Source organism: Apodemus sylvaticus, chromosome 2 (assembly GCF_947179515.1).
Source record: "Apodemus sylvaticus chromosome 2, mApoSyl1.1, whole genome shotgun sequence".
Classification (NCBI taxonomy): Eukaryota; Metazoa; Chordata; class Mammalia; order Rodentia; family Muridae; genus Apodemus; species Apodemus sylvaticus.
Genome location: NC_067473.1, coordinates 153568732 through 153639556, shown reverse-complemented (window position 1 = coordinate 153639556; position 70825 = coordinate 153568732). Strand labels below are relative to the sequence as shown.

General features: G+C 40.8%; 1 protein-coding gene and 1 pseudogene across 1 annotated transcript; one reads left to right on the top strand and one right to left on the bottom strand.

Annotated features, from left to right (window-relative positions):
• Positions 1–10838: 10838 nt before the first annotated feature.
• Positions 10839–51932, bottom strand: LOC127677611 (murinoglobulin-2-like; annotated as a pseudogene).
• Positions 39943–41077, top strand: LOC127677213 (thymosin beta-10-like). The gene is made up of 2 exons (XM_052172364.1): positions 39943–39948; positions 40940–41077. Exons 1-2 carry the CDS (start codon positions 39943–39945, stop codon positions 41075–41077), a joined length of 144 nt encoding a protein of 47 aa, XP_052028324.1.
• Positions 51933–70825: the final 18893 nt, after the last annotated feature.

The following is a 70825-nucleotide window of genomic DNA, read 5'->3' as shown; positions in this document are numbered from 1 at the left end:
GAGTTTTGCTGGATATAGTAGTTTTGGCTGGCATTTGTGTTGTCTTAGAGTCTGCATGAGATCAGCCCAGGATCTTCTAGCCTTCATAGTCTCAGGTGAAAAGTTTGCTGTGATTCTGATAGGTCTTCCTTTATATGTTACTTGGCCTTTTTCTCTTACAGCCTTTAATATTCTTTCTTTGTTTAGTACATTTGGTGTTTTGATTATTATGTGACGGGAAATATTTCTGTTCTGGTCTAGTCTGTTTGGAGTTCTGTAGGCTTCTTGTATATTCATGGGCATCTCTCTCTTTAGGTTAGGGAAATTTTCTTCCATAATTTTATTGAAGATATTTGCTGGCCCTTTAAGTTGTAAATCTTCACTCTCATCTATGCCTATAATCCTTAGGTTTGGTCTTCTCATTGTGTCCTGGATTTCCTGGATCTTTTGGGTTACAAGCTTTTTGCTTTTTGCATTTTCTTTAATGGTTAATAGTTAATAGTCCATGGTTTCTATGGTATCTTCAGCATCTGAGATTCTTTCTTCTATCTCTTGTATTCTGTTGTTGATATTTGCATCTATGTCCCCTGATTTCTTCCCAAGGCTTTATATCTCCAAAGTTGTCTCCCTTTGAGTTTTCTTAGTTGTTTCTACTTCTGATTTTAGATCCTGGATGGTTTTGCTTAGCTCCTTCACTTGCTTGTTTGTACTTTCCTGTAATTCTTTAAGAGATTTTTGTGTTTCCTCTTTCATGACCTCAGCCTGTTGACCAAAGTTCTCCTGTATTTCTTTAAGTGTTTTTTGTGTTTCCTCATTATTGGCTTTTGTATTCTCCTGGATTTCTTTCAATGATTTTTGTGTTTCTCTTGCAAGGGCTTCTAACTTTTGATCCATTTTCTCCTGAATTTCTTTAAGTATGTCCTTCATGTGTTCCTGTACCAGCATCATGACCAGTGATTTTAAATCCAAATCTTGTTTTACTGGTGTGATGGGGTATCCAGGACATGCTGGTAAAGGAGAATTGGGTTCAGATGTTGCCATATTACCTTGATTTCTGTTAGTGACGTTCCTGCGTTTGCCTTTGGCCATCTAGTTCTCACTGGTGTTAGTTGGTCTTGTCAATGCTGGACTCACCAGTGCAAGCTGCCCCTTCCCAGGTGGCCTCTGGTGCACAGCTTACCTCCTGCACTGCCTGGAGACAGGGTGCTGTTGCCCAGGCTGTTCAGACCCCGAAGCAGACACCTGAAGGCTCCTGCTGGGGCCCGCTGGATTCACGGGAGCACACCGACTTCTCCCAGCTGGCCGCCTGGAAGCCCCACTTGCCTCTTTCAGGACCTGGAGATGTGGTGTTGCCGCCCAGGCTGATCTGGATCCGGAAGCGGAGAGGTCTGAGGGCTACTGTCAGAGGCCTCAAGACTGAAGCCTAAGCTCTGTGCCACAGGAATGAGCTGTACTGTGAGCTCCCAGACTGCCTCTGGGTGCACACCAGGTCTCCCGCACTTCCTGGAGACCGAGTGCTGTGGCCCAGGCTGTTCAGATCCTAAAGCAGGCACCTGAAGGCTCCTGCTGGGGCCAGCTGGATTCACTGGAGCACACCGACTTCTTCCCGCTGGCTGCCTGGAAGCCCCACTTGCCTCTTTCAGGACCTGGAGATGTGGTGTTGCCACCCAGGCTGATCTGGATCCGAAAGGGCCTCAGGACTGAAGCCTAAGCTCTGTGCCACAGGAATGAGCTGTGCTGTGAGCTCCCAGACTGCCTCTGGGTGCACACCAGGTCTCCTGCACTTCCTAGAGACCGAGTGCTGTGGCCCAGGCTGTTCAGATCCCAAAGCAGGCGCCTGAAGGCTCCTGCTAGGGCCCGCTGGATTCACCAGAGCACACCGACTTCTCCCCGCTGGCCGCCCGGAAGCCAGAACTTTCATTTTGAATGACTGATTGTCCCTGCTCTTTTAGGGTCTCTGGTGAGGGAGCACAGAGGCCACAGGGCACAGCAAACCAAAGCAAACCTAAATCAAGTTCCTACCTCATAGTCACCAAAGAAAAACAGCAAGCCATTGAGGAAGAGCCAGGTCCCATTAGCCCTGTGAGGACATCATCCAGCTCTTAAAATCCCTAGTCACCTCTGAAAAGGTCAACTATGGCCTTTACAGCTGGGTATTTGTGTCCAAGGTTTGGCGCTCAGCCTGTGGTGCTATTGGATGCTGGTGGATCTTTTGAAAGGGGCTGGCCAATGGGAAAAAGATAGGTCATGGAGGGGATTATGGGACTCTGCTCTCTCCTTTCTCTCTTGTAAATTCTGGTCCTTAAGAGAGTGGATCCCCCCTATGACATGTTGTCTTGCCCCAGGCTCCAGAATTACAGGATAGCTAACTGTTAGGGTTTAAATCTCAAATATCTCCTTAGGCTCATGTGTATAAATACCTGGTCATCAGTTGATGGTTCCCAGGTCCAGGGAACATCAGCCTGTTATGGTAGGGAAGCCTAGTGGCTAGGAATATTTATGTTCAAGGACAAAAATAAAAACTTGTGAAATGTATTCCTCAGACTTCATAGGTATAGAAGCAAACAATACTTGGGCTGGGCTAGAATTCTTAAGCTTCAGCCCTACTGCCAGCTAGGACCCATATTCCAAAAATTTTACATCCTTTCAGAGCAGCACCAGCTTGAGACCAGCCATCTGTTCAAACACCTGAGCCCATCGGGGACATTTCACATTCAATCTCTATGCCTTCTGTCCCTTCCCCCTCCAGCACTGAGCTAGGCTTTTCAGGCCCTTCACTTAAGGTCAACCTGCAAGATTCCTGGCTGCCAGCCCCTGCTTTCTGCTCTTGTTAATGTTGGCCTTTGTTCTTCAGAGAACAATACAGGTGCTTTCATCTGGAAGTCAAGGCAGCCTCAGGCCAGGAAACCTGCTGAGATTGGAGCCAACGAGTTTTCAGATCTCTCCTTCAAGTCTGGGGGCAGGGATTTCTTCCATAGGCTATATATTGACTAAATATTATTAAAGCTTTGGTCATGATCAGCTGTGACTTAGTTCTCTTTCATCACCTTCCCGTATATCCCCAGTATTCTCTTTCAGGTCTCTTTTTCACCTGTAGCTGCAGGCAGCAACCGACTGGCTCCTGAACATGGACGGACCTGATACAGGAGGATTTCCTGAGGTGACACTATCTTGGTGAAGCCCCACAGAAAAACGGAAAGAGGATGGTATCCTGCATGGTAAACAGCAATAGGAGTTAAATACTAGCGCTAGTGTAAAATTGCATCTTTTGAAACTGTTGTTGTGGGTGCGGAAGGAAAAGACTAAGTGGAACAGTGTTGCCCTGGCATGGTATCTGCTTAGGATAGATAGTGGAAGATGGGGCAGGAACATTCTAGGCAAAATTTTGTCCACAGCCTCCAGGAGCTGCTTCAGGTGAAAGGGATCAGATTTGAAGAACAAAGGTTAGAAGATTTCTTAGATCAGATAGATTCTTGCTGCCCATGCTTCCGAGAAAAAATAACTTTAAATGAGAGAGCCTGGGAAATAATTTGTAATTTGCTAAAGGCCGCCAAGGCAGATAGTATTACCCTCTGCCTCTGGACACTTATAAAGGATGTTATAGATGAAGGAACTCTGGAGGAATCAGAGATCATGCAGGAAGAACTCGAGAAATCTCAAGAAAAAAGCCTGCCAGAGAGGACTTCCTCAGAAAAGGATCCTCTCAACTCTAAATTACAAAAACGTAGAGATAGTGCTGATGAGCTAATTATAGAAAAGAAAGCTCATCCCAAAAAGAGAACAGCTGAATTTCTTGGAGAAAAATGGCCTCCTACCATGCCCTCTGCTCCGCCTATGACCTTGGTTGTAGGAGACTAGATCCAGAGAGATATGCAGTTACAAAAATTGGAGTTCAAGATTAAGTTACAGAATTGACTAATGAGTTACAGGCGCTAAAAAGGGTATCAAATACTAGAGAGAACAATGATCTTGAGACTCACCAATCACTGCTAGAAAGAGCTGTAAGTCAGGCTCGTGGGGAATGACAGGATACATCGGACCTGTTAGCCTTTCCTGTGCTTGAGATCAGAGACCAGGAGAATAGGATTAGACAATATCAGGCACTGGAGTTCAAAGTGATAAAAGAATTAAAGGTAGCTGTGGCACAGTACGACCCTACAGCTCCTTTTACACAAGCTTTATTGGATACTGTGATGGAATCAAATTTATCTGCACAGGATTGGAGAACTCTGTGTAAGTCTACTTTGTCAGGAGGAAATTTTTTGCTTTGGACTTCTGAGTGGCGTGAAACTAGCAAAAGGACTGCCACCGTAAATATTCAGGCAGGCCATCCAGATTGGAATGCTGAAATGTTACTGGGAGAAGGTACATATGAAGGGAATACTAATCAGATTGGGTTTCCTATCGGAGTGTTTGTGCAGGTTGCAATGGCTGCCCACCATGCATGGAATCTTTTACCATTGAAGGGAGATCTTAGTGGAAGCTTAATAGGCGTTAGACAGGCTCCTGATGAGCTTTTTCAGGATTTTGTGGATAGATTGTTGAAAACAGTTAACAGAATTTTTGGAAATTTTCAGGCAGAAAATCCGTTGGTCACTCAGTTGGCTTATGAGAATGCTAACACAGCCTGTCACGAGGCCATCAGACCTTACATGGGGAAGACAGACTTAGCTGGTTATATTCACCTCTGTTCCTAAATTGGCCCCTCGTATAATCAGGGTCTAGCCATGGCCGTAGCTTTGCAGGGAACCACCATACAGGAAATACTTTCACAGAGATGAGGGAATAAAAAGTGTTTTAAATGTGGTAGTCTGGGTCATTTTAGAAGTGATTGCCCTAGCAACAGGGGTGCTATAAGCAGGCAATCAAATTGCATCCCAAGAATCTGTCCTAGATGTAGGAAAGGAAATCACTGCGCTAGAGAATGCAAATCTAAGACCAATATTCAGGGCCGACCTGTGTCGGAAAATGGGAGGAGGGGCCGCCTCAGGCCTCGTCTCAACCAGGGCAGACGGTTTATGGGGCCACGCAGCTGCTGCCAGGCTAGGAAAATCCATCTTTGAACTTATCAGAGCAACACCAGGAAGCACAGTACTGGCTGTGTGCAGTACCGCGCCCATGTCATATTAACTTCAGAAATGGGTGTCCAGATTCTGCCTGTAGGAGTATTTGGACCTTTACCTGCAGGAACTTGGGGATTGCTTCTAGGATGAAGTAGTATTACTGTAAAGGGGCTGCAGATTTATCCAGGTGTCATAGACAGTGACTATGAGGGAGAAATAAAAATTATGGCTGCTTCCCCTCATGGTGTTATAACTGTACCTGCTAACCAAAGAATTGCTCAACTTGTTTTGGTTGTCTTACATCCACTGCCTTCCAAATTCGTTAAGAATAAGAGAGGACAGGAGGGCTTCAACTCCTCTGGAGTGTATTGGGTTCAATCTATTACTAATAAAAGACCTAACCTTAAATTAACAATTGAAGGAAAGGGTTTTGAAGGATTAATAGATAGAGGAGCTGATGTAACAATTATTAAAGGACAAGACTGGCCATCCAGCTGGCCTTTGACGGAAACACTTACCCATCTCCAAGGTATCGTATGTGCTAATAAATCCAAAACAGAGCACGAAACTTCTAACTTGGAAGGATGAAGAGGGAAATTCAGGACAAATCCAGCCTTATGTTGTGCAAAACTTGCTTACTACCCTTTGGGGAAGAGACCTTTTATCACAAATGCATCTGATTGTGTGTAGTCCTAATGAAATTGTTACAAGGCAAATGTTAGAGGAAGGATCTTTGCCTGGTCAGGGGCTTGGGAAGGAAGGGCAAGGCATTAAAAGGTTTGAAAGTCCCCAACCTAACTCTAACACTAGAGGTTTGGGGCATTTTCAGTAATGACCACTATCTTGCCTGCATCCCAGGCTGATAAAATTCAATGGCTTAATGATAATCCTGTGTGGGTTGATCAGTGGTCTTTATCTAAAGAAAAAACAGAAGCCGCCTTTTCGCTAGTGTAGGAGCAGCTAGAGGCAGGTCATCTAAGAGAATCTCAATCTCCATGGAACACCCCAATATTTGTTATCAAGAAAAAAATCTGGTAAATGGAGATTGCTACAAGATCTAAGAAAGGTTAATAAAACTATGTTGCACATGGGAGCTTTACAAACTGGTTTTCTATCTCCTGTGGCTAATCCTAGAGGATTTTATAAAATAGTTATAGATTTAAAAGATTGTTTCTTTACTATTCCATTGCATCCTGAGGACTGCAAAAAATTTGCTTTCAGTGTTCCTTCTATTAACTTCATGGAACCTATGAAAAGATACCAATGGATAGTTCTTCCTCAGGGCATGGCAAACAGTCCCGCCTTATGTCAGAAGTTTGTGGCACAGGCCATTCAGCCTGTAAGACAACAGTGGCCGGGATATTTACCTTGTCCATTACACAGATATTTTGATTGGGAGGGGGGGGATCCTCAGAATTTGGTTTTATGTTTTAAAGATTTGCAGCAGGCTTTAGCCACGAAAGGATTACAAATAGCTCCAGAGAAAGTACAAACCCAGGATCCATATAATTACCTGGGTTTCAAACTTACAGATCAAGCTGTTTTTCCCAGAAGATAATTATTCACAGGGACAACTTAAAAACTTTAAATGATTTTCAAAGTTTGTTGGGTGATATTAACTGGCTTTGCCTGTATTTAAAGCTTACTACAGGAGAATTACAACCTTTATTTGATATTCTAAAGGGGGATGCTGACCCTACATCCCCTAGATTATTAACTCCAGAAGGACTTTTGGCCTTACAGCAAGTGGAGAAAGCTATTGAAAACCAATTTGTTACCTATATAGATTATTCTTTACCTTTATATCTGCTAATTTTTAATACGACTCATTCACCTACAGGTTTATTATCGCAAAAGGCTCCTCTTATATGGATTCATTTGAGGGTGTCTTCAAGATGTAATATTTTGCCATATTATAAGGCAGTAGCCCAAGTAATTGTGCTTAGAAGAAAGCAGGTGCTAACTTATTTTGACAAAAAAACAGATATTATTATTCAGCCTTTTAATGTAGATCAAGATGCTTGGTTAAAACAACATAGCACAGATTGGTTGCTTGCCCAAAAAGGCTTTGAAGGAACTATAGATAACCATTATCCTCAAGATAAATTGATAAGTTTTTAAATACTCATGAGGTTGTATTTTCTAATATGACATCTTTACAGCCACTGCATAATGCTCTTTTAATTTCACAGATGTTTCTTCCAAAGGAAGAGCTGGATATCTTATTAATAATCAACAGGTGGTTATAGAGACCCCTGGGATTTCTGCTCAGTTATCAGAACTGACAGCAGTATTATGTGTCTTTTAATCTGTAAATAGTACCTTTAATCTCTTTACTGACAGTGCTTATGTTGCAGATTCTGTACCACAATTAGAGTCCTTTGGTGCATTTAATTTTAATACGCCAGCAGGATCCTTGTTTTCACAATTGCAAAATATCATTCTTGCTAAGAAAATTCCCTTTTACATTGGCCATATACGAGCTCACTCCAGTCTTCCTGGAGCTTTAGCTGAAGGCAATCATTGCATTGACAGAGCTCTAATAGGAGAGGCTTTAGTTTTAGAACCTGTTGAAGGGGCTAGACGTGATCATAATAAATTCCATCTTTCTAGTCATACATTAAGACTCCATCATAAGATCACAAAGGAGCAAGCAAGAATGATTGTAAAACAATGCCCTAATTGCCTTACATTATAGCCAGTTCCTCACTTAAGGGTTAATCCATGAGGCCTTATACCTAATCAAATTTGGCAAAGAGATGTAACTCACTATTCAGACGTTGGAAAATTAAAATTTATACATGTTTGCACTGATACTTGTTCAGGATTTCTCTTCGCTTCTCTACATTCAGGAGAAGCCTCTAAAAATGTAATCGATCATTGTTTACAAGCCTTTAATACCTTGGGATTAACCAAAGTCATTAAGACAGACAATGGACCAGCCTACTCTGGCAATAACTTTATCTCGTTTTATAAAGAATTTGGTATTAAACATAAAACTGGAATTCCTTATAACCCAATGGGTCAAGGAATTATTGAGTGTGCACATCACACTCTTAAAAATTGCCTTTTTTTAAAACAAAAAAAAAGGGGAAACTACACCCCTCCAGGTCACCCAAAGCACACCTTGCTTTTGTTTTATTTGTTTTGAATTTCCTGCAAACTGATGCTTAAGGTCAGTTTGCAGCAGATCGCCATTGGCACCCTGTTACTTCTAATCCTTATGCCATGGTTAAATAGTGCAGCCCTTTAACTAATACATGGAACGGCCCAGACCCCATTTTAATCTGGGGCAGGGGGTCGGTTTGTATCTTTTCTCAAAAAGAAGATGGAGCCCGATGGCTGCCAGAAAGGTTGGTACGACAGATAAACTCAGACCCTAAAGCATCTGGTAAGTATAACTAATTCACAAAGGTATTCTCTAAGCTGCTTCTCACTTACTTGGGAATATAGGTTCCTTTGTGCTCTTACAGTTAATTTTCAAGCCAGGCCTCATGCCTGAGTCACAAATTTGCAATCAAATTGAATGCCTTGGGCCTTCCAGATACAGCCCAAGAGGGTTTTTCTTTTAATCTCTTTTGTGTTTCAAGCAGGTATCTCTCAGATACAGCACTCAAAGGTGGGCTGCTACAGCAATGACTTCCAGGGCTCGACGGATGGCTGTGCAGGCCCACCAGGCCATACTCACAGGACATTTACTTTACCAGTGGATCCCAAAGATGGGGCTGCGTAGAACTCAGATCTATGCATGTTTGTTATTTAAACAGACATGGGCATCAGTTATGAGGTGGGAGGCGAAGCACTGCAAGGGAAAAGGAAATGTCCTGCTTCTGAGTTTCCCTGAAAAGTACACCAAACTGTGTATGGGTTGACATTGAAAGACTGTCCTTAAAATATTAAGGCAGTCTATTTCCCCTCCCCTGAAAAAGACATCAATTAATATTTAAGGGGGTCGAGGCCACTGATTTCCCTTACTGATCAAAGCCCATGTCTTTTGACGAATATATTTATCCGCTGGGTTTTTTTAAAAAATTAATAATTAAGGTGGAATTTGTCCCTTCCCCCTCCAGCACTGAGCTAGGCTTTTCAGGCCCTTCAGTCAACCTGCGACATTCCTGGCCGCCAGCCCCAGCTTTCTGCTTGTGTTATCCCTGGCCTCTGCTCTTCAGAGAACAATACAGCTGCTTTCATCTGGAAGTCAAGGCAGCCTCAGGCCAGTCTCACCTGGAAGCATCCTGGACCTATTAGCTGTGAAGTGCTCTGATCTCAGCAGGTGACCTGCTGAGATTGGAGGCAACAAGTTCTCAGGTCTCTCCTTGAAGTCTGAGGGCAGGGATTTCTTCCAAAGGCTATATATTGACTAAAGATTATTAAAGCCTTGGTCATGATCAGCGAATGTTGTCCTGACTAGTTCTCTTTCATTGCCTCCCCGTGTATCCCCAGTATTCTCTTTCAGGTCTCAGGCTCACATGTAGCTGCAGGCAGCAACACCTTCCATTACATAACTTAACAGATTTATCTTTGTGGTCTTCAGCATGACACCCACCGGTCAGTCAAGACAGCCATTTTCCAGGCACTAAAAGCCTCTCTTTTTTCTTTGTAAAACGTGTTTTACCTGGATGTATCATATCACCCAATTTCCCGGTGAGTTAGAAACTGAAACCTTGAACATGGTCAAGTGTTTTACCATCAAGCCATAATACTTGCCTTTGTATGGTTTGAGAAATGGTCTTGTTACAAATCCCAGGCTCACTTGTCACTTGTCACCCTTGAACCTGCGATTGTCATGCATCATCCTCCAGAAACACTCTGAATGAAAGCCTGAATCACCATTTCTTGCTTGCAGTATAGTCTTGGTTCACTAATACACCCATCATGATTTTCTTATGTAGCTAAGGTGTGCTTCAATTTCGGAACACAGTTTTATTGAAGCAGTTGTAAAGTGTTTACCATGTTCACAGTGCATGATCTTCTGTTTAAATGTCATTTCTGTTCACCTTAAATGTGGGGTATAGGGCAAAACACTAACTGAACACAGAGTAAATTTGCATTAAGTGAAGAAATAATCACAGGTAGAGATTCTTGAGAATTATGCATTTACTTTTGTTTTTTATTGCTTTATTTATTATTATATGTAAGTACACTGAAGCTGTCATCGGACACACCAGAAGAGGGCATCAGATCTTGTTATGGTTGTGAGTCACCATGTGGTTGCTGGGATTTGAACTCATGACCTCTGGAAGAGCAGTCAGTGCTCTTAATCACTAAGCTATTTCTCCAGCCTGAATTATGCATTTATTTATCAAGATTGTTCAGCGTTTTTATTTCAGAGACAAACCCAAATCACCATTTTGAAGGTTCCTGGGTCTGGGGATTCCAGCGATGCCTTGTCCACAGATAGGAGGAGTTTCAAGCATTCTGTTTGTCTGTGTAGGGGAAGAGAAGAAAACCACACATGCAGTGAGTGTAATCTTACTGGGTACAGAGAGCAAGGTTCTCTGCAGGAAAGCAAACCGGCCACGGTGGAGAATGGGATCCTTCAGATGTTCTACCATAAGTGCACATACCCTTTGGTTACAAAGCTAGAGGACTCTTCTGGAGTTAGTACGCCAATCCAAAGGTGCGCATAGTTTCAGATTTTCTACCATAAGCTACTGTACCCTTTTGAAAGGAAGTTAGAGCACTCTGCCAGGGTTAGTATGCCAACCCAAGGGTGCACATTTCTGTGGTTTCAGTCAGTGAGAATTGTCTGAGCTCATCTAAGGAAAGGTCGGGGTAGTTTTGAGGGGAAGGAGGTCAGAGGAAGGCTTATGTGAGGAGTGCTAGGTGCTCACCTGAGCTGCAGGGGCTGCTGTATTCAGCGAATGCCACTTCATCTGAAAGACATGGGATTCAAATGTGAGAATGGGAGTTTTTGAGAGAGGATTTTGTGGAGGGTGCGTGATGTCTCGGGACTGACCACTTTCCTCAGTCAGGACCTGGATGATTGCTGAAAGATCATCAGACAAACCAATGGAAGGATTTTCTGCCCTTGAAGGCACTGGTTGACACTGTTACCCTGGGCCAACAAGATGGCTCAGTGAGGAAAGGTGCTTGCTGCCTTGCCCAACAACCTTAGTGAGTTCAGTCTTCAGGAGAGACGGAGAAAACCCATTTCCCCAAAGGGCCTGCTGACCTCCACAGGCACTATGATGTGCCAGCCTCTCACAAAATAAAGAAACAAATGTACACCAATACTGTAATCATTTACCCTGTGGGGAAAGTCAAAGTGTGCTTCTCCTACACTGTGTAAGCCGAGTACAGGCCGCGATCCCTGTAGATGTGTAGCCTTTCAGGTTCTGTGCTGTTTCTGTTTTCCTTCAATATTTCTTGAATTCTAGTCTGAAACATCTGGTATATCTCTTCACTTGACAGAAAAATCCCCATTTAATTCCCCACCCCTGGCTTTGTTCTCTTTCTTTGGCCATCACTGTACACACAGACTACAGATCTCTCTCCCCTTTTGATTCCTACTGTAATTATTTGTACAACTCATCATCTTCCCATTGCTGTATTCATAAGAAGAATTGTGTGTCTTTCAACATAGGGACTCTACTTTGTAAAGTGTTGGATAACTTGGGTTATGTGGACATGTTTGATCCCACGTGATTGCTTAGACAAGAACAAGCCATCAGTGGCTGAATAAATTAGAAATTTATAAATGGTTGTCTGGCCTACATAATGGGCCAGTGTCTGAAAAGCAATTGTTTTTAGTAGTAGGTATGATGGCACATGCCTATAATATAAGCTTTTGGGAGGCTGAGTCAGGAGGACTGAGAATTTGGGCTTGCCTTTGCTACATACTTAAAAATAAACCAAAACAACGACAAAAGCAACAAGTCTCTTTAGGGTCCACCACTGTCTCTTGCTCACCTGTCTCATAGTAGTCATAGACTTTCATGATGGCAGGCTGCAGGTTCTTTACTGGGATGTCTTGTTGAATGATAAAGGAGAAAGTCAGTTTCTGATTGGTCACCTGGGAAAGAGAGAAAAATGATCCAGACTCACGAGAGGGGCCAGGGCTTTTCTTCAGCACGACTCAGTTATTGTTGGATAGCAGCTAACCTCACAGTCAAGGTCTTCCAAAAGTTCACACCTATGTGGATGGTGAAATGGTGATAGGAACTTTAAACTGGGGACTTGAGAAACTGAGGTGGAGGCTTCTGGGAGAATATGAAGCCTTTCCAGTCTATTAAACCATTCCAAAAATCCATATTCCTCCTCAATGTATGATATTTGACTTTCTCCATTATGAGAGGCATTAAATCCTTTGACTTGCTGACTTGAGTCAGCAATGGAGTCTCAGGAAACCAACAGTGCGGAAAGACAGTGTGAAGATTATTATTATTATTGTTGTTGTTGTTGTTGTTGATGATGATGATGGTGGTGGTGGTAGTGGTGGTGGTGGTGGTGGTGGTGTGTGTGTGTGTGTGTGTGTGTGTGTGCTGTATGTGTGTATATTTATGGAGCCCAGGAGAGAGAATCAGATCCCCTGGAACTGGAGTTACAGGCAGTTTTGTGTTGGTACGGCTTCTGTGAACTGAATTCTGGTCTTCTGAAAGAGCAGTAAATGCCCTTAACTGCTGAGTCATATCTCCAGGAGAGAGGAAAAGAACTCAACGTATCATGTCAGATGAGGTGATGTGCCTCTAATTCTAAAGGCTTCCTTTAGAATCAAGAAAGACTATTCACCTTGGTAAGTGTAGGGACCCGGGAAGCACCATCTCCTGACCTACATAGATGGAGGACTATCCACCTCGTCACGTCTAGGGAGGCGGGAAGGAATCGCACCTGATCCAGATATAACAGGACGTTGCTGTTGCTCACTTCTGTTCTGCTCACGTGCTCTAATCTTTCAAGCTGAAAATGAGAGAAAACCCCCACATTACTGAAAAAGCCAAGGCCTTGTGGGTGAGAGAGGTAAATGAGCTGTGGGACTGAAGGTGATAGAAAGGTGATATTATTGAATTTATTTCAATGAATGGGAGGACACTTTTCCAATAAGAATGAAAATATGTTTACAAAATTGTGAATGCTACTCTACTAAAGGCCAGACAGAATATAACCTGACCTAGTAGTAGGTTTTTTGACTTTTGTTTGAACATAAAAATAGTCACCCATTTGGTAGTACTTTTCCCATATTCTCTGTGCTCTACTATCGACCATCGCTTGTTGTTAATTTTCATAGTTCTCAAAACATCTAAAACTATGCCTACAATTCTGGAATTTAATTTTTTCCCCTGAATCCTTATTGGCCAAGTTCATTACACTTTAAAAGTTATTGTTAGCTATATTGTGGACTCAACGAACCCAGACACCTTTCTTATGCTTCTTATGCTGGTTTCTATCACAATCCACATCTATATCTGCATTTTAACAAAATCCAAGTGTGTTAAATTAGTGCTAACATTGCTTTGACATGGGTTGACATAATTATGCTATTGTTGGTAGGCTCCGTGTCCAAGGATTCAGAGAATCCAAACATCTTGTCTTTGCCTGCTTACCTTTCTCACTGTTGGTTTCAATGGGATGAAACCAGATACCATCTTCACATCGACAATCACCATGTTGGAGGCTGGACGGCTCCCTGTGTAACTAAAGATCAGAGAAGTGGACAGGAATCATTTCAATAGTTTGACTCTAGCCTCCTTTGAGGTCCTCAGTAATTCCTGATATAGCCTGTGTTATTTTTTCGTATCTTAAAATATAGGGCCTTCATTGTCAATATAAATAGTTTTGAAATTAGACTGCATAACAATATCATCTGGAGAGTGCATTAAAATGGCTGGATCTGCCAGGTCTGCTGGTGAGCCAGCAGCATCTGCTGAGCCAGTAAGAGACCTAATATCAAAAACAAGTATGACTGGAGCCTGAGGGCTGACGGCTGGCATTGTCTGTTGTCACACCCACATGTGCTGGCATGTAAGTGACACACACACACACACACACACATACACACACACATACACACACACACACACACACACACACACACACACACACGATGATAGCTCATGGTATTGATGTATTTTTTCCATCCAAGAGCCCTTGTGTTTCTGCAGTTAGACCCTGTTGCTGGTTATATTTTGTATGAAGCTTTTGATGAGTGTCAGAAGAAGTGAATATCTCTTTTTTTTCCATTTAGAAAAATGGAATCTTAAAAGACTAGGAAGGCTATTCTTTGTTGATGAAGAAAAATAATCCATGTTAATTACTCATGGAAAAGAATAATGTATTATTTTGTTATGATAGTGGGCAAGAAAGAAACCCTAAAAGTAGACTAATTAGAAACTATAATTCTATAATTCTTCATTGTTCACTTTGTTGAAGTCCAGTATTTTTATTCATTTTTTTACAAAGCAAAATGTTAATGAAGAGACCCATTTTAGATATCTTTGAATATCTTCCATGAAGAGTTCTAGGAAGGCAGCTCTGTAGTTGCTTAGAGACAGAGACAGAGACAGAGGTAGATGCACATACAGAGACAGAGACTCATGCCCATCTCATACCTGATTTCTAGTGAGATCAGGAAGCTGTTGTGACCTTCGGGGTTATTACAAGTTAGAGGTACTGTCTGTACCTGTAGAGCAAATGCAGACTGCTGCTTCTCCAAGTGTATGTTGTATCTCAGTGTAGTCTGACAAGTAGAGAACAGAAATATTTCACCTCCATTGCACTGTGTCCTTGGGTCAATTTTTCCCAATTTGAGCATAATGTGTGCAGGTAGGCAAAGTCAGACTTTCCATTTTGGGGAAGGAGGTTCCAAGCTCCACAACCACAACTTCCAAGTATCTTACCTGAGTATACACACATCCTCCCCCTGACACAGTGATGGTGTAGTTCCCAGGAATAAATGGTAATGGAACCTGCTGCAGTAACAGGCGATTACTGTTCTCTACTTGGAACTTGTGGGAAAATAGCCCTGAAGACTGGATGGTCACCAAAGAAGATTTCTGGCGTTTGGAAAAAGTAACTGCTCCATATTTGGACAGTGCATCAAGGGCCACCACAGTGTCCTAATAGGAATGAATAAAATAATTCAGGATAGCATCCATTTGGAAGGTGTTGAGCTCTTCCCAAAGTTACTTCTAGCTGTGACAAAGTGTCTTGAGGTTTTGTCTGTAATTATTAGATCTCTAGATTTTATTTCAAGCTTCAATATACAATACGTTTGAGAGTCAAAAACATTCACATGGTTTTCCTTCTAGTGTTGGAGCATATGCAAATGCCCTCTAGCCAGCAGAAAATACAAATACAAATTAGATTTTGCTTTCAGCACTTATTCTTTTTCTTCCTTTGTCCCCGATTCCCATGGTTATGCCCTACTCCCATTGACAAATTGCTTCTGCCCTTGCAGAGCCATCGAGACAAGCCAAATGCCTGTCCTGATTTAGTCTTACTAAACAGAAAAAATTACTCTCTAGTGTTGTCCTTCACTGCCTGGCTCCTTAGTGGCACAGTCTGGGGAAGTGTACTTCATGACCAGAAAGGATGTCTGTCACAAGATCCTTCCTGATCTCCAGAGCTCTAATGCCACCTTGAGAACAGAGCCCAACAAGAGGGCAGAAGCATGCAGCGATGGTTTTACTGTCACAACAGGGACTGTGTATAGAAAGGAGAAAGGGAAAAGAACTTTACTGCAAAGTAGGGTGGCTAGAATCATGGAAGGTTTCTTTTCGAACATTGCATTTCCCCTTTAGAGGAACATACCATCTCGCTAAACTCCTGTGGAGAAAGAGGAACACTCCTCCACTGCTGGTAGAATTTCAAGATGGCACAACCACTCTGGAAATCAGTCTGGTGGTTCCTCAGAAAACTGGGCAGGACACTTTCAGACGACCCTGCTATATCAGTCCTGGACATATACCTAGAGGATTCCCCAGCATGTAATAAGGATACATGCTCCACCATATCCATAGCAGCCCTTATAATAGCCAGAAGCTGGAAAGAACCCAGATGTCCCTCAACGGATGAATGATACAATAAATGTGGTATATATACACAATGGAGTACTAGTCAGCCATTCGAAGCAATAATTTCAAGAAATTCTTAGACAAATGGATGGAGTTGGATAACATCATCCTAAGTGAAGTAACCCAGTCTGAGAACACTCATGGTATGCACTCACTGAGAAGCAGATATTAGCCTAGAAGCTTAGAATATCCAAGACACAATCCATATATCAAATGATGTCTAAGAAGAAGGAAGGAGTGGCCCCTGGTTCTGGAAAGGCTCAGTGCAGCAGTGTAGGGGAATACCAGAATAGGGAAGTGGGAAGGGGTGGATGGGGAAACAGCGGGATGGAAGAGGACTTATGGGACTTTTGAGGAGGGAGGATCCAGGAAAGGGAAAATCATTTGAAATGTAAATAAAGAATATATCGAATAAAAAATAAATTATGGTTATTACGGTAGATGTGTATTTTGGAAATGGGAGATATTATTGCCTCAGGAGAGTTCTACTGACTAGATGATAGAGTGAATAGTTTACACTCCTGATTTTTCCTAAGTATCAAGAGGTAAAACAGGGCAACAAGACCTCCTGCTTGCTTGGAGAAAGCCTGAAGGTGACCTATCCACATTAGATTAGGAGAGTCTGTCAGGAGAAGGGAAACAGCTGTCCCTTAGGTCAGTAGTGAAATGGACATGGTGATTTGGTCTTAGGTCTCCACATACTGTTACAGGGTGAGGGAGATATGTCTAGTATTCTAGATATTCTAGGATTTTTGCCATTGATTTATATTAAGGATTGGATCTGGGTTAGAAGTTCTCAGCAACATTGGCCTGTTTCACTAATGGTGGTATGAAGAGAACTGTGGTGGGAGACAGGAACTAAGGTAATTTGTTATGGGATATATCATCCCACACTTCCTATAGACAGAATATCCAAGAGTAATATTTCCTTGGTCTTTCTCTCCTCTTCACTCTTTGATAGTTCCTGCATCTCTTGTTCAAATCCCCTAACCCCATGGGGACTCTGAAGGAAAACCACCAACCTGTGTGGAGGAGAAGCCGCCATGGAAGTTCTGCTGCTTTGTGAGCCACTTGACGGTGCTCATTGACAAAGCCAGGTCCTCAGGGGTGGGGCCTGGCTGGGCTGTGAGCAGAGCCAGGAGCACATAGGCGCTCATCTCTACTTCAGCAGAGGAAGCTTGGGGCTTGTACAAATAAGGTTCTGACTTCCTGGGTTTCTCAGGTCTTTCCCAGTGGATGGAATTATCTTAGGGTAAAAATAGAGAAATAATTAAAAGAGATTAGGGCTAGAGAGATGGCTCAGTGGTTAAGAGCCCTGACTGCTCTTCCAGATGTCCTGAGTTCAATTCCCAGCAACCACATGATGGCACACAAGCGTCTGTAATAAAATCTGATGCCCTCTTCTGGTGTGTCTGAAATCAGCTACAGTGTACTTACAAACATATAATAAATAAATAAATCTTCCTTTTTTTTAAGTCTGAGTGGTCAATGACTGCATGTCCATATGTAGAAAGAAGGAACTATCAAAGGTTGTAGAAGATTTTAAAATTTTCATTCACAATATGGACCGGATTGAATAATCCACAGTAAAAATCTGCAGTTGGTGCTATGGGTCGTGGTTGAGAAAGACCGAGGACAGAAATGTAGAAGTTATTAACTAAATTACATCCTCAGTGGTGCTCTAGCAGAGCTTCTGAGGAGACAATGGCAGACATGATGCTTTTACTCATTATCTTGCTCACACCCAACAAGACATTGCTTGTTCAGTGTTCAAACCAAATGACTTAGTAAACTTTCCCAGTGGGTTCAGAGTTGCAATTGAAACAGCAAACCCTCGATGCATCTTTCCCCTTCATAGTCTTTGCTGGTCCTGGTAGAAATGTGTGCATCAGAGAGAAGCTAAGCTTAAACTACATTCACCTCTGTAACCTGGTTAGAGCTGTGTGCAATCTACTGTGATATGATATTTGTTGATTTCGGTCACATTATCAGAAAACACCAAACAGAAGGCTGTTACATAGAAGGAAGACTCATTTCTTAATGGGGCAGTCCAAGGAGAAACCTCAGTGTGTCATAGAGACAGGACTAACAGGTCTTCCCAGGCTCCAACTGTTCTCCTACATTCCGTCACTGGAGCTGGATGGAGGCAAACATGAGAACACACATTCTCACCTTCTTTTATAGCTTCCTTATCAAGTGACTTCAGGATTTCACTTCTCTTCTCCTGGTTCCCCGCCAGAGCGAAAGCATAGGCCATCAGTGCCTTGGTGTACACAAAGCTGCCATTTCCTCCTTGCTCTATGGTCTTCCAGGATGACTCTAGGCAGCTCAGGGCCTTGGCGACAACAAGTTGCTGTTGGCAGAACAAGGAAAATGGAGTTATGTGAAAAAAGTGTCCTAGCAGTCCCAGGACAAGTATGGAGGCTATTGAGGATTATCATTTACAAATCAATCCTCCCTCCCTCCTCTCCCCTCCCCGCCTCTCTCCTTCCTCCTCCCCACTCTTTCTTCATCCCTCCCTTTGTTTTCCCCTACCTCCCTCTCCTTCCTCTTCTCTCCCGCCATCCCTTCCTTTCTCCTTCCCTTCCTCCCTTACTTCCTCTTCTCTCCCATCCCCTCTCCTTACTCTCCTCTCCTCTCTCTCTTCCTCCTCCCCATTCTTTCTCTCTCTCCCTCTTTGCCTTACCCTCCCTCCCTCCTTTCTTCTTCTCTTGCTCCCTTTCTCCCTCCCCTCTCTCCATTCCTTCCTTTCTCCCTCCTTCTCTTCCCCTCCCTTCCTTCTTCCCTTCCTCCCTTTTATCTTTCCTATTTTCTTCCTGTTGTTAATTATCTGGCTACCCTCTCTCTGCTCTATCTTTTGGGAGCCATGTCTTTTTATAAGCTACATTCCATTTAAGATACAGACTAATAGGGATGTGTTTTCAGGTTGAGTTTTGGAATAAATCCAGGATTTCACTGAGCAAGTGGATGCTCATTAGTGGAATCTGACCAATGCAAAGCATTGTGAGAGAGAGAGAGAGAGAGAGAGAGAGAGAGAGAGAGAGAAGAAGAAGAAGAAGAAGAAGAAGAAGAAGAAGAAGAAGAAGAAGAAGAAGAAGAAAGAAAGAAAGAAAGAAAGAAAGAAAGAAAGAAAGAAAGAAAGAAAGAAAGAAAGAAAGAAAGAAAGAAAGAAAGAAAGAAAGAAAGAAAGAAAGAAAGAAAGAAAGCTGGCCCTGGCTTCAGAGAGGAGATGGAAAGCCACAGGCTTTACACCAGTCTGGGGTGCTGGTCCCTACCGCGTCTGGGAGTGAACTCTCCAGAAGAGCAATGGTTATGTAGGCAGAGAGGGTTATTTCATCATCTACTCCCCCCTGCAAAGAAGGAGTGAGATCAACAGAATGTACAGCAAGCAATCCAGCCAAGATGCCTTCCACACTTGTGGCCCATCCATGTATTCAATAGAAATTCCCATTCATATCCCCATTATGAAAAAGTACATTCCAAACCTAGAGGCTTACTCCTATCAATGGTCAATAGTATGACCTGACAGTAAGGTGTTCTCAGGTTACCGTGCTTATACGCAGTTCAGAAAAGGTCACCTTCATGGCAATGTGGAATAGTGATCCAGAGCTCCGGAAGCAGCCATTGTCCTTCTGCTGCTGGGAGAGCCATGTGAAGGCGTGGGTGATGTGCGATTCATCGATGAAGATGAAGGCTCGAGCTTGGGCAAAAGACTTGAGCACAAAGGCTGTGAGCCTGATGGGGAAGGGAGAGTGTGGAGATGAAGCTTTTCTTCTGAGGCAGCACTTCCTCATATGGGTGTCCAGGGGCCCAGTCCACAGTCATGAGCAATCCCTTCCATGAAGTAAGATGCTGTACAGCTGCTGTGAGGAACAAGAGATGAGCAAGGCCTGGCACACAGTGGACTCTTCTTACCAAGTGTTTCCTTGATTCTCCTCATCTCCATCTTCATCCCCAAAGGCGCTGTAGGAGCCGTCCTTGTGTTTGTAGTTCAGCTCCCTCTGATAGCCTGGAATAGAAGGCTTTGGGTGTGTGCTAAAGAAACGGATACATCAGAGAATGCTAAGCTGTACATCTGATGTCAGAGAGGCCCTCATGCACGTACCCTGGCTTATAGGACTGACCACGAGCACTGCTCAGCTCTCCCCTCAATGCTAAGCCCATTTCTAGACATTTCTAGAGAGAATATTTACGAGAACAAGGTGGAGTTTCTGAGCCTTACTGACCAGCTCTGAGGAAGTCAAGGGCCTTGGACTTGATCTTCTGAGTCAGCTGTTGGGTTTCATTCAGATATTTCAGTACATAGATGTTGGGAGCGAAAAGGACCATGTTCTGCTCCCCACAGCCAAAGGGCATATGGAGAAGATTTTGTGTGTTTTTTATGGCTGAACTCAAGATATCACCTGGAAGTGAGAGGCGTGACATCAGAATAGCCATTATCTTCAAGAACAAAATAAAGCCATTAATAGAATCACTTCTCAGTGATGTGAGTGAATTTTATGGGTGACATGTGGTGGAACCCAGTGGGAATGGAGGGGATAAAGACAGAAGGAGGACGTTAAAGAGATCAAGTGAAGCAGTTTGGAAGCTACATTTGGAATCATGGTGGGGGCAGGGCAGCGGTAGTGACTGTTGTTCCAAGTCCCCAGGTGTGGGTTGACTCACCCGTCACAGAGAAATGGGCTCGGGATGAATCTTTCACTACTGTTGGTGGGAGCACCAGGGACAATTTTTCTGATACCTCAGCATCTTAATAAGCAAAACAAACAAATAGGTGATCACCTCTGCATATCTAAAGTGCCCTAAGATCAATGGCTTCAGAACTGCGTCATAAGCTTTGAGTTCTTGCCTCTCTAGAAAAATGATCTTGAGATAAATATCACAAATATTCCAGGTACCACAGGCCTGTCAAGCTCCATTGCCTTCTCTTTTATCACCCACTGCTTTGAAGCAAAGCGTCTGTCCAGAATGTAATGTCTGAGCCTCTGGGATCTGTGTTCTACTTCTATCAATTTCCTAATTAGTTTTAATATACACAGGAAAATGGGTTATTGACTGAATTTTGATTAGGAAAATCCTGCTTGTGTATGTGTGTTTGTGTGTTTATGTGTGTGTGTTTGTGTGAACTTTGACATAAGTTAGTGTTTTCTTGGAATGGGGACTCTCAATTGAGAAAATGCCTCCATAACTAACACTGGGCTATAAACCAGTCTTGAAGCTTTTCTTTTTTAATAATAGATGTGGTAAGTCCTGGCCCAGTGTATGCCATCTGTGGTGTATAAGAAAACAAAGTGAGCAAGGGCAGAGCAAGCTAGGAAGCTGCCCCCCCTCCACAGCTCCCGCTTCAGTTCCTCCTTCCAGATTCCTGCCCTGACTTTCCTTCATGATGGACTGTGAAGGACTGTGTAAGCTGATCAACTGTCCAAGTTGCTTTTGGTCATGGTGTTTATCTCAAGGATGGAATCCTAAACCAAATCAATGTGTGAATAAACATCCAATTTGTCAGAATAAGTGCATGGAGCAATCCTGCGCTGGATTTGTTCTTCCTGGTTCCCTGAGTTGCTCGGGAGGCTCTCTGACCTCTCCCTTTGCAGCTTTCCTACAGCAGGGATGATGGGTAGATTACATTGTCATCAGTAACTATGAGGGGAAGCAGAGTTGCCTAGTGGAAAGAATAGGGCTTTTTTTATCCTATCTTTAGCTTTTTTTAAAAATAATTATCTCCAGTGACCCCCTTCCTGCTCTCTTTTTCATGGAAAACATTTAAAGGATTTTAGTATTCTATGATGATTTTCTTTCACTTGTTGTATTAGGAAATGCTACATTAGTTTACCTGCTTAACAAAGAGATTTGTTTTATTTCATCTCTTTTGTTAACTTTTATATAATAATGGATTTTAAATTAAATTAAAGTTATTATTATAATTTCCTTATTCTTTTTGACATTTATGTTTTGAGTAGACACTACAAGCACCCAGTAACAGAGCTGCTGGCAATTGAGTCATTATTGTGAGTGGACAGTCCCTGACCTTATACATGTCCCTCATAGGGGACAGTGAGCTTCCTCTTGTGTGATACATTGCTGTATTTTCCCTGCAATAATTAGCTTCCAATGAGGAGCAGTTATGTAAAAGAGCAAGTCATAAAAACAACCACTAGAGAAACATGTTATGCTAACTACACACCATGTTTTAGCTTCACTTACATGTGAAATTTTTTCAGCCATATAAATCTTTGTTTTTATTTCTGATCTAACACAAAACAGTAAGGTATTTCCCAAGATAGTCTCTACATTCCCACTCCCCCCACCCTTTTAAAAGAAAATTTCAATTGTGAGTTCTCTTCAGTCATTCCCTATCTATGACTTTCTAAGTATTGAGATTGATGTAAAGGCTTCTGTATTCTAAAAATAAAAGGCTACAGTAAACCGTGAATTCCTCAGGAAACTATACTCTTGAGAACTGCATCACGTAAGTGATTATTTTAATTTACAAGACTCATTATTGCTAGTGTTTGAGGGGTTATAAAGTATTCAGTATTCTGATTTTCTTATAGGAATATTGCAAGATCTCTGAGTAGGTGACTTAAGTTACTGTCTCATTGATGTTTTGAAAGGTTCTCACCTGATTCACAGAGCAGTGAGGTGAAGGTATGCTCTTTCTTGATTCCTTCAGGCTTGGACAAAAAGATAGGAAATTCAGACATGAGAAATCAAATGTACAAACACAGATTGTGCAAGCACATCATTGCTGGAGGGAGTTTTGTTTTGTTTTGTTCTGTTCTGTTTTGTTCTGTTCTGTTTTGTTTTGTTTTGTTTTGTTTTGTTTTGTTTTGTTTTGTTTTATCTTTGTAGGGACAGCTTTACTTGTGAGGCCATGGGCTGGAATGGCTTCAGGATGTGAGAATTTTCAAGGTGAAAAAGAAGGCAATAGTGGAAGATAATAAAGAAAAAGGGGCAGAGCATAATCGGAAGAAAGGGGTATAGCCTTAAGAAGACAACCTGGTTAGATCATCCTCCCTGCCCCCAAGCTTCAGTTAAAAGACTAGAAAGGGGAAAAAGCAGAACACATATGGGTTTAAAAGCATGGGCTTGCCAGCTATGAACTATCTCAAGGTTGTAGATTATTATCTATGATTTTTCTTCTAAATATAGTCAACATTGCTCAATTTTCTGGACGCAGCACACGGCTGGCTAAGGTTTACTCACCTCAACTATCAGGACTTTGATCACTGTGTCCTTTCTCCCAGTCTCAGGAACTGTGGCCACCTCAGAACCACAGGGCTCTGGGGACTGTTGTGCTTCCGCAGAAACAGAGAAATTCACATTCCCTGAAACAAACAGTCCAGATAGCTGAGCTCATATCTGCCAGGAACCTGGCATCTACCAAAGTCCCAAGATCTGCAGGTTATGCTAGGTTCTAGAAGTGGTTCAAGAGCTTGTCTTGTATTTAAGAAGGAGGTAAGTACACACCTGAAGCAGTAATGACTGAGAGCTTCCTCTTGGGGACCCAAATGAGGATCTGGGTAGAGCCCCCTTACAAATTTTTCACTCACCTAAAGATTTGGGAGTTACCAACCAGGATGAGGTGTGCCTCCCATTGGCACCAAGGCAGTAAGAATCTTGGTCTTTTCCCACTGGGACAGCTGTGAAATCAGGAGAGGCTTCCAGCTGCACAGCTATCTGTGGTCCCACAGGGAAAAAGAAATAACAAAATAAATAAATGAAAAGGAAGATGTCACCATGGAAAGACAACGTATAATGTATGGGAGTAGGTAGGCAAAAGTTTGGAGGGGATTTGTGATAGAAAGAGACCAGGAGGGGATGTGTTTGGAAAACATGTCTAAAATGTCATGTAAGTTGACACAGAAGGCTTGCATAGATTTAATCCCCACATACATGTCTAGAACTTTATTTAGTTACCATCTATGTATTATCCTCACAATTCATTAAGAAGATAATTATATATGTGTCTACTTATATTAATTTTATTTTGATGGCAGAATTACATTACTATAGTAGATTTTTAACTATGATTTTGAAGTCTACACCTACCTCTAGAAAAAGCAAAATCCACTGTAAAACAATATGCCATCTTATCCTGACCACAACCTCATATACCTATGAGGGCCAGGCCCTTTAATTTTATACAGAGGCTACTTGGAATATCCTATCTCTTTCAGTGCATTATGTGATGTTTAAATCCTGGCAACATCACCTAATTTTACATCTTGTCCATATTGTTAAACAACCCTTTTCTCTATGTATGTAGCTAGAGTCTGGGAATTGTACAATCTCTTCCCCCTTTCTTTCTTCTTTTCATTTAAGTCTTAGTTATAGTTTACACACACTAATTGCTCTCTTTCCCTCTGGTCATGCTTAATTCAGAAAGGTGTTCACCGGCATGCTTGTAGGGAGGTAGTTCAACACAGTAGCTTTGAGGGTGAAGGCTTCTCCACGGATCACAGAGTAGGGCATTGTGACCTCCACAAAGAAGGGCTGGAAGGCTTGGAGAGGTACCACAGAAGAGAGGCCCAGGCCTGTGTCATTGGACAGGCAGAGGGCCCCGGCCCTCCATTCAGTGATGGTGTCAGGGACTGTCATTTCCAATTCAGCCACTCCTGAGGAGCTGGGAGAGTGAAAATGTAAAACACTGAAAGTGAGCACATGAATTAGTTATCTCTGAGATGGTGACTGAGTGTGACAAGACACCATCCCTCTGAGTCCTTCAAAGGAGTCTTAGGAAGCGAACAGAGCAAACTGGACTCCAGAAGGCAAAATAAAAGGACTTTTGGTAATCTTGTTTTTCCAACACATGTCATAGCCCCACAACATCTCAACGTTCATATGTCATTGGAAATCTGAACATAGATTTGATGTTTTTTCTGAATTCCCATCTTCAAAATATCACACAACAGTCTTATGACTTATATGGTCCACTCCATGTAGCAGTCCTGTAGTCTGCTCCATATAAGACTGCCTCATCTACTACTCACTATGGTGATCCTAAATAGTTTAAGCTATCAGGCAGGTACGTGATAGTTTTTAGGTGCATTTTCTGGGAGCGATGAAAATACATATATTTCCTTTGTTTATGATAAAAATTAAAGAAATCCAAGAAGACAAAGAAAAATTGTATACCCAGCCCAAATCATATAAATTGAAATCACTTACTTTACTATGACTATATCCCAGATCCAGGTTTCAGGAAAATATTTTCGAATGGAGTCAGTAAGCGGATATTTATGTGATGACTTTTTACTTAGTGGCATTTTAGGTGGTTGTCTTCCATTTGCTCCTGAGCGAAAACTTTCTATAATATCTAATTCCACCTCAGGCACTGTGAAGTTACAAATGAAGAAATAAACATAGTAATTGAATACAGTGGGACACAATGATGCAGTGTAAATGTAGCTTAATTTTCAGTTCCTTTTTGACTGTTAAACACTGTAACAGTTACACTGGAAATGATGCATTGAATCACTCATTTTGGAGGAGATGGGGTAATGCCTTTGTCAAAGGTGAAACCTCACCTAGAGTAGTTGAAGTTGGAAGGAACTATGATATATATTTTCTTGGGTTGCATATTGGATAGTTAGTGAATGCTTACAGATATAATGTGCCCCCTAGGAGGAAGGACGATCCTAGGTAATAGATCTTGTGACTACAATGAGAATCACTCCAGGCAAGAGCTTAATGGTGTCTACATTATCATCAGAGATGTTCTTGCAATGTTTTTTCTTTCTTAAGATCTGTAGGATTAATCCAATATTTTAATAGGTTTTTCAATTTGCATAAAACTGAAAGAGGTATAAGTACAAACTCTTGGGTTAGAAATGAGAAGTTTATTACCCCAGAATCATAGCACTGGCTTGGGTTTGTACTGGTAAGAAATGTAGTGTTGAAAGTTGGCGATGAATGGTCTGTACTCTGCTTTTTTTCAAGGACAAGTTTACATGCAGATTTAGTTAGGGCTTCACCTGAGTATTTCCTAACTGACTTCTAAGCATAAAAAATCTCTCCCAATTTTTTAATTCATGCACACACACACACACACACACACACACAGAGAGAGAGAGAGAGAGAGAGAGAGAGAGAGAGAGAGAGAGAGAGCTTCTTTTGTATAGGTCCTTCCCTGTGATAGCCACAACCTGTAACCTGACCTTTGTCTTTATATTTGCCTTCAAGAACTAAGTATTTTCTAGTGTTTTAAGTTCTTCACCCATAACCTTAACAGCTACAGGGATAGTTGCCCAATTATTCCATTGTTCAGAGTACTCACAGTGCCTCAGGTCCTGTTGATTTTAGAAACTTGTGAAGATATTTCAATTTCCTTTCAAATTAGTATGAGGAAAATTAATATTGTACAGTCAGAATAATTTTTATGTTAACAGATATAAAAATAAATTTTGGTATTTAGAATATAAATAATAATAAAGATAGGGTTTCATGATTTCAAGTTATATTACAGAGGTAAAGTAATAAAACCAGCATGGTAAAGGCACAAAAATAGACATGTAGATCAATGGAACAAAATACAAGACCCAAACACACTCATGTAATCACAGATATCTGAAAGTGGACATAGATGCCAAAAACATACACCAGAGGAAAGACAGCATCTCCAACAAATGGTCCTGGGAAACCTGGATGCTCACATATAGAAGAATGAAAGTAGACCAATGTCTATGACCCTGCCCAAAAATCAACTCCAAATGGGTCAAGAACCTCAACATGAAACTCGAAACTCCTAGGGGAAGAACCATAGGCAGCAACCCTACAAAACACAGGTAGTAAAGGGCTCTGTGAATGAGACCCATTGCAGATTCTTTTTGCACAACTAGGGAACAATCATTTGAGTGAAGTGGAAGCCAAGAGAGTGGGAGAAAAATCTTTGGTAGCTATACATCTGATAGAGGATAGATACCCCAACTATATATAAAACTCAAAAAACAAAGAGTCGAGGAAACAAGCAGCCCAACTTTAAAAAAAAAAAAATGAGCTGTGGACCTGAACAGTGGCTTCAAAAGAAATTTTAAAAGGTTAAGACAAATCTTTTATCAATGTTTGTTATGCTAGCAATTAAGGAAATGCAGATAAAAACAACCCAGATTTCACCTCACCCCAGTCAGGATGGCTAAGGTCAACAAAACAACTGACAACACCTGACAACACATGCTAGAGAAGATACAGGGAAAGGGAGCCCTCATTCCCTGTTGGTGGGGAAGCAAATGGTGCAGCTACTCTGAAAGGGACTCAGATGAGAGGAGGAGGGAAAGAGTAAATGGTTCACTGGTTGATATATGAGTGTGCATGGACCCTTTCCTACCTCACACAATGATCCTGTATCCCAATAGCTATTGCATTTTTCCTTATTTAAACATTGAAGGAAGGACCTCCAGCCTTTAACGTCCTTATAGCAGCAGCATGCATCTGGGCACATTTTGCTTTGGTAAACTTGGGTTCTTTTTCTCTTACATGGATTCTGTGCATGCACTACAATTTTGTTTTATCAGCTTCCATAAATAATTCCCATTTATTTTGTCCTGGAAATACTGATGTGTTATTTTACCTGCCAGTGAAACCGTGTCATAGTACAAACAATTTGTAGGATGCTTGATCTTCAAGTTGGTGAATGCCGTTAAACCCATGTCCTAGAGATAAAAGTATTAATCAAGCAAAAATACTTCAAAATTCTGAAAAAAAAAGTGTGTATAAAAATCGCAGTAAATATTTCACATATAGTTTTACATGTTCAAGTAGAATTCCTATGCAAATTGTGTCTCATACTCATTAGGGAGTACAGTGAAGAACATAGAATTTATAGTGAGGCACAAGTGCCAGCCTTCTTTCTGATACAACACCATGCATGATGGTGCACGCCTTTAACCCCAGCACTTGAGAGGCAGAGGCAGACAGATCTCTGTGACTTTGAGGCCAGACTGCGGTAGTCCACAGAGCGAGAGCCAGGTCAACTGAAACTACATAATGAGAGCCTGTCTGAAAAGCCAACAACAACAATAACAATAATAATAAATAAAACAGTCAGTCCCTCCCTCGGAGACAATAGAGTCCCTCCCTCTCTCCTCAATAGAGAGAAAAAATAGTCCAGACTGGCCACTTTCCAAGCTGTAGCTGTTGGAATGCTTAGGATTTGAACTCATGAACTGCCACATGTAAGGTGGGTGGTCTGCCACTGACTCATTTCCCTGGCCTGAGCCTAAAATTCTTTACTAATATAGCATTCATTAAACCTAAGTGATTCACAGAGCAGCATGTGGATAGATAATAGGGCTCACCTCCACGTATCTGTAGACATCCTTCCCTCGTCCATATGGTACTGAGTATGTGACTTCACCAGTGGTCCATGGTCTGTACGGCACACAACGTTCTAGGCTTTCAGACCTTGGAATGAAGTTGTGCTTCATAGCTGGCAGACTGTATATCTGTAAGAGACAGGAGATGAGGAGGCATGTGGGAGCACTTCCTGAGTTAGCTTCGGCTGACATTGTGGTTCCTGAGTTGACTGGTTGGCTCCAGCAGGTCCCTCTTTCTTGGAAGATACACACTGTGATCATTACAAATACCTCAATGTTCAAGAAATAGCTGTTCTCATCGACAGTACGGGCACCCAGTGCATGGAGAGGGCAGTGTGTGGGGGGGGGGCGAGCAAGGAACCTCCATCCACCCCCCTTTAAATAACCCTTGCATTTTTAAACAATTGCCTAAATTTGTCAGCTAAAAGAAACTGCTCAAGAAAGCTCTTGTTTAATATATTTGGGGAAAGTAAAAAGAAAAAAGAAAAACATTTTAGCAGTATACTTTCCAAAGCATTTTCTGCACGTGCATCATAAAATCTCATCATTAAACTTAAATTAAATATTGTTTTAATTTATATGTTAGTTTAAGACTGGAAAATTTCTAGCATTATCTGGACTGAAGATTTCTGCTTTTAAATTTACATATCTACTGTACATTCTAAAACATGCTATTAGCCAGTGTCAATAATGATTTTTACACTACTGGAGTAATCACATAATTATTCCTAATAAGTCCTGTTTTTAATTCAATATAAAGAAGAGTTTAACTGTTATATCTTGGGCCAAACTCCTGTAAATAATGTATGGTTTCATTTGTGCTTCTGAGAATTTTCAAAACAAGTTAAGAACCGTGCATTTTATAATTTAAATTTTTAAATCATATCTTTTTTATTCTTATTTGGGGAACTCTTTAGATGTGCAAGATTCTGTTTGTATAAACGATTTTGTTTTGCTCCACATGCAGTGTGACTCTGAAAGGCTCCATCATGAGCATCTGAAGGGGACAAGCCACTCCTGGGGTAGGACAGGTGCGGTAAGAGCACAGAAGGCAGTGTTGCAACTCACAGAGCACCTTATTTCCTTTTTTGTCTTTGGTTTATTGTCTAAAGTTTTCTGATCTGTTTTTCGGGATTTTATAATGAAGAGCTCCCTTACAGACACTGTCAGCATTAAATGCAGTGGTTTTACCTTCAAGAGCCCTAGTGGGTGAACAATCACTGTTTCATCAGAACTAGGGTCACTTCTGGCTCAGAGCATTCTCTGTTGACCTTTTGGACAAAAGCTGAAGGGACTCACCCAGGAAGGGGAGAGATCAGCCTCGGGCTTCAGGAGCAGCACGCTTTGGTCCACAGCTCTCAGGCCACAGAGGGACTGAGGAGAAGCTGTGACCTGCAGACGGGTTTGTGAGGCGGGGAGACTTTGGGATGAGCTGAAGCTCAGGTCCACCTGCGGGAAGGAAAATCAAGTTTAGCAGTGGTTGAGGGTGGGGTGGGGATCTAGGGTGTGGTGGGGATCTAGGGTGTGGTGGGGGTCGAGGGTGGGGTAGAGGTGGGATTCCTTGTCTTGCAGCCGTGTAACCTGCCACGTGGAGTCACCCTGGAACTTGGTACTCACATGTTTTTCCAGATTATGAATACTGTCAGAAGCACAACTGAAGTTAGTTGCTTCCCCTTTCTCCCCCGGGGTTGATTTATGAAGACAAGAAATGTGGCAGTCAAACTCAAGCAACTACTCCGGCTCCCTGAAATTCCTGCAAATAGCTCATTTTTTGGTGATTGTGGACACATATGTGACTGTGGTGTAATGCACACACGTGTGCCGGTGCATGTACCATGTACCCAGCAGAGGGCAGAGGCTCCTGCTCTCTACCTTATTCTTTTGAGAATGTCCCTCATAATCCTGAAGCTAAACTGGCAGCTGGCAAGTGCCAGAAATTCTCTTGCCTGTAACCTCCACAGCACTGGGGTTATAGGACCCCCTGGTCGCGCTGATATCAGAATTCAGTGCAGCAGGTGCTGTTACCTACTTGAGCCATCTCTGCAGCCCTAAAGTTACACTCCCTTCCCTCTCTTCTCATCTTCTCTTTTTCCTCTCCCCCTCCTCCTCTCTCCCTCCCTCTCCATCTCTGTCTGTCTCTGTCTTTCTCTTCCTCTCCGTCCACCTCTTTCTGTCTCTCTGTCTCTCTCTGCCTCCCTGTCTCTCTCTATCTCTATCTCTCCCTTTGCTCCTCTACTTCCTTACTCCTCCCTTCTCTTTCTGGTGAGGTTTTTTGAGACAATATTTCTTTGTGTATCCCTGGATGTTCTGTAACTCACTCTGCAGACCAAAATGGCCTCAGAGATCTACCTGCCTCCTGAATGCTGGGATTAAAGGCTCAACATCACAACCAGGCAACAAAGTTACTTATTATAAAGGACTTTTTCACGATGAATCTTATACCCTGGGGTGGAAACACCATATTCTAATTGGAAATATGTCTACATCTGCCTCTCTATCTGGCTACCGGATCATTGGCCAATACCTTCATGTCTCAATGCCTCCTATTCATTTCCTCCAGTGAAGCAAACTGCCATGGACGGGGCTGTGTAGTAAGCCACCTTTTGTTCATCTCTATTACAAGATGGCGCTGGCCACATGCAGCTCCCTGGTAGTAAATCACTGTAGTACATGCACAGTGTGCTGTATTTCTTATCACACTTACATGCTAATGAAGAACTCACTTAGTTCACCAATGAGGAAACGGCTGGCTATCTCCCTTGGCAGAAGGAGCTGACTAGGCTATACAAGATCAGGCTGGGAAAGAGCCCGGGGTCGCCAAAAGAAGAAATAAGCTTAATTCAAGGTTTCCCGATTAAACCATAAGAAGGAAGAAACTCCCTGGTGTTGCGTCCTCTTTGCTGGCGAGGGTGGACATGACAGGGCTGTATTGAAAGGGGCTGATGGAGCAGATAAGAGGTGTCCTTAACTACTCTAGAGTAAGAGAAGCAGAGATGCTCACCAACAGACATAGTTTCAATGGCCTAATGTGAATAGGAGCTGAAGAGCTGTGATTCAGCACACATTAAATATGCTGTGTCATAAAATTTAATACTAGCAGGGGTCTTATGTTCCTATCACCCATATAGAAAAATCACAATGAAAAACTGGAGGGAAAATAAATGTATTAACTATTGATAGGACTGGATTCTATGACTGGTCTTGCATGAGATTATGTGACATGAAGGGTCTATGAGATGGCTCAGTGGGGAAAGTCCCCTGCTGACCTGAGCTTGACCTCTCAGACTCAGGAGGGAGGAAAGCACAGACTTCTAAAACTTGTTCTCTTACCTCTACATGGGTGCATTCACGTGCACATGTACACACTCAGATCAATACAATAAAAATGTAGGTTGCACAACTTTAAATTAGTTACTAAGGATTCCGTTCTACTCTCCTGCTCTCCACTTCCTTGCTTCCTCTCTCTTGAACCTCCGACAGGTGTGGGGATCGTGAATTGAAATCTGGCTCTCTGGCACTAGCCACATCTTTGCCACTGAGGCACACAGCATGACTGGGTTTAGCATATTTATCTGAAATTTCTGTCATTAAGACCACCCTTTTTAAATAGAAATTTTAGGTAATAAATTCCTCACTTTGTTGCGAAGACACTTTTCAACTTCAAAGTTTACAGAATCTGCAATCACTTCTCCATCAGGCAAGATGGTGTAGATGAGCATTTTAACCACGGGTGCCATGCTGAACTCCACAGGGATCTCCAAGGCAAAGTTGCCTTTTACTGGAGCTGGAGGGAATGGGAAGAGACGGATATGGGTCAGAGTACTGACAGGAAACCCAAATAACTGAACTCAGGGATTTGGATTACTGTCTATATGTGGAAGATAGTTCTCCTGTCCTGTGGTTAGTTGTTTACATGCTATTGATCTCAGGAGAATATCACAAAGATATCCTCCACCAAGATGCTCACTGTCAAAAGTTGGTTATTTATAGCTAATCATATACTAACCTCTTATCTCTTTTATACCTTAGCATCCCACAGAGCATTTTAGGTTTTCCTGTTATGAAAATGGATGAGACAACTTTGACTGATGTCTCATTTATTATTCAGATGAAAGGAAGAATAATAGAGAGGAAAACCTGGCACTCGGGCGCTGAAAACTAATAATCAACTCAGGAGCAAGCCACACTTGGCAATAATAAGCATATATTTGATATTAAACTTTTTCTCAGTGCAATGTGCACAGTATTTACATCTCTTGGGAGAAAATTATACATTTTTTGAAGTCTCTGTAATTGTTTCTGTTTAACCTGAGGGGATTCATAAGCCTTCTCAAGATGGGTGCTGTGACTTCCACTTAGTGTTTGTTGAAGAACTAATTGTATAATTTATTAAATAGCTAAATAGATTTTATAATTGATCAATGACAATGAAGTCAATTTTTAAAGTAAATTTGTTGAGCATTCACTGAGTACTACTTCTAGAAATTACTTGAAAGATATATGTGACTCTATGGGGCAAGCAGATTTCTATCTAAAACTTACTATTAGCTAGTGTCAATAATATGTGCTCCATGTAGTCAATATGGCCATGGAGAGAAATGAACAATAAAAGGGAAGTTATAGAACATGTGTTTGCATGTGGTAAGTGCTCTTTGGGAAGGCAAGGAGGGAAAGAACAGAGCATGGAGATGACCAGGATTCAGAGGAAACTTGCGGTTGTGATAGGAGCTGGTGCAAGAGGCCTGATTAAGGCACGAACAATTTTCCACATTTTGGCAGAACTGAGCAAATATCACCAGGAGATGACAGGCTTACTTCACTCATAATGTCACAGCAGCTATGATTCCCTGCCCAAGACCTTACCAACAGCAAGCCAGTCAATATTCCAGCGTGGAGGGGGAGTGGTTTGTGAAGCCCCACTCTTAGCTGAGGAGCTATTGACAGTTGATGGCTGCTGAGGAAGAGTCAGATCTCTTCAGTGATGCGGACCCTGGGAGAATGTCCCTGTGTCAGGGGCTGGCCTAATACCTCATCATGTATGAGCAGCACTAACTGAACTCAACAGGTTAAAAAAACAGACAAAATAGGGACAGGGCCTGGTGAGGTAGGCAGGGAGAAGTTGTGGATTAGTGGGGAGAGGGAATGATTAAAATGCATTGTATAAATGTATATAACTTTCAAAGAATAAAAAAATGCTTTTAAAAGTAAAAATAAAAGACTGGAAGATAGTTCAGATTTTAAGATCACTTGATGCTCTTCTAGAAGACCCAGGTTTGATTCCTAGCACCTACACCAGGGTGCTCAGAACTCTGAAATTCCAGCTCCAGGATATCCAGGGGATCTGATACTGCTGGCTTTCAGAGGACCTGTACTGACTTGCACAGAGTTACCCACAAGCACCTCGCATAATTAAAAATAATAAGAGTGAATCGAATACATGAAAATCAGTGTAGCTGAATGTTAAGGACCAAGGCTGGCACCCTCCAGATTTTTTTTTGGAGGGGGGGAGACACTAAGATAACTCATGTGCCTTGTTGGGATAATCTGTATGTGAATGCATGGGTTCCTCATGAAGGTTGTCTTTTGGAGTACTTTGTGTATTCTGATGTTACATATTCAGAACAGATACTTCAGCATGTTAAATGATACTCAGTTTGGGACTCTTGAGAATTTTTCCTGAAGATCATGGTGTGAGTGAGAACTTACATTGGAGGACAGTGTTGGTATCAGGACCTCTGAAACCTCTGGCATCACATAGGCGACAGGGCAACTTGAGCACCTGTTGCCAAGGCAACAGCCACCATATTCCCAGAATCCACTTGTCTCACCTCCCACCTTTACCTGTGTTCACATCACACTCCATATATAAAGAAAGGCCCCTCTGTCTCTTTCTCCCTCTCTCCCCCATCCTTTCTCTTTCTGCCGCCACCTTCCCCTTTCTTCTCTCAATAAACCTCCTGTTGGGCCTGGTGTGGTCTTTCTGGAGCAGCCCAAAGGTCCTAACAGTCGGGGTTGTGAGTTCCTCCTGTGGAGAGTGTCTATGGGGACACTCAACCATGATGGCACCGCTAGCTGCTCACAGGTGTGATTTCCATTGGTCAGCATGTGGACACTCAGCTGGAGAAATGCTACTACTATGTGAGGAAACACTTACATTCTTCCTGCTCCATGTGGTGAGTGTGGTTTCCAGTCTGGATGATGCTGCCATGGGCCATAACCTAAAATGGAAAGTATTTCCCAAGCTTACATCTCTATTTTACAAGGCTTTCTTCTAACTGTGCTAGAAGAAAAAGATGAATCTATTGTGTTCCAGGCAGAAATATCCAGCCTAGAACCCAATGTGTCAGGAGAGGAAAGAATACTTTGTTTTTGTTTCTTGTTTGTTTGTTTCTTCAATTTGGAGCCAGAACTCACCAGGTAGTGGAAAACAAGCTCTCTCAGCTCTCTCAAGACCTTCCCTTTCAGAATAAAATGTGCCTGAACTGTGTGAATCTGGTTGCAGGGCAAGACTCTGCCAGTGTCTTTCTCAAGGGAGATGTAGCTCCTGCTGCGGGAGTACACAGCGTAGGCCATATGCCCAGCCTCTGCATTTCTTTCTCCACTGCAAAGGTAATGGGTACAGGAATTTTCCTCCTTGTGGTAGACCTGGAAAAACAACAAAATTCTGTGCTGTAGATTACATAGCAGGTAGAATCTCTCTCCTGTGATGAATCAGTGGATTTTCCCATCTCATTTAATGATAGAATATTTTTTACATCTTATTAAAAATGGAGGGAAATTTCATTAAATGGATTGATGTCTAACAACCTGAATTTTCAGAATCAAGGCAAATATTTATACCGGAGAAGAGAGAAAATGGAAGTGTATTATTTTTATGAGACAAAGGAAACATTTATTGTGCATCTAATATATAATGAAAACACTTTTACATATATGAATTTTAGTGCATAATGAATGTGCAAAATAATGGATTGACAGAAACATATTCATATATTAATGTGTTGTATTCTGAGTGTACTCATCCACCTTACTACCCAATCTTATGTTTCTTGCTGGCTCCTTAATAGACTTTTTGTCCTTAATTGAACCTCTCTGCTTTCATTCCCTTTCTTTCCCTAGATTCCACATATGGGGGATATATGGGGGACAATATCTCTTAGTCTTATACTCTTTTCTTAATTTGACAATTTCTAAGTTCATTCGTTTCTCTATAGGGAAGATGACTCTCTTATTAATATCTGAGTAAAAGTCCATTGTACACATATTTCCAATTTTCTTGTCCACTCACGTAATGGAGGGCTTTTCCACCTGTGCCCAAGTTCATGAAATAATGACTCTGAGACAGAATTATTATGAATTATTGTCTAGTCCAATACTTTGGCTCCTCCTGTTAACTCCTAATTCAATTATCCTGTTTATTCTATTCTGTTGGTCACCTCTTCTCAGTTTGGGGCGAATCTCCCAAGCCAACTCTATCCCAGAAATTGTCTTTCTACTGGAACTTCCACCTCTCTGTTTCCTGCTTAAGGTATTAGGCCAACAGCATCTTATTGACAGGTGATGTTCTGTACATTGCCCAAGAGGTTCTCTGTAAATATTCATCCACCAATAGGCATTAAAGTTGGCTCCATTGCCCAACTGTGCTGAGAAATGCTGAGGTTGCCATGGAGATGGAGAAGTCTCTCTCATATATTAGCTTTGATTCATATGGGCATGTATGTGGGCATGGCATACCTGTACTGTATACTGGTATCAGTATGAATTTTTGTAGAAGCACTGAGCTTAACAGGCATACTAATTTCCCTTCACGCCAGCTGTGCATATAGGTTCCTTTGTTCCCATAGCCTTGCCAACATTTGATTTCCTGATGATAGCCATTTTGATGGGTGAGATGAACTTTCAACATAGTGTCAGTCTGCATTTTATTGAGACCCAAATGGGTTGAGCGTCTTTGCATGTGTTTCTTGACCATTTGTAATTGTTGTCTTGAAAATAGACTATTTGTTGGATCTACTGAGATGGCCGTGTGATTTTTAACTCTTGATTCTATTTAATGCTGTTTTACCGTTGTCAGCTTACAAATGTGAAAGCATTCGTGTATTCTTAGTATGAAATCAGTTTGATCATGGTACATGATTTGCTTAATGTGTGGTTGAATTTGGCAAGGAAGAATTTCAACATGGACTTTGATTTAATGCCCATTGTGTGAATTAGTCTGAAGATTTCTTGTCAGTGTATCTTCATCTAGTTGCGGTCTCAGGGTTTTTCTAGATTCATAGAACAGCTCTGGAAGCATTTCTTCTTTTGAACCTTTATATAATAATATTTCTTTTTGATATTTAGTTCTATTCAGCAATTAGTTCTTCCCAGTGTGAGCTCTTATTTTGTTGGGCCCCTTTAATCATTTCTTCAATTCTATTTCTCATTGCTGATCCATTTATGTTTTTTACATCCTTTTGGTTCACTTTTGGAAGAATATAAATAGCCAGAAATTCATTTGATTTTTTCTGGATTTTTTAATTTTTTGGAACAAAAGTTTTCAGATTATTTTCTAAGAACCCCATGGATTTCATAGTATGAGCTGTAATAGTTTTCTAATTTGCTAATTTGGGTTTTAACTCTCTTTGGGATTAGATGAGGGCCAATCAATTTCACGTATCTTTGTGATTTCAGAGTCATCATTTACTTCACTGGACCTTTGTATTCTTTCTTTTAGTCCCCATCATTAACACAGCCATATTTATTATTTCTTTCTTTTCAAACGTTTTATATTTGTTCTGTTCTAGTTGTATTAACAATTTGAGGTACAACGTAAGGTAGATTATTTATTTAATAGCTATCTGATTATTTAGTCAAGAATCTCATTCCTTGTAGACTATGCAAATTCTTTTTCCTTTTTCTCAGACTTCCTTTTCTGCTACTTTAGTAATAAAATTTATTTCTATTTTTTAAACTTACCTACTTAACTTACATTGTATTTTCCACTTTCTATTCATTGGAATTGGGGATATAGTGGCTGATTTTAAAATTATATCTGTATGTCTAATTTGCTTTGGTGTTGATGAATTTATTGCAATGTCTTCCATGTTTCTGGGGTTTGCCTTTAAAGAGGGCCACTCACTACAAAACCCTACTTATAGTAGCAGATATTCTATAGCCATCACTAGAGATGTATAAATTACAACATCAAAATAGAAGAAATATGAAAAAAAACAACATAACTTACTCCAAAGCTCTTAATTTTCCAATAACTGAACTCAAAGCTACTGAGGCAAAGGAAGTATTACATAAATAATTTTACAAGTCTAATTTTAAAAATTATTAAAGACCAAATGGGACACACACACACATACACACACAAACACAAACACACAAACACACACACACATACTGACCAATATAGTAAAGAAGAGATTATACATTTTACTCAAGAAATCAGCAAACAAAAATTCTGAAGAAATTAATAAAAAAATGGAAATCTGAGAAATAAATAGATCAAAAGACTACATAAAAAACTAAGTGGAAGATAATAGATTAGATACAATGGAAGAAAAATACCAGGGATTATAGGTAATGAAAATTTATTATGACACTTAAGGAATGATAAGAGAAACTAAAAAATCATGGCCATAACTTTCAAGGCCTCTGGAACCCAGTTAAAAGACAAAGCATGGAGATGTTGGTATCGTACAGAGGGAATGAATTTGAGGATATGCAGTACCTATCCTTAACTAAAGAGATAAAAATGGACTTTTAATAATTTTTACTTGAAGCTCCTAGCTTAAGTTATTTAAAACAAAGTAAAAGATATTATGAAAAAATATTGTGTTTAAAATGTGTTCACAAGATATGCTCATACTTTTATTAATGATCAGAAACTTTTTCTGTTTTGCCCTAAAATAAAGAAGTTTGGCATGGGGTATTTTTTAAATTAAGCTACACATTATTGAGTTCTTGCTATTGCAAAGCCGCACCTTGTGTCCTATGCCCTCCTCGTTTCTGACTTACTTTGATACTGAGGGAATAGCCTGAGATGCCGGTGGTATCTATGGAGAATTTTGCCAGGCCATGCTGATCAGTAGTGGTAACATTGGTGTAGCTAATTTCATCTGCTTTGATGAAGACCTGCTCATTTGGGACAGGACCTCTCTTGATATCCACTAGGCCAACCTAAATTGAACAAGGAAGAAAAGTATAGTCTAGGCACAGAAATATGACACAGATTGTAAGAGAAAACCCTGTTCCAGTATTATATAAAGATTCCAAAGATGCACCATCTAATTCAGTATGCAAAAGCTGATTTCCAAAAATCTATACCTGTAGAACTAGCTGTGCTGTGAAAAAGTATAAAGACTGAGGGTATCATATTCTTAACTTCATAACAGATGCTTTATAAGTCCTTTCTACTTTCCTATTATCCATAAGAAATGATCAATGAATCCATTGTGTAAAATAAAGGAAGTAGATGCTCTGACACAGTCACAAGAACAACTTGTGAGGACGCAGAGGCTAATGGAGAGTGTGGATTTGTTATGAGTCTGTAGCACATGTTGTGTCACCATTGAAACACAGTGACACTTTAGGGTTTAAGGTTTTCAGCAACAGTAGTTATAAATAAAACTCTGCAGCACATGCTTTAGATTTGGAGCCTCTTGATAACCTTTCTAAGTATTCAGTTTAGTTCTGGGATTTGAACTCATGCACATGGGCATGGGAAGTACAAACTCCACCACTAAGCTGCACTTCTTGTGTTGCACCCAATGATGTCCGACATGCTTAATAGCGAGCAGAATGGCCTTGGTTTTGAGGTACCATCTTACAGAGTAACCATCTAGGAACCAGAAAACACCTTACTTTCACAAAAAACGGAATCCCTTGTTTGAAGTGTGAATCTGCTTTCAGAAATACAAGCTTGTTTCTGATTCTTTCAATTCTAGTTGTTCCAGATCTACTGAACTCCAATCCTGAAGAAGAAATTAGTGACAACATTGAAAGCCCAAACTGGTTAGAGCCTTGCTTGCTTTCTGCATCCTTTGAACCACCATCTCAATGTGGAAAGGTGTCAGTTTTCACAGTTCATTTTCTATATTCTTTGGTTACCCACATACCTGTCCCTTCTTCTGTAACAGTTGCATTTACATGAAAAAGCGGGTGTGTGTAATATTTTTTCTTTAATTGGAACTCAGTGATGTCGACTTCTTGTGTGCTGCAGCCATTTTCGTCTAGCTGATATGTAAGATAAAAGCAAGGTAATATGACAGACTGCTCAGACTGATGGTCTACTCAAACCCATGCATAAGGACTTCTTTCAGAAAATGAATACTTAGTGCATAGTGCTCTGGTTATAAGCATGGGACTCAGCTCAAACACCATGCTGCTCTGTGCCATGATCATGACTAGTCACAATGTTGCCTTGGCTTGGTCATCCATAAAAATAATGATTGCCTATTACTTATTAAGTGATACTTATTAAGGACTTTAAGTAAACTCATAATTATTAAGTATGAAGCACTTAATTTGCATGCCAATAGAATTTAATAATTACTTTCTATTTTTAAAACAGTAACCACAGGCATGGAAGTAGCCCAATGGTGCATTTTGCTAGCAGGTATGACACTGCTGGCTTGATACCTAGTGGCAGTAAGTAAAGTGAAATCCATTTCAAGAGCGAAATGGTGCTTAGAAAAGTCTTCATAAGAAAGAATTGACATTATTCTTAACTGTGAAAGTGTTGCCAGAATCATTAGTTTGTTCTTAATTAGATTTTAGTTTTACAGCTTGCTTTATTTTAATTTTGCCATTTTCATTGTTACAATTATTATTGACTTACTAGTATACTTTATTTCATTTAAATTACAATGCTCTAACAACTTTGGTTTGCTGCTGTTGTGGCAGTTTGTCTGTATCCCTTTCCCCTTTCTGGACTGCCTCAGCTGTCCAGCCTCAATAGAAGATGTTCGTAGTCTCCAACTTGATATACCAAGGTTGATTGATACCCATGGGAGGCCTTCCCTTTTCTGAGGAGAAGGGGAGGAGAGGTGGGTGTGTAGGGTGAGAAGAGGTGAGAAGTAGGGACTGGGAGGAGAGGAGGGAGGGGAAGCTGTGAACAGGATAAGAAGTAAATAAATTGCTTAATTAAAGGAAAGAACTGCAGTAAACATGAACAAGCAGGGAAGGCTGACATGTACAAAGGGCAGCTTTTCACTAACTGCATCCTAGGATATGCACATTGTCATAATGTTGGACAAATAATCCAATAGTCTAGTTTTGGAAATGACTATTGACTTCAAAGGGGATTTAAACAAGCAGATGAAGATGTGAAGGTTATCAGTTCAGAACAAGAGTGAGAAAATCATCAACAGATGTGATGGTTAATAAAAGATAACTAGTATGTGAACCAACCAGGACATCCAATACAGTCATAGGAATAAATACATAAATATCAATAATACCCCTATGTATAAATGATTTTGACTCTTTAATTAAGAGACACAGGCTAGGTCACTAGCTGCAAAATGCCAGTGGGAAAAGCTGGAGCACAAACTTGGGACAAGATTCCACAACTTATTAGAAAATTGCAAACATGTCGGCCATTGGGGAATTCACCAGCTTCAATAAGACCAAGCTGAAGAAAACTGAAGTGCATGAGAAGTACACCCTGCCAACCAAAGAGACCATTGAACAGGAAGAGAGGAGTGAAATTACCTAGAAGCCTAGGAAGATTTCCCCACCCAATCTCCTTGTAATGTGCAAGAAGGGTCACCTGCAAGCTGCACTGTGAACTCACCCAGGGCCTCAGTTTGCCCTCTGATATTATAGAAAGTTATTTGTATGATTAATGAAATTAAAACATACCTTATGGCAGAAAAAGTCTAGCTAATTTAGCTAATTAGATAAAAAAAGAACAAACACACACACACACACAGAGAAAGGATAGGAAGGAACAGATCAAGAAAATCCAAGCTAAAATGAAACAGAAATATCAATACTTGTATATGATAAAATTGGCCTGTACAAATTTAGTTACAAGAAATAAAATAGTCATACTGAGTAAACATGAAATACATCATATTTCACAAAAGAAATGCTACTAAGTAAAGGATAGATAGATCCGGGTGCAATAATATTGAGTGATTTTACTACTACACACTCATTAATTGATCATCTGTCTAAAATATAGTAACTGTTAGGGTGTTGTATAGAAAGTTCATCAGAATCTAAACATTTCCACTTCAACTACTCCTGAGGAGATGGGATAATGAGAGTTTAAAGCCCTGAAAGTGAGCACAGGAATTAGTTATCTCTGAGATGGTGACTCTGAGTGTGAGGAGACACCATCCTTTTGAGTCCTTCAAAGGAGTGATAGGAAGTGAACGAAATAAATGGGACTCCAGATGGCAAAATGAAAGGTCTTGCAGTAATCTTGTTTTTCTGGCTTACTAAGACTCAGGATATATACAAGACTTATAAAGCTCAGGACATGAACAACTGACAAGGCTCAAAAAGTTCCTAAAACTGACAAAATTGCAAGGCTATAAACAGGTTAAAAAGGTTCATGCTCCCCAAACCAGCTCAACAGAGAATACCAAAAACAATACTTTGGACTGAAGAGGGGAATAGGCAAAGCCAGTAGGCTATAGAAAGAAAACAAATAAAACTATAATTACAGAAACATAAAATAGTATTAAAAAAATTAGTACCAAAAGTAAAATGACAGCAACCAACACACACCTTTCAGTGATAAAATATCAATGGCTTCAACTCTCCAATCAAAAAAGATAAGATAGTTGAATAGGTTAAGAAACAAAATCAGTCTTTTTGTTGTTTTCAAGAAACTCATTTTATCTTCAAAAATAGACACCACCTTAGAGCAAAGGGATGGGAAAATATTCAAAACAAATGACCAGAGAACCAGCAGGAATTACTATTATGATATCTGGCCAAACTGATTTCAAGAAAAAAGTTAATTAGATGAGATAAAGGACACTTTATTCTGATAAAGAGAACAATTAATTGAGAAGACACTACAGTTATAAGCATATATGAACCAAGATTTAACACACAAACTTTCATAAAGAGAATACCACTCGATTTCAAGACACAGATGAAACAAAATTCAGTAGTTATAGCTGATTTCTGCACCTCAATTTCCCCAATAGGGCATCTAGACAAAAAAAAATAATCACAGAATCATCAGAATTAAATGACATCAATTTATCATTTGAACCTAATAGACATTTATAGAACATTCCACCAAAACACTAAAGAATATTTATTCTTTAAAGAAGTGAATGGAAGTTTTCCTAAAAAGATGATGTAGTGAGACACAAACCAAATCTGAACAAATACAGAAAAATTGAAATAACCCAGTGCACCCTATATGACCACAGTGCAATAAAGCTTAAAATCAACAGCAGGAGGATTTATAGACATTACATAAATTCATGAAAATCAAACAACACACTACCGAATAATGAATGAATCAAAGAAGAACTTAAGAGAGAAAAAATAAAAATCCTGGAATTTAGTGAAAATAAATACAACACAAAATCCTCTGGAAGACATTCAAAGCAAGAGAGACATGACTAACTCTCATCTGCTGGTAAAAATAAAGGAAAGAACACAAATAAATGACTCAATGATGTAAATCAAGGATCCAGAAAAAAATAAAGGTCAATCCAATCTCAATCCAATTGGCAGATACCAAGAACTAATAAAAACCAGAGCAGAAACTAGTGGAGCAGAAATAAAGAATACAAAGAATCAATGAGTCTAAGACATGGTTATTTGAGTAGATAAGATGAAGACCAATCTTTGGCACAACAACCAAAAGAAAGAAAGAAAACGACCCAAATTAATAGAATCAGAATATGCAGGGAAACATTACATGGACATTAGCGAGATCTGGACTAAATGTAAGGGAATACTTCAAAATCCTGTACTGAATTAATCTAGAAAACTTAAAACAAGTGGACAAATGTCTACATTCATCCAAAACACAAATGTTCAACTAAGAAGAAATGGATAACTTCAACAGTCCCATAGACTCTACAGAGAGCAACCTACTCCTGTCATTTTCCTTAATCAATATGGCTCCTTACTGTATTCAAAGACTGATCCTTATCCCTACAGATGCATGTGGGTCTCACTGCATCAAAGAATCTTATTTTTCAAGAGACAAAGACCTTTATAGAGATCCACAACCATCAAAATTCAGAGAACTGACTATGATTGCCCAACCCCAACAATACATCCCCAACACAAACCCTACATCGAAGGATCAGGGAAAATCATGGAACAAGGATCAGAATGACTGTAAAAGACCACCAGAATGCCTGTTGCAAAAATAGTGTCTTAGACACAACAGGGAAAAACTCACCCATAAAATCCCAACAATGTGGTTGCCTGAACAAGACTTAAATAATGGTAAAACAAGTTAACCTGCTAATGTGGTGGAAAGGGGAATTTTACAAAACCCCACTCCTAGATCAAGAGCTACAGAGAACCAATGGTTGCTGACAATGACTGAGATGAATTTAAAAGTCTGAGGAGTCAGGAGTCGCTTGACCTTACAGATAACATAGAGGTCATGGAGGCTATTGTAAAGTACAAATGTGGTCTCCCATAAGGATGGAGTTTATTGACCGGGAAACTTTTTAAGATAAAACTCATAAAGGAAGAGTGTGGAATAGATTCAGGTGTGGCCTTGTCTCCTCTGTTGAGGAGACAAGCTTGTGTGTTTAACATTCCTGTTTTCTCTAAGGCTTATCTGTGAGCACAAGAGCCTCATGTCCTCTACATTTCATATATTGTGGGTGAGATTACAACTTGCACCGCCACTACCCACGTCAGTATAGACGCTCCTCAGAAAATGAAAAGTCAAGGTACCATATGATCAGCTGTCAGGAATCTATAAAAGGAATCTATATCAGCATATCAAAATATGGCCCCAAACACGGCTTGTCATTTATGTGAGTCCTGGGCAAGTAAATCCACCAGCTGATAAACTGATAATCAAAACTAAATAGAATGTTATGGGTACAAAGATTATCACCTTTTATAAAATATACCAGACTCCAATACACAACAGTGCATGTTTTCTGTCATGTGGGAGTTAAAATAAAACAGAACCAGAAGACAATGTAGAAGTTCTTCCATCTGGGAAGGGGAAGGGTCTGGCGGGAGGAGAGATGGAGAGAATGGGGTAGGTCATGAAGGAGGCAACCAAGTACATAATGCATGTGAATGAATACTTCGTAAAGAAGCTTATTATTTCGAAAAACTAACTTATATTTTATATGTGCTAACTGAAATATACTTTCTAAGAATAGTGTATAAGTCATGAAAGTAGTGGTGGTTACATAGGAAGACAAGAAGGACATGTAAGAGTGAGGACCTAAGGAGAGCAGAGGTGGCAATGGGACAGGGGGATATGGTTGAAATATATGACATGCGTGTATGGAAATGTCATAAACCTACTATTTCATACAATGAATATATACTCAAAATAAATTTGGTGGCCAAGTAAAGCTGTTAAAATATCCCTTTAATAGTAGTGGGTCCCAGGATTATCACTTTTATCAGCAAGGTCCTTCTGGGGATTGCACACATGCCTGGCTAGTGTTCCATCCCTGAGCTACAGACCAGGTCCCAGAACATCCTCTTTCAATATCTGGGTATGCGTTTTCTCTCGTCTTTGCTGTCTGTCTTTCTGTTCGTTAACCTTGGATATTTAAAACAGGCCTTTGAATAGATTCACTCACCGTGGAGTTGACTTCTTTCCATCCAGACTCAGTCTTAGAGTTAGAGTAGTGATACTTATGGCATATGCTTATCATTACATGGCCTGGGACAGGCTCTCCGTAGGTATATCTGTCACGAGATAAAGTTACAGAGACCAAGGGTGTGTCTAAAGCAGAGACCCACTGTCTTCTCACAGATTCTGTGTAGTTTGATAATGACAACAAATATGGTGCATTATTATTAGCTCCTGGTACCTTCTAACTCTATGTGTTAAGAATGTGTGAGGTAAATAAATAAATTAATAAATAATAAAAAATTAGCCCTATTAAGAACCTATGGAAGACATGGCTTTCTCCCTTTTGTGGTTCTTAAAAAGATTAAGTAAGCAAACCAGGATCCTCAACTACTAAGTTGTTGGAATGAGTTGAATGGGAACCATGGGAAATGACTCAGAGGTATTCCAACAAACCTCCTCAGTCCTTTGCCTTTGTTCAATCATTTTAGTTTTTGAGCACACCCATTGTAACCACAAGCAACTGTGAGTTAAGGTATGTGTCTTCCATTCAGGCAAATGTTGCAAGTTCCTTCTCATATGGTTCTAGACTTACATAGACATTTTAGTTGCTGTAGTACAATGTCCTCCTTTTTCAGGTGCAGAAATGCAAGTAGAAGACTGAGGTGTCTCAAGGTTAACTTTGAGTGGCAGTGGTTTGAGCTGGAGGCAGACTGGGGGCTCTTATTTCTCTGCTCTTTCTCTCGGCCCATAAGAGGGCAGTGAGATTCCTTGATTTAGTGTCTGTGTTCTCTTCACATGGTCAGTGGACCTTATTAGGTCCCTTCCTTTCTGCAAAGGCAGGAACTCTTTACTGACTGATACAATTGATTTTATCCATTGATATCAGCAAGGTATGCAGTGAATGACTGTGAAGTAATCAATGCAGAGTAAGGGACACAAACGAACACCACAGGGGAAACATTCTAGTGGGGAAAGGACACAACCATAGCATTGCTACGTATTCTACAATGAGACATTATCCCAGGGATTTTCTGTGTCTGAGTACATTCTTAAGGATAGAAGGACAGAAGCAGGTAACTCACTTCCCACATGCAGTCACACTGAGTATTTTATCGTGAACAGAAATGGCCTTTGGGACCTTCAGGTCGACATTAAATCTGGGAAGCACTATTGGGAGAGAGAGGAGACACTCAGATGTGAATGACTTGTCTAGTTGTCTAAATGCTCAGTCTCTGTCCAGAAATGGTGATTTCACATTATTAAGGCATGTCTCATCCCAATAAAGTTAGAATGTTGAGTGGTTCTACATTATATCACTTCCTGAAAACTACAGTGATATCTACTTAAATAAGAAAACCAAATAAACAACAACAACAACAAAACCCAAGTAATTTGCTTCTGAAAAATCCCAGAACTTTCTGGAAGACCCATGTTGCTAGATGGACAGCCTTAGCTAGAGTCAGATGGAACTCAATTTGTTCAAAATAATTCATCCTGTGATAACCAGAAACCTATGACACCTGCTTTCTCTTTTTGGTCTTCTCAGTCCATACCGTATTCTTTCACGGTGAAGGAGTGCTCTCCCTTCGCCCCTGACTGTTTGAGCACCACTATCTTGTAGGGGCCCTGAATGGGCTCTGCTGCCAGGCTGAAGGACATCTGCTGAAGCCCATTCTCTGTCTTAATATCCCGCCACTGCATAATTCGGTTCATTTTCGGATCCTGTGAAAGAGGTTGTAAGCTTTCTAAGTCAATAAAGTATTAAGTACAACAATGCACCTAGGATCACAGTGTTGGTGATGGAAACATTTGGGAACTTGGTAGTATTCTTTTGTGGAGGGAAGAAATACAAGTGACATGTGAAATAACAAAACCAGTTATCTCAAATGGCATAGGGCTGCTGACCCAAGCACAGCAGTTAGACAATATTCCCATACCAGGTTATTTCATATGATTGAGTTCTCTCTGATTATAAAACATCTCAGTTTCTTACCTCAATGTAAGCCAGAGGAAACTGAAACACAAGGAAAACAATGTTAGTTTAGGACAACAGGTCACAACCCCTTTGGAAAACCTGTTTTTTAAAATATTTGCATTGTGATTCATAACTATCAAGATTACAGTTATGAAGTAGTAACAAAAATAACAAAAAAAATGGGGTTGTGGGCCATCACAATATGAGGAACTGCATTAAAGGGTCACTGTATTAGGAAGAACAAGAACTACTGATTTGGAAATTTCACACACCCAGCTAGTACAATATATTTACAGAATAGGCCATAGAATGGGAGTTTCAGCCAAAATGCAATGAACTTAAAATATCTAGTAACAATGTCAATTGTAAGCCAATTCATCACCTACCTTTTAATTCTTTAAGTGGCAGAGAAATGAACCCTAAAGAGTAGTAGCAAGAGCACTTTATAACCAGCACACAAAAACCGTTGGAATCTAAGTAAGTCATTTTTAACTCATGAATTCAGCATGATCAACATGATACAAAAATAATGGGATACTTAGAAAAATTTTAATTGCACTGAAAATGGGGCAAAAATGATGAATTCTATAAACTTCATTCATTCATGAAAACTATGATTTGGGGAATAACTTAATTTCAATTAAGAAATCCAGGAGGCCTAGGAACATTGCAAACTATTAGAAATATATAAAAAGAAACCTAAAATAATGGGTAAGATATATATATATATATATATGCACTAGACAGAATCATTTGTTATTAAATGATTCATACTCTTTCCAAATCAATATACATGTTATTAACACTTCAATAAAATTTCCAAGGCTGATTGAAGAAGTGTACCCTGATATTAAAATTTATACAAAATATCCAGGAGCAGTTGATGAAATTCTTAAAAGATTATTTCATAGAAGTGAACTCACCCTAAATAAAAATGGAAGCGCTGACCTCTGAGAAGTTCTACCCAGCATCAGAGTGAAACAGATGCAGATACCCACAGCCAAACATTGGATAGAGGTCAGGAACAGTTATGGAAGAGTTGGGGGAATGACTGAAGGCCCTAAAAGGGGTACAAACTCCACAGAAAGACCAACAGAGCCAACAAAGCTGGACCCCTGGGAGCTCTCAGAGTCTGGGCCACCAACCCTAGAGCATTCATAGGCTGGAATGAGCCCCTTCTACCCCCCATATGTAGTAGACAGGCAGCTGAGTCATCATGGCTACCTTGTCTGGTCCCAGTGGGAGAGGATGAGTTTAATCTGGCAGAGACTTGATGTGCCATTGTGTGGGGATACACAGGGGAGGCCTTCTTCCTCTCAGAGAAGGGGAGAGGAGACTAAGGGAGGGAATATGTGAGGGAGGCACTGGGAGGGGGAAGTGTGTTTGGGATGTAAATTAAGTAATTAACTAAAAAGGAAGTGTTGTAACTATTATGAATCTGGGAGGTGAATGAAGGAAGGGAGACACAGTTGGCAAGATGCTGGCTGCCAGGGTGTAAGGACTGGGGCTTCATCCCAGAATCCACATAAAAAGCAGGTACAAGTATTGCCTGCAGTTCCAGCTGGAGAAGCAAGCAGAACAGAAAGTTTTTCAGGAGGTCACTGGCCAGGCAGCCTAACCTAACCTGATCATCAATTCCCAGGCCAATCAGAGACTGTGACTCAGAGCCCAGGTTGTATGGCACCCTAAAACTGACACCAGAGATTGTCAGATTGTTTCCTGGTTAGTACATGGATGTACACACACACACATTCAAATGAACATGTACTCCACAGTCACACAAAGTACTAGGAAGGGAGTCAACAACTTTGCTGGTTTGAAAAGGAATGGTTCCCAAAGGCTCATGTGTTTAAATGAGTAGCTGATTAAATGAGTGGCACTATTAGGAGGTGTGGCCATGATAGAATAGGTGTGGTCTTCTTGGTGGAAACATGTCACTGAATGGTGGTCTTTGAGGTCTCAAATGCTCAAGCTATGCCCAGTGTGACAGTCTCCTGCTGTCTGCAGATTAGGATGTAGAACTCTCAGCTCCTCTAGTACCTGTTCCCTGCCATGATGATAGTGGACTAAACCTCTGAAACTCTAAGCCAGTTCCAATGAAATGTTTTTGGTGTTGTTATTGCTTTTCTGTTTTTTTTTTAAATAAAAGTTGTCATTTTGTCTTGAGAACCCACCAATACCTGCAGGTAAAAGACTTACCAACTCATTCAGGGGATGTAGCTTTTTATCCACAGAGACAATCCGAAATTTAACTGGAAAAAGAGAGACAGATTTTTCTAGTGAGATCCAAGGATCCATGCCTTCTTTGGGCCATGTTCAGGATGGTGTCTTAATTCCTTTGCCCACTGTGGTGCTTCATACCTGTCTGTCCTGGCTTATACACGGGCTTGTCTGTTTGGACAAAGACAACACTTTCTTTGTTCTTCAAAAGCACCAAATTTCTTTTGCTGAATTCATGTGTTGGCCCTTTGATGTTGATGTCAAGAGACACCTCCACATTAGAAGGGGAGAATCTAGGGATCTGAGAACAACAGGAACACATAAGACCCTTCACCATCTGACTCTGCACTTCTTAGATCACCTCACTAACCTTCTCTCCTTCCACCTCACAGGAACAAAATAGAGGGTCCATCAGTGTCTGTTTAAATATTACATGGAGGACAAAATAGTGTCAGGAAAAAAGAGGATGAAAAGAAAACACAGCATTTTGTGTAAGTCATTGTGAGTTTATGTGAGCAACAAAAACACCATCGATTTTATGGAGTAAATACAGTCTTGATTGAAAATTAGGTCTAAGAAATGAAAGAAGATTAGCTTTATCTCTGAAACTGAGGTAGAGGGAAAGGTAATGTATTAATGGTGGTAGGAATTATGTCTTGACAAAGGTCCCAGAGAAGAAAGCCAGCACTTATTCAGGATATCAGGATTATGCATAGGCGATGTGGTCCTAATTAGCTAGACTGGTGTTTGAAAGTTTATTGACCCACCAGCAGAAAGTACAATAAATTGGTAAACCTTTCTTTGGGCAGTGGGCTTTTTGAGGGAATTCCATGGGAAAGCAGCGTATGCACAAGTTTTGGCTCATCTCATTTTGGGGGGGAGTGATCTCTGCTATCTGTTTACTGGGCAAATGTTTTAAATTTCTATTGTTTTGAGTTCACTGATATGCTTCTAGATTAACCTTTTTGAGAAATGTATATGGATAATATATATACACATTAACTCACATGTTCATAAGTATATAGAACAAATCAGGTCAGGCATCTAGTACTCACAATGAAGGAAACACATTGGAACATGTCCTTGTCAACCACAAGCTCATCAAACAGGTTTCTCCTTTCCTGACGAGACATGAAGGAAGCTGTGACAGTCACTGTCTCATTCAGATGGTAGAGATGGAGGCAGATCTTCTCAGGGGTCTCAGTGTAGAGCTGGGAAGGGACCAGCACCATGTACTTCCTGGAAAGGAAGGAGTTCCAGCCAGTGGATGACATTGTCTATACCTGGACTTTCACCACAGTAACCAGTGTCACAGCTTGCCACACAGCAGAGTGGCAAAACAATTATCAGCTCATCAACCATCAGCTTTGGCAGTGATACCTGCTGAGGCAGGTGCAAATAGCATGCGTTCTCTCCACTAAGCAGCCAGCACCCAAGTTCTAGAAAGTTCTTATTTTTTAAGATGAAAATATGAGAGGAATAATTATTCTTTCCATAAAAATTAATCATGATTTTTTCATTATCAGTTTTAGTTCTTTTATTTAAAATTATTTATTTATTTTATGTATATGAGTACACTGTCACTGTCTTCAGACACACCAGAAGAGGGCATGAGATCTCATTACTAATGTTTGTGAGCCACCATGTTGTTGCTGGGAGTTGAACTCAGGACCTGGAAAAGCAGTCAGTGCTCTTAACCACTGAGCCATCTCTCTAGTGCCTACTTTTAATTCTTAAAAGATAGCTCAATACCCTGTTTTCATTTTCTGATACTCTTCAACCTAAGATTTATAATGTGACTGTGAAATTCAAACTTGCATAATTTACCAATGTTATACTTGAGCAAGTTCTAAAGGCTATCTGTAGGAATTACGCTCTACCTTTTCCTATAATTAGAGATTTTTGTCCCACAAAATCTAGCCTGTCACTGCTATATCACAGTATGCAAAATTATTGCTAGCTTGCTTTTTTTTACCACCTTAAATATATTTTTCTGATTATAGATACAAAACAAGTCACTCACCAATATAATCCTAATTTTGTGGTTATTTTGGACACCCAATAAGTTCTATTGGTAGTTTAATCCAAGGTCTTATTCTTAACAAATGTATTGTTTTAGAACACAAACATCCACAGTGTTCTGATGTGCCTGAAGTCTTAGCTGTCTCAAGGTTAAACCACAGGCTACACATTTCCAACCAAGAATGTCAATAGTTTAAATGCTTATTTTTCAAAGCGATTAAATAGTTTCAACACCCGAGAATGTCTCTAACCATTGAGATTTGAGACACTACTGGTTCAGTAATAAGGGGAATACTATTCTAAATCACTGATTGCTTTAAACTTGGAAAAAGATTGCCCAGAATCATGTAATACTAAGGTTGGACAACATATATACAATTATTTGTTAATTAAAAAGCAAAAACAATTTAGGGAGGTTTTCAGGGGAAGGGACTGTGAAAGGAAATGGATGGGGTTGACTGGAGGAGGGGTGAAACAGAAGAGGGACTTTGGAGATACTCACGGGTCTCCATCGAGCAAGGACACAGAAGGCAGGAAGGCCAGAAGAACTGAAAAAAGGCCCAGCTGAGCCTGTCTGTTCTTCCACATGGTGTGGTAAGAAAGGACAGGACAGGGCTTATGGTGTCCTCCTTCTTAACACTGTTTTCAGAGTCCTCCAATCCACGGCCGCTTATTTATGAGTCCTCTGTAAATAGGATGCTCTGCCCAACGTGTTTAAATAGCAAAATAGGATAGTTGTTCTCTATCAGTGGTGGCCTGAGCACAACTCAAATAAATTACAACAGTCTCAGGAAAGGCGCCAGTAGAGCTGTGCTTGCTGCTGGTCAAGGGTCAAGGCCACAGAATTTGCTTAGTCTGAGCCAGAGCAGACTTTCTCAGTCTTACTGACCAGTAAATCTTTGCAGTAGGTGGCTATGCTGTGACTGTGTGACATTTGCCACCAAACTGCTTCTACTTACTTAGAATCTAGTGTCACTCTCTGGGATGTGACATCTCTGTTTCTTTTCTTCTTCATATGAGAGTCACTAGAGTAGTCCAGGTTGGAGATTTTAAATTCTCCTGTGTCTGATCGTGCAAGTGTCTACTTTAATGGGTCTCGTGTATGAAAAGGGGACTGTGAATAATTGGGCAAGCTAAAAACTCACCTATTACAAGTCACTGTGCCTAGTTCTTTGTCAGAACAGAAGTCCACAAGTCTCATCTAGAAGCACACTTCTATTTCTACTGCTTATTAGGAGGCCCAGCATAATATGTGCCACTAAAGATGGTTGCTTCAAATGGTGAGGTATCAGTATTTGGAGTGCAGCTCTGATCCTCTGGAAGGATATCAAGTTCTGAGTTGGGAGCCACATCAGAATTTCGAGTCTAGATCATAGGGCTGTTTATTTTTGCACAGATCCTGTGATATTGGCTTGAGAGGAAGGCATAGCATAAGCTGAATCAATTATAGTGTTGAGGCTTTGAGTAAAAAGAAAGAACATGCTAGAACAGACATAATGTAAGCATATAAAGGATGAAAAAGAAATAATACTTATACCTGGCATGGTGGTGTACCCATTTAGCCCCAAAACTTGGGAGGCAGAGACAGGCATATCTCTGTGAGTTCAAGAATGGCCTGGTCTACAAACCAGACCAGGACATCCAGGGCTTGCACAGAGAAATACTGTGGATTGAAAAAGAGAACAACATAAAACTTACGTATTTCATTGATGGACCTCTGAACCCCAATTAATTAATAGGAGACTAGAGTTAGATGCAGGCTTGTTGGTTTACTTGAGTTCAACCTTAGGTCAGGTCCTCTAATATGGAGCCTGAACCCAAGATGGAGTAGGTCTGGTCTCTCCCACTGACCATGAGAATCAGAGTCACCCAGTCGTGGGAGAGACAGGACATGCAGCCAGATTCATTGTACATTTTAGTGCTTCAAGTTATGTGTGATTATACTAACACATGAAACAAAAACAACAGTGTGAAAAATACACAAGGTAGTTTTGCATTTTAACTTAAAAATATCAGTTATGTCTAAGGTATGTAGATCAAGAAATACATATTTCCTAGATATACTGAAAACAAACAAAAACTATCAGAGAAAATAGAATATTGTGGCATGATGGTGAATATTATGTTTAAAAGCTTAAAATTACTATGCTTCATAGAAATATAAAACAAAACGCCTCTAACCTGTGACTCCCACTTGGCCAAGGACAGAGGGCTTCCAGGAATGCTGGGAATTATTCTTGAAATTACCTGATTTGTTTAGGCAAGATGACAAACCATGTGTTTTCACTCCTGCAAACAAGCTTGCTTGCCCCTGGCAGCATGAGGGATGTGTGCTTTTCTGCATGTAGGCCAGATGTGTGACTGGTAGCACATAAGCAGGAAGTACATACACTTGCGATTTTTTGCCTTTATAAACCCCTTACTAAGGTAATTCATAGCTACATCTTGAGAGTACCCTCAGGTTCAGTCCTGGCACCATGAATATCAGGTGCTGGTAATAACTATAATTTCTGAAAAATGAAATATTAATCAATGGTTTTCTCTTATTCCTTTATTTCATGGCTCCGATCTATGTGGTGTGTGTGTGGGGTGTGTGTGTGTGTGTGTGTGTGTGTTTGTATCTGGGTACAGATGTTTGAGTTTGTATGTATGATTTAGATCACTTGCATGTGTTTATTCATGTGTGAATAAGACAGATCTTTTTTTTTAAAGACTTATTTATTATATGTAAGCATACTGTATCTGTTTTCAGACTCACCATAAGAGGGCATCAGATCTCATTATGGATGGTTGTGAGCTACCATGTGGTTGCTGGGAATTGAATTCAGGACTTTCAGAAGAGCAGTCAGTGCTCTTAACCACTGAACCATCTCTCCAGGCCCCAGGACCTCTGTTTTGTGTCATGTTTACCTTGCTTACTGAGACACTTTCCTCGAGGTTGAAAGTTGTAAATGAGGTTAGACCATCTAACAGAAGAATCCATAGGGATCTGTTTCCTTTTGTCTCCATAGAGGTGAGATTATAGGCACACCACTGCCATGCCAGGCTTTTATGTGGTTACTACTTCTAAGTTCATGTCCTTACATTTGCAGAAGCTTTTGTCTAGTGCTCTCTCATCCATGACACGAGAAGAGCTGTTTTGCTGGCTGGATTCTCCATGTATGCCTTCTCTTGTGAGCCTAAGTTAATCCACAGAGCATTTGGTTCATAAACACCACACCATGGTCAATGCTCTTTGCAGCTCTGTTCAAGGTGCAGGAGAAGCTGGTGGTAGAGTACGGTCTCTTCATTGTCTAGAGTGTATGACTGATGAAAGCCACTAAGGCGCACAGTGGATTATTATCAATTCCTAGTCATTTTAGAATTTTGGGAGCCAGGGAGACTAGCTTTATAAGTTGTATCTTTAATATCAAAAAAGGATATTCTGGCTGAAAACAGACATGGGGTGAATATGTCCAGGGCCAAGCAATGGCCTCATAGCATATGAGACTTTGCTGTTCCTAGGAAGTGTTGAAGGGAAGTAGCCTGGATAAATGGATAGCTGCTCTTGTGTCCTCATCTCTCAGGAATTGATTTTTCTCATATTTCATAAACTTAGGTAACCTTTGTCTTGTGGAGAGATGGGCAGATATATGACAGTTTTTCCACTTACAGGCTGCTCAGACTACGTAACCATCTCCCACATACTAGTCACCATGACGGAAAATTGATAACTATGGTCATCCTAACTTTATCATCTCTTCTACATCCATGTCCTAGATCCTTGTGAGCGAGGTTCTGAAAACCTTCCACTGCTTGCACAGCAGGCTCTCCCAAGGCAAGCTGCTCATTGACAGAGCACTCCCTGAACACCATGGTGCACTGCACTGGGCCATAACATGTGTTCACACAGACATACTGTGACTGGGAGAGTTAGGGGCTGGAAGACATTGACACTGGACGTCCCACCTATTTGAGCCAGTCACCAAAGGGCTATGGCATGGGATGATTGGCTGGTTGCTAGCATAGTCAATCTTTGATTGTCACATATGGCATAACACTGATTCTGTATGTTCTCTCAGTGAAAATTGTGAGGTGTGCTTGGTCTTTGTCTTTTATTTTTTTCTGAGACATACTTAGGCTCATGATTTATCCCTTTTTGAGCCTGTGAGGTGGATATGAGTGGGTGGATCCAGTGTGGGGGTGGGTAGCCAACCATGGGTTCTCTATTAGTGCAGATATACAAAATCTCTTCTTAGGGGGAGAAACTGGAGCACAAGAATCTCTTTTCATACCTTCCTTATACAGTGTGTGTTCCTCAGGCTGTGAGTTGTGACACCCATGGGGGTTTGTGACCCTTTCACAGAGGTCACTTAGGTTCATTGGAAAACACAGAGATTTAAATTATGATTCATAGCAATTGCAAAATTAGAGTTATGAAGTAGCAACAAAAATAATTTTATGGTTGGGGGTCACCACAACATGAGGAATTGTATTAAAGAGCCATAGCATTAGGAAGATTGAGAACTTGGTCCTAAGATGTTCATAGAGGGATAAATGTGCAACTCTTGGGAATGTTTTAAGTGTCTACATGAGAAGAGACATGGGAGATAGTTCTGCTCTCTGAAATGCCAGCAGAGCACAAAAGGGTGAGAATTCGACATCAGAAACTAGTGTGATGCTCCCCTAAGGAGGTCCTCTTCCAATCCCCACACAATATTTGGGAGCTGGATGCAAACGACTCCCTTGGACATATATGAGTTTGATAATTTGATCCCCAGTTGGTGAAGCTGTTCAGGAAGGATTAGGAGGTATTGCCTGCTTGGAGGAGGTGTGTTAGTAGGGGATGTGAAAATTAAAACAAAGCTATTCCAAGTGAGTGAGTTCTCTCTCCTCCCTCTCCCCCACCTCTCTTCCTCTCCCTTCCTCTCCCTCTCTCTCCCCCTCACTCTCTCATACTTCAGGATCAATGATGAGCTCTCAGCACTTCTTTAGACTCACACATATCTTCTTGTTGCCATGTTCTCCTCAATGATGGTTGCAGACTCTACTTTTCTTGACTGGGAGCCTCAAAATTTGGTGTTTTCCCTTATAAATTACCATGATCATAGTATTTTGACCTGGCCATAGATTATAAATTACAATAGAAGGAATGGGCCTCATCAGAAAGCAGATGGTGGAAGGAAGATGGTCCAGAGCATCACAGAACCAAGGTCCAAGTCCTTCTTATGATGAGCTATTGCACTATGACTGTTATGAGGGCTGGGTAGAGCAGACTGCTGTATCAATCTGGTCATGGCTATAGGTGTAAGATGTGGCCAAGAATGTGAATTCCATGCAAACTGATAAGCTGTCACAAATAACCATATTCTCATTGACTACAGCCAGCTGTCTGCAGAGAAAACTCAAATATGTTGGTGTTACATTACGTCCCAGCACTTGGGAGGCAGAGGCAGGCAGATATCGGAGTTCAAGGCCAGCCTGGACTACAGAGTGAGTTCCAGGACAGCCAGGGCTACACAGAGAAACCCTGTCTCAAAAAACAAAAAAAAAACAAAAAAAAAGTCCAAGCTTCAGAGACTCATCGTCCACCATAAGTAGATAGTCAGGGGACTGAAATTGAATAAGTTGAGTGATTCCCAATATTATTATACCCCTGTATATCCTGTCAGCTGTGCAGCCTTGGCTGACTCAGAAAGATGCTCCCTACCTGAAAGTTTGTCAGGTGAACATAACAGATTCCTAATCTGCAAGGTTCCACATCATACCACTTGCTGATATCCACAGCTGCCGGAACTGGCCTGTCAGCCAACATGAGGACCATGCCTGGGTGTCGTGAAGATGATTATACAAAAGGCAGAAAGAAGATGCAAGAGACAGATATGGCAGTGCCATTGGTTAACACCACGCCAGCAGCAAGTGTATTTTCTCAGTGTCTTTTAAAGGGAAGCAAAACAAAGCATGACCAATTGCAAGAAGATAAACAATGGCCACAGCTCCTTACAGAGTGAGTTTGTGGTTCACATTATCTGTTTGACTTAGGCCAATTCCTTCAGGTTAAGACAGTCTCTCAAGGATGTATGTGTAAGTGGAGAAACTTGGCAAGGTATAATGTATGCATAATTAAAAACAAAGAGGTCTGCAGACTCATTCATGATTAATCACAAGCAAAAAGTCAGCCAAAGCCTACCCCAGCAGTGCTCCCCCCAACAGCTTTGTGACGATTAAGGTTTCCTTAATCTTGACCCCGAGGTGGGCACTGTCCATAAGTAGTTCCAAGGACACTGATCTTGTTGGGGCGGTGATGTTCTACAGACCTAGAGTCCTACTTACCTTTCTACAATAAACATAACAGTCTTGTAATTTTAGTCAAGGTCAAGGAATTTCCCCATTGGGACATGAAATTTATATCTGTTTAAATGCTTGAATGGGGGAACAGCTCCACAGGGCCTGGAGAAGATAAAAGTCACAGATGGTACGAGATCAGTCCAAAACTGGATAAAGCAGAAAGAGGACGAGGTTTCTGGGATGAATGTGGCTTCTCTTCTCTACAGTCACTCCCTGCCTCAGTACCTCAAGACAGGAACAGATTTCCCAGACAGCATCTAATTGGTACAAGTTGGTACAAGATGGAACCCACCAGGAAGACACACTCTCTTTTTCTGAGTGCCCACACACCCTATAACTCTCCTCTCTAGGAGATTATTCCTGTTCCAGCTTACCCATGGCCCCTGTCTCCACCCAGCATGTTCATTACTTTCTTCTCAGATCCTTCACTAAAATTTCCTATGGGCAAACTCTCCTCCTTCACTCTTCTTCCTGTCCTTTTCTCCTCCCTCTCTTAACTTACTCCTTTCCTTTTCTCTTCCTCCCCTCCCCTCTCCTCATCTCCCACTAGTGCTGGGGGAACTATGTATGCATGCAGTGGAAGATAATAGCTTACATTCTTCAGAGACAGGAAGGGTAGAGAACTTGTACTCTGGTTTCTGGGGATGTCTAACAGGTTACAACAGGTTTTGGGGTACACAGCCTCCTCAATTTCTGACCTAGTTTACTTCTGTGGGTGTTGGACTACACCAGGCCAAGAACAGACCTATGGTTTAAGATTGATGGACCTGGGTCTGTTCTTCAACTCTTGAATGAAGACACAAGCAAAGGCCTCTTAGTGACTTTGACATAAGTAGGACTTAGCACTGAGCTACTCTGCGGCACCATAGCTCTGCTGTACTGTAGCCCTGCTATTGTAACTCCTCCCTTCTGACACTGTGATCCCTTTCACCAAGCCCTCTTTCCTCCTTTCTCCCTCTATCCCCAGCCCCTAGTCACACCCTCTCCCATCTGTTTCTGACTCAACTTCACCAGAATCCTGTAAATGGGATTCAGTGGGAAATCTCCTTCTAGGGTCACACACATCTTATGGTTATTATCCTTTATAAATAGATGTAGCCTGTTGGGAAAAGGCCTTAAAAAAGCAAAGATCAAATTCACAAGTGAATGTTGGTGGCCGTTCCTTCATAGTTTCCCTTTGTACTCCATTTTTCATGCCTTGTTGTCCCTTACCTAGATGTTGTGTCTCCTTTCTTTGGGGAGGGGAAGTAACAGCCCCCTCAGACTAATCTTTGCTAGATGTAGATGATAGATGCTTAAGGATATTTGATACTTGCTATTTTCATAATCAGTCTTCCCATCCTGTGGAGGTTCCAAGAAGAATATATTAGTATGTGTTCTCTCACTGAAGTGTAGGTCAATTTCACTCATGTCTCTAGTTGTGTGGGTGCTATCAGTCATGCCAGCATCATCCTGTGTTTCTGGGATCCCACAGCAGTTGGCATCTCCCAGGAACCACAATACATCAAGGGGTGTGTGACTGAATGTGATGGTGCTCCCATTCTCCTCAATCTCAGCATTCTACACACTTGTCCCTCGAGACTTAGTTAGAATCCAGAGTTGTGTGCTCCAGGCAGGAGACGATGTCTTTGGATGTGTCATCATATGAGGTAGATGTCTTATGTATCCACAAGATTCATCTGTGTGTCAGAATTCCAAGACGAGCTGATATCTAGTGTGTTGTATAAATCAGGTGATCTAGACCTAGAGGAGCCCTTGCTACTCTTTTTTTTTTTTCACTTACCTCCTGTCTTTTGTTGTCCTCAGATGCCATGAATGTGAACAGGGAAGGCTGACTCCATCTCTCCATTAAGAAAGAGAGTTAGGGGACACGCAAAGCCCTTGTTTGAAAGGGTCTCTTGAAGATGCTGTATTACCCCAAGGATGTAACCACTACTTTCATTTTCCTGGTAGAAGATAACTATTATTAAATGGCCAGGACAACATTAAGTATATTTGTTCCTTCAGTTACATTAGCTACAGCTCAAGAAACACATAGCATTTACAATGTTGGAAATGGATCACCTGGAATGTCTTTCTCTGAATACTGGTGGCAAATTTGCATCAGAGATCCATGCATGGAAATTCTATCTTCAATTTCTCCACCCCTTAGCTGGGGAATGGCACAACTACAAGATGCTAGGGGAAAAAAGCAAGAAAACTCAAAAGCAGGTCTAGGAGACAAGTTTATGGCTACCAGTTTCTTTTTAAAAATTTATTTACATGTTTATACTCCATATTTTATGCTCCCCCAGTCCACTCTATGACTGTTCCATATCCCATACCTCCTCCCCACACCCTGTCTTCATGTGGATGTCCCCACCTATCACCTCACCTGACCTCTAAACTCCCTGGGGTCTCTAGTCTCTTGATGGTTAGGTGCATCATCTCTGAATGACCAAAGACCCAACAGTCCTCTACTGTATGTGTGTTGGGAACCTCATATCAGCTCATGTATGCTGCCAGTTTGGTGGTCCAGTGTTTGAGGGACTCATGGTTCTAGATTAATTGAGACTGCTGGTCCACCTACAGTGTTGCCCTTCTCTTCAGCTTCATTCAGCCATCCCTAGTTCAAAAAGAGGGGTCAGCTGCTTCTGTCCACTGCTTGGGTGCAAATATCTTCATCTGACTCTTTCAGCTGCTTGTTGCATCTTCTAGAGTACAGTCATGCTAGGTCCCTTTTTGTGAGTGCTCCATAGCCTCAGTAATAGTGTCAGGCCTTGGGACCTCCCGTTGAGCTGGATCCTACTTTGGGCCTGTCACCTGACCTTATTTTCCTCAGGATCCTCTCCATTTCCATCCCTGTAATCCCACTGAAATCAGGGACAAGACAAGGATGCCCACTCTCCCCATATCTATTCAATATAGTACTCAAGAAGTGCTATCTAGAACAATTAAACAACAAAAAGAGATCAAGGGCATACAAATTGGCAAAGAAGAAATAAAGGTATCACTATTTACAGGTGAAATGATAGTATATATATATATGCAACCCCAAAAATTCTACCAGAAAATTTCTCCAATTGATAAACAACTTCAGAAAAGTGGCTAGATATAAAATCAACTCAAATAAATCAGTAGCCTTCCCTTATACAAATGATAAACAGGCTGAGAAAGAAGTTAGGGAAACAACTCCCTTCACAATAGCCACAAATAATATAAAATATTTTGGGGTAACTCTAACCAAACAAGTGAAAGACCTGTATGACAATAATTTCAAGACTCTCAAGAAAGAAATAGAAGATCTCAGAAAATGGAGAGATCTCCTATGCTTATGGATTGACAGAATTAACATAGTAAAAATGGCCATCCTATCAAAGGCAATCTATAGATTTCTATCAAAATCCCAACATAATTTTTCAAAGACATGGAAAGAGCAATTCTCAAATTCAGCAGGAAAGACAAAAAAACCCAGAATATCAAAAACAATTCTTTACAATAAAAGAACAATTCGGGAAATCACCATACCTGACCTCAAGCTTTACTACAGAGTAATAGTGATAAAAACTGCATGATATTGGTACAGAGAAAGACACATTACACAGAAAAAAAAACCCAAACACTTACAGACACTTGATCTTTGACAAAGAATCCAAAAATATACAATGGAAAAAAGAAAGCATCTTCAATAAATGGTGCTGGTCTAAACTAGCTACCTGAATGTAGAAAAATGAAAATAGACCCATATTTGCCACCTTGCACAAAGTTCAAGCCCAAGTGGACCAAGGACCTCAATATAAACCTGATACACTGAATCTAATAGAAGAGAAATTAGGAAAGATCCTCAAACTCATTGGCACAGAGGGAAACTTCCTAAACAGAACTCCAATGGCTCATGCTCTAAGATCTAGAATTGATTAATGGGACCTTATGAAACTCTAAAGCTTCTTTAAGGCAAAGAACATAGCCAATAAGACAAATCATCAACCTACAGATTGGGGAAAAAAATCACTAACTCCACATCCGATAGAGGGCTAAAATCCAAAATTTATAAAGAGCTCAGGAAGATAATCACCAAAAATCCAAACAACCCAATCAAAAAATGGGCTACCAGTTTCTATATCACGAAAATCACAGCTATTTCAAGCATCCTACTGATGAATCTTGGGTTCAGAGATCAAAACAACAAAAACTAACCCAAACCCTAAAGCAGTTATGCAAAGCATAAAAAAAGATTAGAGCTGGAAATATGCAGAGACATATCAAAGATTAAAGAAACAAAGACCTGGAAATTTAATAGAACAAGGAAATCTGATAAACTCTTGGCATTAATCACTCAGAAGACACAAATTATTAAAATGAGAGACACAAAAGAGACAAGTTAGAAAACATTGGAACCCTAAGGGCTATGTGGCAAACTTGCACTTCAGAATGTTGACAATCCTGAAAGAAAGATATTTCTCACTTCACAAACAGACACCAAAATTAATTGGTTATCTAATATTAACCACCTGCTTCCTTCACACTGCTAACCCGTGGACATGATGATAAATTCAAATTGTTTCAAAACATATGAAGAGATCAATATATGGACAAGATGGAAAGAGGTGATATCTCCTCTAACAAAGAGAGCCTAGACCAACGGATTGTTGGATCTTACCTACTGGCTATAAGGTGTCATGAAGAATGTTCAATCTGCTTCACCAAAGGGATAAGGAAAGATGTCCCGCGCTTCCGTCTCGCCAGCAAGAACGACGCGGCACACTTAGGATCCTTCTGTAGAAAGCTTTAATGCATCTTGAGAGGGAGAGCATAAGCTTACAGGGCGGAGACCCCGAGGGAGCGCGAACCCAAGTCTTATATAGGCAAGTCCTCTCGCCTTGGACATGGCGTACCCTGGTAGGCTGCGGCTCATCTCCCCATATGACGCCATGAGGTAGGCAGAGACTCAGTGGCGGGAAATTCCGCTCGGGCATGCACACTCAGCCTGTTTACAGCTCAGCAAGAACAGGATGTAGGCGCCATCTTGTAATGGAGGTCATAGGAGCGTTCGGGCGGCTCCCGACAGAAAGATCATTCTAAACAACCTGCAAAGCCAGTATTACTCTGATGTCGAAATCATAACAACACATTCACACACAGGCACGCACACATACATGCATACACACCCACACACACAAACACACAGACACACATACACACGCACATACACATGTGCCAATATCCTTGAATATTCACATGTACATCTGTTATGAGATTACTTTGTAGTTCAGATAAATTTCAACACATGCTAGAGATGGCGTTTGGTGTTCATGTTGGGTTCAGCATGGAATCCTAGGATAACTCCACGCACAAAGTGGTCAACACAAGCGTATAAGAAGGTAAAGGGAAGAGGCCCATGCTCAGTTGCAATGAATGAAGTATTGTCTTTTTCCTAAATGTAAAATGGACGTAGGGTTGCTTGTCGGCAACACGCCAGTTCCAGTGATCAGGTGAGCCTAAGTAGAGCCATGGGCAAGGTTCCACTGGAACCTTAACAAAAAGGAGAGGCTTTGAGGCACATGCCAGGGCCTGCTGCAACGTGACAGGGCAGATAAAGATCCAAGTTCACTATGTAACTATATAGAAGGGTCACAGGGAAATTGTTTACTTTACAGGTAAGGTTTTAAATAAAAAATGATACCAAAGGAAACCACGGCAGATACAAACTGTTAAAAAAAAGGAACAATTAAGAAAATTTAACAAGCTTCAAGCAAAAGAATTGAGTGTGTGAATCAAAAGGAAAAACAACATAAAAACCCAACCAACAAAGAGGAAACCTGCCCATATCAAGGTCCAAGAGATTAGGAAAGGCAGTTTATTAGGGCCAATGCTAGGGTCCAGCTGTCATGTTTTTGTTTTTCCAAGGAGGGGTCATGGCAAGATAGTTATCAGGACAGGTAAACTGTAAGTTTATCAAAGCCTAGGGGAGAACAGTCCAGGGCATGTGGTCAAGTGTACGCTGTGATGAGGTTTATTGTCTACTTCTTAATCACACTAATGAAGCATTTAAGATCAGAAAAACTAAATTGAAAAATGTCAAAAAAAATTGTGCTTATTTTTTTATTGTTATTTTTTATTCGATATAATTTATTTACATTTCAAATGATTTCCCCTTTTCTACCCCCCCCCCACTCCCTGAAAGTCCCGTAAGCCCCCTTCTCTTCCCCTGTCCTCCCTCCCACCCCTTCCCAGTTCCCCGTTCTGGTTTTGCCAAATACTGTTTCACTGAGTCTTTCCAGAACCAGGGACCACTCCTGCTTTCTTCTTGTATCTCATTTGATGTGTGGATTATGTTTTGGGTATTCCAGTTTTCTAGGTTAATAACCACTTATTAGTGAGTGCATACCATGATTCACCTTTTGAGTCTGGGTTACCTCACTTAGTATGATGTTCTCTAGCTCCATCCATTTGCCTAAGAATTTCATGAATTCATTGTTTCTAATGGCTGAATAGTACTCCATTGTGTAGATATACCACATTTTTTGCATCCACTCTTCTGTTGAGGGATACCTGGGTTCTTTCCAGCATCTGGCAATTATAAATAGGGCTGCTATGAACACAGTAGAGCATGTATCCTTATTACATGGTGGGGAATCCTCTGGGTATATGCCCAGGAGTGGTATAGCAGGATCTTCTGGAAGTGAGGTGCCCAGTTTTCGGAGGAACCGCCAGACTGATTTCCAGAGTGGTTGTACCAATTTGCAACCCCACCAGCAGTGGAGGAGTGTTCCTCTTTCTCCGCACCCTCTCCAACACCTGCTGTCTCCTGAATTTTTAATCTTAGCCATTCTGACTGGTGTAAGATGAAATCTTAGGGTTGTTTTGATTTGCATTTCCCTAATGACTAGAAGTTGAGCATTTTTTAAGATGCTTCTCCGCCATCCGAAGTTCTTCAGGTGAGAATTCTTTGTTTACCTAAGTGACCCAAAAAACTCCACTAGAGAGCTCCTACAGCTGATAAACAACTTCAGCAAAGTGGCAGGTTATAAAATCAACTCAAGCAAATCAGTGGCCTTCCTATACTCAAAGGATAAGCAGGCTGAGAAAGAAATTAGGGAAATGACCCCCTTCACAATAGCCACAAACAGTATAAAGTATCTTGGGGTGACTCTTACCAAACATGCGAAAGATCTGTATGACAAGAACTTCAAGACTCTGAAGAAGGAAATGGAAGAAGACCTCAAAAAATGGGAAAACCTCCCATGCTCATGGATCGGTAGAATCAATATAGTTAAAATGGCCATTTTGCCTAAAGCACTATACAGATTCAATGCAATACCCATCAAAATCCCAACTCAATTCTTCACAGAGTTAGAAAGAGCAATTATCAAATTCATCTGGAACAACAAAAAACCCAGGATAGCTAAAACTATTCTCAGCAACAAAAGAAAATCTGGGGGAATCAGTATCCCTGACCTCAAGCAATACTACAGAGCAATAGTGTTAAAAACTGCATAGTATTGGTACAGTGACAGGCAGGAGGATCAATGGAACAGGATTGAAGATCCAGAAATGAACCCACACACCTATGGCCACTTGATCCTCGACAAAGAGGCTGAAAACATCCAATGGAAAAAAGATAGCCTTTTCAACAAATGGTGCTGGTTCAACTGGAGGTCAGCATGCAGAAGAATGCGAATTGATCCATCCTTGTCTCCTTGTACTAAGCTCAAATCCAAATGGATCAAGGACCTCCACATAAAGCCAGACACTCTGAAGCTAATAGAAAAGAAACTGGGGAAGACCCTTGAGGACATCGGTACAGGGAGAAAGTTTCTGAACAGAACACCAATAGCGTATGCTCTAAGAGCAAGAATTGACAAATGGGACCTCATAAGGTTACAGAGTTTCTGTAAGGCAAAGGACACCATCAAGAGGACAGATCGGCAACCAACAAATTGGGAAAAGATCTTCACCAATCCTACATCAGATAGAGGGCTAATATCCAATATATATAAAGAACTCAAGAAGTTAGACTCCAGAAAACCGAACAACCCTATTAAAAAATGGGGTACAAAATTGTGCTTATTTAAGAATAGATTTAATGGGTCCAGAAAACAAGAAACTCAAGGAATACCACAAATTAATACAGAAACCAAATAAGAGATATAAGTCAAAACCAGCAAACTAGGATACTAACCGACTCTGGATATCCAATCACATCAACAATGCCTGTTTTCAAGAGATAAATAATATCAAAGTCTACAAGAACCAATGTCAGAGTCCAACCTCTCTGCAGCCAAGCAAACAATAGGTACTCTGTAGTGTGAGGGCAAGATCCAGCGTCTCCCCCTCCCCACCTTTCCTGGCCTTCAATGGGAGGGATCTGAATTTCCTCACAATGGTGCCAATGAGGTTATAGCAAGAAATGAGTCAATCATCTTGGCTCTTCACAACCAAAAAAGAATGTTTCCACTTTCTGTCTCCAAGCACCCCATTACTTTTATTACTAAATCCTTTTTTATGACTAAATTACGTTTTATGACTAAATTCTCAAGAAACAACACACAGTACACAGGTTTTATTTTGGCTCAGGATCTCAGAGAACAGGGAAGGTGTGGCTGGAGACTTAAGAAGATGGGTCTGAAGCAGCTGCTTATGTGGCTTTGGCAAGTCCCATTGCGTCTAATGACCCAATTCCTCCTGTGGGATTCCATTGTCCTGGTGTTTAATAACTTCTCCAAACACAAACCTGCAAGAGACAAGCAATTCAGAGGTAGGAGGTGGTGTGACCTCTCACATTTAAACCTTAAGGACGACATTTTGACCTTAATAAGAGCGGCAGTAACAAGATTGGTGAGCTCTGTGCTGACTTGAATTGTGACTTGAGATGTGGTTTGAGAGCAAACACACAGGCTTCTTTAAGGCCCTTTTTTCTAGTTCATTTCAAGAGAGGCAGAAATCATTTTGTCTCAGACCCTCACATTCTACTGCAGACCTCTTATTCTCTACCTATAAGCATGAGACCAACTTCCTTTTTCTTAACCTCCTAGTTACAGGCATCAAAAAGATGCTAGCCTGTCTGTGACAATATGATGCTATAAGGAAATGTCCTGTCCCTCAAGATCTCCCAGGGTGTATTTTGTCTCCTGAGTAGCAGGGTAGTAGGGGAGAACTCTTAACATGATAGGGGTATTTATCACTACCAGGACAGGCTTGGGGGTGGGATAGTAACAAGCCGGTGGTTATGACCCAAGTGCAAGACATAATTGAAGTCCTTATTTTTTACAGCTAATATATATTAACAAGAGATTTACAGTAAAGAAATAAGTCAACATACAAAATGTCAAAGAGAAATGCATAGATAATAATAGAAAATGCATGGTACTAATAATTTAAAAAACACCTAAAGTTGCTGGGTGGTAGTGTTACACGCCTGTAATCCCAGCACTCTGGGAGGCAGAGGCAGGCGGATTTCTGAGTTGAGGCCAGCCTGGTCTACAGAATGAGTTCCAGGACAGCCAGGGGTATACAGAGAAACCCTGCCTCGGAAAAAAACAAATCCAAAAAAACCAAAAAAACCAAAAAAAAAAAAAAAAAAAAAACACCTAAACAATAAACAGTAACTCAAAATCCAGGTTAAAAAAAACCCAACAACAAAAACAAAAACCCAATTCATCAGGAAGCAAACTCATTATGTTCAGGTTAGTGGGGCTCAAAGGTGTTCCATTCCAAAGAGGGACAATAAAAAAAATTCTCTGAGAACAAAAGACTGAGTTCAACTGCTCTGCAGCCAAGCAACTGCTGCTCTGCAGTCAGTATGTGTACATGCTCCAGTTCCAGCTGCTGCCTTCTGTGAGCAGACTACTATCATCTCTCACAATGGCGGCTTATGAGGTCAAGGAATACATGTGTCAATTGCAATTCACCAATACCCATCATCATTTTCTCACTCTTTTCAAGAGAGGTGGAGACCATTTTGGCTCAGGCTTTGTCTTAGTGAGGGTATCTATTTCTGTGACAAAACACCATGACCACAAAGCAAGTTGGAAAGGAAAAGGTTTATTTAGCTTACACATTCCAGATTATAGTCCATTATTGGAGAAAGTCAGGACAGGAATTCAAGCATGGCTGGAATCTGGAGGCAGGAACTGATGAAGAGGCCATGGAGGGGTGGGGGTGCTGCTTACTGGCTTGCTTCCCATGGCTTGCTCAGCCTGCTTTCTTGTAGAACCCAGGACTACCAGACTCTCAGGGATGGCAGCACGCACGATGCCTGGGGCCCTCCCACATTGATCACTAGTTGAGGAAATGCCCAAAAGCTGGATCTCATGGAGGCATTTTCTCAACTGAGCCTCCTTCCTCTCTGATGGCTCTAACTTGTGTCAAGTTGATACACAAAACCACCCCATACAGACTTTCAGAGGATGAGGCAGAGCATGGCGGTGGCTCAGCTGCTTCCACTGGCAGCAGGGCCTGAGGCAACTGCTTTCACTGCACTGACAATCTCCCAGATCTCCTAAGGACTCATTCCGCCTTCCAGCCAGGCCACACATCCAAACGTTTCCTAACTTCTCAAACAATATTGCCTAAGAGGACAAAGGGTGCAAATGTCAGATAGCACAGGGCACATCACATGTGAAAAAAGCCTTTTACTCTTAATAGTAATGATTAATATTGACCCAGATAGTGATAGACTCAAGAAGCGTTGTGCTTCCCTGGTTATGGACACAGGCTTTTACTACTTGGGAAGTTAGGAAGAGTTCTTTAACGGCTTCGTGCCTTGGCTTTTACAGACTCATCATCTCTGTACGCAGACATTCAATTCCTTTTGCTTTAAACTTAGACAGACAGGTTTGAAAAAGGGAGGTGTAAAATGCTCTGCTTCCGAGGCACACTAGGACACATGAGAAATATCTATGGGGCTCAGAGGAAGAACCTTCATCTCAGCTACCCTCATCCAATTTCTCATGAGAAACTCTAGATCTCAAAAGATGGTGATCGATGGCTTCAGTATTATTGAAAAAGTTATCATTTCAGAGTAATAGGCACAAAAATGTTTTTTTTCCTATGGCCACGGAAGGTGGAGTCATGCTGTCTTTGCCCTCCAACAAATGCCTCGGTTTGGGTTACTATTAAGCTGTGGAAATAAATTCCTTGTTTTATTGGCAATTGTGAAGTCAAGACCAACCTACCTGTAGATGGAGGGTCGGGAGGAGGCCTGCTTTTTCGGTTAGTTTTTGTCTTCCACTGAGTTTAGTTCATTGTCCTACATTCTGTTCATTCTGTCACATGGGTTTCCATCCAAAGCATCAGGCCTGAGCTGCTCTCTGCCCTGCTCAAAGACAATGCTGTCTAAAATGCAATAAGATTGTAGAATTGTCCCCTGGAAGATTTCGTGCAAAGCTTTCACCTTGTCTTCCAGCATTTGTTTTGAAGATGGACAGGTGGAGAACTCCTGACTCTCCTAGGGCTTCATCTTAGTTTAGTTCTGCCATTGATATGATCCAGTCAACTGGAATCAGCCTGTATACCTCTTCATAGGACCTGCAGTCTGTCTATCTGCCTAGTCCTGGACCTTGTCCTTTCTTCTTTGAACTCAGGTCTGTAGCTCTGATCTCAGACCCAGGATATGTCTTCAGCTTCCCTGCAGCTTCTGTTTCTTCTGTTATCATTGCAGACTCGTTTGCATTTCTATTTTCCTGCTTCTGAAACATCAAGGCATCTGCGTCCTCTTATGCCCTTAAAGTGATTGTAAAACCTATGGATACCTAGCAAACAAGGAAGCAGAAATGAGAAAGAAAGAAAGAAAGAAAGAAAGAAAGAAAGAAAGAAAGAAAGAAAGAAAGAAAGAAAGAAAGAAAGAAAGAAAGAAAGAAAGAAAGAAAGGAAGGAAGGAAGGAAGGAAGGAAGGAAGGAAGGAAGGAAGGAAGGAAGGAAGGAAGGAAGGAAGAAGGAAGGAAGAAGGAAGAAAAGAAGGAAGAAGAAAGGAAGGAAGGAAGAAAAAGGATGGAAGGAAGATGATCAATTTACTGTGTAATATGTGATTGAGTGCTTATATTCCTAATTAAAATGGTGTGATTAGGCAAAGCTGCTCACCTCAGGAGAGGTTAACAAGGAAAGTAGGAATGTCTGATGCTTTCCTGCCTTTGACACCTCCACACCTTGTGAATTTCTTATTCAGTAAGTTCCAATATTGTGGAAAGACACAAATGTTCTTTTCTCTTTGGGACATAGTGTTTTCAGAACACTTCCTCTGTTTAGGAGGGTGTAACTGCACAGGAGCACCTTCTACACACAAGAGCTGAGCCTTGGTAGACAGCTGCCTGCTACCCTCTATCTCCAAATTGTCTTTCAGAGGGGCCAGGATTTGAGCTAATTGCTTAAGACAGCATTAACTCTAGACAGCATACATCTAAGACTGAGCTTTCCCCAGCATTGATCCATTCACAATGGCTCAGTCCTTATCATCAATCTAAATCTTAGTTAAGACTAGCTTTTATTGTTATCACTTTATTTAGACTTTTCTTCACTTCAGTCACAATAATTTTATATTTGCTGAACATAACACCTTACCTATTGTAGCATATTTATCTAATTTTTTGGAATATAATAACATAGCCCATAAAATATAATACTTTAAAAAAATAAAACTTAGTTTAAGATCATCATTGTTTATATCTATGAACAAATATGAGTTTTTAAATATTGGTCATATATTCTACAACCTTATTCAATTGCTTAACTGTTCCATAAGCATCTCTGTTAAATCCATGAGACTGTCAAAATACATGAGCTTGCCATCTAATGAGAATGCTTCTCCTTCCCAAGGAGCATCCCTTCTCTTCTCTTCCTACCATGCTTCCTACCTAAGTCTTCGAGTGAGAGATTGAGAATGAGTGGAGAAAAAGATGTTTGTCTGTTCTCAGTCTCTGGGAAAAAGCACCTACGTTCTCTCATTAAATATGATGTTGCATTAGGAAATTTGTGATGTTGTGAATGTCTAGTCCTAGTTTGTTGAGAGTTTTTGCAACAAATTGACATTCAGGTTTTTTTTTCAATTTTTTTCTCCACCAATTCTTATAATCAACTTTTTTAAGTCCATCAATATAGTTGACTAAATGGTTTAACTTTAGATTTATTTTGTTTCACTTTTTTATTTTTAACAATTTGTTTCTTTATTTTTTATTGCT